At 28.0% G+C, this 72,089-nt stretch overlaps 5 protein-coding genes and 1 long non-coding RNA gene across 6 annotated transcripts in view; 4 read left to right on the top strand and 2 right to left on the bottom strand.

Annotated features, from left to right (window-relative positions):
* Positions 1-934, top strand: part of LOC145843172 (uncharacterized) — a 1,408-nt gene extending 474 nt beyond the window's left edge. Inside the window, exon 2 of the mRNA XM_082950632.1 lies at positions 638-934. Coding sequence (XP_082806758.1) covers positions 638-934 — 297 coding nt within the window. The remainder of the gene's footprint in view (positions 1-637) is intronic.
* A 13,078-nt stretch (positions 935-14,012) lies between these two features.
* On the bottom strand, positions 14,013-16,311 carry LOC145843170 (chromobox protein homolog 3-like). The gene is made up of 3 exons (XM_082950631.1): positions 16,307-16,311; positions 14,721-14,987; positions 14,013-14,160 (listed from the first exon to the last, which is right to left on the bottom strand). Exons 1-3 carry the CDS (start codon positions 16,309-16,311, stop codon positions 14,013-14,015), a joined length of 420 nt encoding a protein of 139 aa, XP_082806757.1.
* Positions 16,312-30,514: 14,203 nt separating this feature from the next.
* LOC145842203 (pyruvate dehydrogenase protein X component, mitochondrial-like) lies at positions 30,515-32,236 on the top strand. The gene has a single exon (XM_082949613.1). It carries the CDS (start codon positions 30,532-30,534, stop codon positions 31,969-31,971), a length of 1,440 nt encoding a protein of 479 aa, XP_082805739.1. The 5' UTR covers positions 30,515-30,531; the 3' UTR covers positions 31,972-32,236.
* An 823-nt stretch (positions 32,237-33,059) lies between these two features.
* LOC145842039 (transducin beta-like protein 3) lies at positions 33,060-39,041 on the top strand. The gene is made up of 4 exons (XM_082949397.1): positions 33,060-33,268; positions 34,693-34,879; positions 36,778-38,048; positions 38,274-39,041. The coding sequence occupies exons 1-4, from the start codon at positions 33,159-33,161 to the stop codon at positions 38,923-38,925; spliced, it is 2,220 nt and encodes a 739-aa protein (XP_082805523.1). The 5' UTR covers positions 33,060-33,158; the 3' UTR covers positions 38,926-39,041.
* A 376-nt stretch (positions 39,042-39,417) lies between these two features.
* LOC145842367 (pseudouridylate synthase 7 homolog) lies at positions 39,418-47,533 on the top strand. Its single transcript, XM_082949795.1, has 12 exons — positions 39,418-39,643; positions 39,787-39,933; positions 40,233-40,365; positions 40,918-41,102; positions 41,448-41,590; positions 42,298-42,485; positions 42,813-42,944; positions 43,957-44,119; positions 44,597-44,663; positions 45,899-46,131; positions 46,893-47,050; positions 47,319-47,533. Exons 1-12 carry the CDS (start codon positions 39,440-39,442, stop codon positions 47,456-47,458), a joined length of 1,893 nt encoding a protein of 630 aa, XP_082805921.1. The 5' UTR covers positions 39,418-39,439; the 3' UTR covers positions 47,459-47,533.
* Positions 47,534-57,803: 10,270 nt separating this feature from the next.
* LOC145842779 (uncharacterized) lies at positions 57,804-60,224 on the bottom strand. The gene is made up of 3 exons (XR_014370214.1): positions 60,107-60,224; positions 58,287-58,350; positions 57,804-57,961 (listed from the first exon to the last, which is right to left on the bottom strand). It is a non-coding gene; the product is annotated as an uncharacterized LOC145842779 (long non-coding RNA).
* Positions 60,225-72,089: the final 11,865 nt, after the last annotated feature.

Below are 72,089 nucleotides of genomic sequence, written 5' to 3'. Positions count from 1 at the left end.
TAAGTTAACTGTAAATTAGGGCCATAGGGGTGTTTTTATACTTACAAGTTTGTCTTTTCTTGTATATCTTTATCTCTTTATCTCTTAATTAAATTGGATTTAGCTTTTGAGGAACAAAGAATGAAAAGTTTAGAGTTTCATATGCTTTATATGTGAGGTTTGTAGAATTACGTAGCTCTTAGAAATCAAAGTAAAACTATTTAATGAAGAACATTTTACAAATATGGACTAATCTCCCTCAGATTTTTAGAGTTTGTTCTTTATATAAAAAAAGACAATTGGAAGAACTAATTTTTTTTAAAAAAATTAAAAGTTTCAGATATTTTTATTAAACTAAGTTTACTATATTTTGAATAACTTTTATGATAATTTGAAGTAAGACACTTTAGTTTTTTTTTTTAAGTTGATAATAAAAAATACTACTGTTCCATACATTTTTTAAAATGATAATATATAAAAGCTAAATGAGATTTTTATAATCTATGAAAGATTGCCTAAAGTTCTTACTTCAAATATATATAACACCAACTTTATTTTTTTTAAATGTTTCAATCACCACACAGATGTAATAAAATTTTCAAAAACTATTTTTTTTAAATTGTTTCATTCAACAGCAAACAATCAACTTTTTTCACAGGCAAGCATCTACTCATCTCCAGTTTTAGACTCAACGCCAATCGTATGCACGTTTGCAGCAGTCGTTACAATGGTGCTTCAGTCATGCATCCACTTCAGAGATCAATCAACAAACTGCAAACAAAAACACTCCTTGGTCATCAGCTGTGTGCTGTTTGAAATGTTGCTCCACACCCTTTCAGCTTTGGCGGTTGATAGCAGTCAACGCATGGGTGTGAACGCCAGCAATTACTTTCATTTTGTAAACACGAATACACTAAACCTGGTGTTGGCACTCATCGCTCACTATTGTTATTGATTCTGTACACTAATTTTATGGGAACTTTAAAAACATTCTAAACTTGACTATTCAAGAAATAATTATTCTAACAGATATTTAGTTAGATATTTAAAAATATATATATATTCCTTCTAAAATAAACAAAATGTATCCTTTTATAATAATTTTATATGTTATTGTTTTAATACTTTTTTTAAACTTATATCTTTATGCATCTTTTTTTGTTTTTAAATTTCATTTTGTTTTTTACAGCTTTTTTGCACATTCTAACTGTAATAATTCTTTATTGCCTCTTAAAATCGATTGGATAACTTTAACACTGTATTTGTTATAATTGCTTTATCACTACTTCACTAAAATTATTATTTTTTAATTATTTGTGATAAAAAAAGCATTGTTTTTTTTTTTTATTTCAGTAGTACAATCCTCATAGCTATAAACTGGATTATTAATCAAAGTTGCGAAAAAATATGTCAATCCTTCAATAAAGTATGCAAATTTATTAATTAAACTCTTACATTTATAATCAGATACTATTAAAATCTCTCTTGTAAACAATTTTTTTAAAAGACTTCGGTAGTGTTTTAATTTAAGTATTTAAAAACATTAGTGTCAACACAAGTTTTAAACAGTTGTTTTTTAACAGTTTTGAGAACTTTTTGTTCTGAGTACTTGAATACATCTAAAAACTCATCGATGTTTGATTTAATTTCAAAGTGTGAATTTTTTGTTAAATCTTTTTTTTTAAATCAGTCTACTACTGCATTCCATATATACTTTGTATTCACAGAAGTTTAATTTAGATTTTTTTATTTTTTTTTTAATCAAAAAAAAGTTATCAAAATGTTCAAGGATACTTCTAGTAGCTAGTTTTTGTTTAAACAACTAATTAGTTTATTTTGATAACTTTTCATTTTCTGTACTGTGTCTGTTTTCTGATGTTAAGCAGTAAAAACTCCTGTAGTCTTAAAGTGTGAGAATTTGGCCAGCTATCATTTAATATGAGTTATAAAACACAGCTTTTATTTTATGATGCAGCAAACTGACTTATTTAAAGATGTATAATTAAATTCAAGACTAAATAAATCGTTGAAAATTAATTTTAAGCAACTGATTTTGTTTTTAAAATCTTGTGTATTTTAATATTTACTGGATCGATTTGTAAATTTCAACGACTGGTATTTTATTAAACTCCTTTATATTGTTCTTTTTTGTGTTTTAATGATTAGAATCTAAATAAATTAATATGTATTTTTTTTTATAAACATACTCATCTAAAGTGTTTTAATGGTAGTATATTTTATTATACCTTTATCGTTTATATACTCTATATTTAATAATATAACTTAAACTTATTTGTATAGCATTTGCAACTTCGTATATAGAGATAAATCATTTTTATTTTATATTTATTTCGCAAAATTTGAAAATTCAAATTGGTTTAACATTTACCACTTGACAATGAAAATCGTATAATTTTGAAAACGTTTGTGAAATATAATATATGAAACAAAAGTGAGTAATCTCTATATATCAAGTTGCAAATGCTATACAAAGAAGTTTGGAAATCTTCTTATAATAGAATATAAAATAACATAAACTCCCTTTGGCTTATCATTTTAGTTCGAAGTTTTCTTATTAAAAAGTATTATTATTTTTTTAAAGTTCTTAAAAAAGTTTAGAAATCTTATAAGTTGTATGTACTTTGCAAATACATAACTTTTTTTAAGTTATAAATAATCTGTTTTTTTTTTTGACATGCAACAAAGTTTGTGACTTAATATAAATTTTTATTTACAATTATAGTAACAAAAACAAGAAGTACACACTTTTCAGGTTAACTTATTGAGGTTATTTTGTCATCGTTTTTACATAAATAATTTGTTTTCCCAAGATGTTTTGTCCTAATTTTTATGTTTCCTTTAAAGTATACTATTGTAACAAAGAGTTTATAATTTATTGTAGTTGCAAGAGTATAAGTTTTTGATATCAGGTAAAACAAAAGTTTCAAGCATAGCAATTTTTGAACAAATACTTTTTTTCTACTTTGTTAAGGCTAAAAACACAATACTCACTCAAATAATGTTTATCATTGTTTTAACATTTAGTAATAACTTTATACCTTTAGAATAATGTCGTTTTCATTTTTATAACAACTTTAATAGTTTAAAAGAGTATTAAACTAAAAGAGTATTTATAGATGAACAAATTCAAAACTAAATTTTACACATTGTCATGTGTTTTTTTGCATTAAAATTTAGATAAATAGTTTTATAATAAATTTTTGTTAAAGTCCATCTTTAATTTAAAAACTAGTGTAAATAATAAGTTATACAAGGTATTATATTTTAGTATACAAGGTCAATGTATTTTAATATAACTTCTCTTAATAATCCTTATAAATTTATAAATTGCTCATTTGGTTCTACTTTTAGGATAACTTTAATACTGTAGGATTACTACCGACCTTTTTTTTAACTATCAAGTACTCACATTGAATTATACTTTTATTGTTACGTAATTTTTTAAGTATTTAAAAGAAAGTGTTAATATAAAGTATGATATTTAGTTTGAATTATGTCAATAAAAAAGAGTTGTTAAGTACATTAAAGAACAAAAAAAACTAATTCTGATAAAAACAACATTTAAGTTAAACGTGATGCACATCTAAATAGTTAGCATGATGTAGTCTCATTATCTAACGCATAAAAATATACAATTTTTCGCAAGTAGTTTAAATAACTAAGTTTTTGAAATTGTTATACTCTAGCGAACTTGTTTCGCCCGTATTTGTCCTAAGAAAAATCTAGCTAATCATTAAAAAGAGATTAAGCTTCAAGAGATGCTCAGCTAAATGTAAAACTTTCCAAATGTAATCTTTCTATGTGATAAATTCAACATTCATTACTTGAAAGTTTGGCATATAAGGAAAACCAAATTTATAAAAAAAACTTTTTTAATGAATAATCTAAGCTTCTTTTATTTCCTTTTTTTTTCAGGGGGTGCACATGAAACTAGTCAAAACACGCCCCTGGTGTGCAGTTGTATTATATTATTATTAGTTTATATTAAAGTTTTACTTAAAAACCTAAAAATGAGATAAATTAAAAGTTCAATAACTTCTTTTAAGTTTAAGCTGTAAGTCAAAAATGGATTTAATATGTAAGTTGTCAACTTATAGTTGTTGTTGTTTTTACTTAGAAAAATTCATTAAGTTGGGTTTTACTGAAACAATATTCTTTAGTTTACTAAGTTATGTAAATCTATAGTGTTAGATTAATTTTCTTTAGAATTGAAAAGACTAACAAATCATGTTTGAGTTTCAGTTAAAAGTTACTATGCATCAAATCATTACTATTCTAAACTCAGGACTCTCAAATACTACACTTAAGTACTTAAGTGATCGAAGTTTTATGTTTAATAAAACGAATTTGAAGTTTGAAATTTATTATTTAAAAAAAGATTATGTCGTTATACTTTAATTACTTTTAGACGCATGCTTTAATTACTTTATAAAATTCTTCAAATAAAACATCTACTTGTAAAGTTTTTACTTATTAGATTAATAATTGTTTGTCTTCTCTAGAAAATGTTACCTAATTGACTCTAAAGAGCATTTTTAAACATTAACAAAAGCGCGAATTAACTATACTTTTTGGATTTAAAAGTGTACTAGCGGTAAAATTATCGAACTCAAACTGCAAAAAGTAAATTTTACCATAAATAACTACTTACAAACAAATTTGTACTGCAGTTATCATAAACTTTTAGCAAACTGTAATGCAAGGAAGTCTTGAAACTTTTTGACTTTCATTAAAATTTTCTAACAGGTATATTGTTTATGTGGTTAGATATCTATATTTTAAGAAAAAAAAACTGTTCTTTTCGTATGCAAATAATTTGTTAAATTAACGACGTTTTGCTAAGAATGAAATACATACAGCTATGAGCTATAGAGTATGTAACAAGTATAACTTAATTAGCGGAACGCATACAAAAGAAAGTGCACAGTATATATCAAGGATACTATGAACAGAAAAAAAGTCAGTTAAACAAAGAATTTGCCTTAAAGTACAGTTGTTTTGTTAATTGACTGCCTTTACTTGTCTAGCTCTTAAGCATTTTACGTTATGATTTTTGATTGCAAAAAACTGTTTTTAAAAAGTATAAATACCACAATCTTTACTATAACTTTTATAGATACATTTCCTTCATTGAAAATTTAAAACAATGTTCAAAACTTTGAAGATTTTACTTCAGTTTATTTATTGGCTTATAATACCACATGTTCATACATCGCTGAATAAATAGGGTATTTTTTATTACAAAAGCTACTTAGTTTAATGTTTTTAGTATTACGGTTTCATATGCAAACTACCTTAGTTATACTAATTAACACGAAAAGTTTTACTAAAAATAGTAAGGTTTTTGAAAACTATGTTAAACTTGAATATAAGCAGTTCAAAACTGTTAATGTATAAAAAGAATGCATCTCTTTAGGTTATGCAAAAATGCAACAACGTACTTTTTAAATTAAAACATTAGATCTAAAAATTAAAATTTTTGAGCTAAATGAAAATTACTTAGTTTGAATTTAAATTTTAAAGTAGTCACCGTAAGCTCTAACAAAATACTTAACTCCAATGATAACTGACATTTAAAAGCTTGTATTTTAAATAGTTTTTAGCAAAATAGTTCTGGTTTTTAAGAACCAAAGTTTAAATCAAACTGTTTCGATAAAAAGCTAAAGCGATATAATGTTATTAAAAAAGTTTTTAATGCAATAACTACCAATTGATTAACAGCAGTTTACACTTTTACAATTTTTAAATGAAGTCTCTAACAAATGTTAGTAAAAGAATGGATTTTATCGTGGCTTGCTTTAATAAAGTTGCATTATTTGTATAAAAGGGATAAAATTGTAGTATTTTGATACTAAAAATTCCAAGACTTTTATGTGACGTCATTTGTTTGAAAAACTGGCTGAAAATTTTCATACAACAAAATTTCACCTTTTTTTCCACTTTTTCGTATCACCTGACTGAAAAGTATGGTAGTGAGGCCGGAATTAGCCACGAACAAAAGGGACCTGCGGTTCTACCGGGCCCTGCAGCGCATGCTCGACATCAAGGACTACTCGCGGAAGGAGGAAGTGGTCGAGGACGTGAAGAAGATGATGACCTCTCTGAACGAGAGGTACACGACCATGATGTCCCAGCTGCTCACCTTCACCAACGCGCTCAAAACGTGCAAGCTGCTGAAGGACAAGAACGACGAGTCGCCGGTGAAGACCATCAACGAGGTGGTGCACTTCTCCGACTACATGAAGAACCGGCTGGTGGACCAGCGCATCTGCGGCCTGTTCACCGAACTGTGCAAGGACTTGGACGACTACCGCAAGATTTTGCGTCCCCTCTGCGTCAACCGCGTCAAGAACGACCCCAAGCTGAGGTTCGACCTGACCCTGTGGAAGAAGGTGATGGACCCGCAGCAGGACATCACCAGGGTGGAGTCGGAGCACGCCAAACCGCACGTTCTGAGGCTGAGCAGCCTGGAGTGCAGGAAGCTGTTCAGGGGCATCGTCAGCGTGCTGCCCATAGCCATAAACTGCGCGAGGAACGTGTTGAGAGTCATACTGAGGCACAAGCTGTACCTGAAGACGTGGAAGATGTTCACGGTGTCGGACGAGTTGCGGAAGCTGTGCGAGTACCACGACGCCAAGCTGCACCGGCTGCAGCGGGTCGAGGACAACAAGAACGCGTCCCAGTGGCGGGTGCCGGACCGGAGGCTGGCCAAGGTGCGGCTGGACGACGCGCTCACGTGCCACAGGATCGGGCCGAAGAGCATGAGCGACGCGCCCGACCGGGTCAAGACGGTCGGCACGCAGAAGGGCCGGATGGAGAACCGGCCGAAGCGCCAGTTCGGGTACGACCGGTGCAAGGAGATGCTCGACCAGAACAACCTGCCCATCAGGTTCCTCAAGGAGTACGCCAAGGAGCGGCCCCTGTCTCCCCCCACGCCCGTGCCCTCCGTCGTCAGGGCGGCCAAGTACGCGCCCGACGAGATATTCCCCGTGCACCGCAACGTCAAGGAAGTCAGGAAATCCCCGGAAGCGAGAAAGGCACCGAAGCCGTTCAAGCTGTGGAAGGAGAAGGGCACCGAGCAGGGGGGAAACACCGACGGCCCGTGGCAGGTGGACCCCACGAACATCGCCTACACGAAGATGGAGGCCGGGGAAGTGGACGGCCTGTTCACCGATTTTCTCCACAAGCAGAAAAAGGCGGGAAAGAGGGACGTGTGGCGGGCGGCGCCCAACAAGTACGCCCCCGTGCTGCAGGCCGTTCCCCTGACGACCGTCAAGCAGAAATGAGCCAATAAAACGAGTAAAAAATATTCTCAAGTTTTTATTTTATTTAACTTTTTCGTCTATATTTTTGAGTTTGTATTAGGAGGGCTGTTTTTCGTGCTGCAGAAGTTAAATTAGTTTTTTTTTTTTTTTCTATCTACTTTGAGAAGAATCCTCGAAATGTATATTTAAAGTTACGTGCTACAAAGAATACTTATAGTTTTCTTGCCTTTAAGCGCGTTAGGATTATGTAGTTATAGCTTAAGTATTAGTCCGAAAAATTTAAAATACATAGTGGATTGTTATGTTAATTTTTGTTTAGCTTTCAACGTTTACTAGTTGTTACATGTGCAGCGAGTAATGACTGCGAGCAAAAAATAATTGTACAAGTAAATTTTTGCGAGTGACCGAAGAATTGAATTATATCGATTAATAAAAACGTTTGACTTTAAAATAAAGCTTGTTATCACCTAATTTTAAAACCAAAAATCTATTTAGTAATAAACTTCAAAAAGGTTTAACTCAGGGGTCGGCAAACTGCTAAGTTAGAAAACAACAAAAGTATTACGTATTTTGCAAAAATAAAACAGCTTTCGTAGTTATAATAAATATCTATAAATTTATATTTTAACTTCTCAAAACTACAGTTATTTTTCGGACATATCTAAAATTAAACTAAAAATATAGAAACTTCAAGTACATTTAAAATTTTCTTTTAATACTTTTTAAAGTTAGTTTAGTAATCATTACCTTATAACTAGACCCACAACCGCTTTTTGAGTTGTGACGGTCCGTACATTTTTTTTACGAATTTAAGTTGTCAGAATTCGAATTGTCATGTAACCTTTATTTTATTATCAACAACCTGCAAAAGTTTTCTAATAACCTTTCCAGGCGACCAGAAAAGTTTTGAAGGTCATCAAAATAAAGAAAACACCTGCGAAAGTCTACAAAAGCTTGGACTTTCTCGTTCCCTACACACCAACCCGGTCAAAGCTGACGATCGAAGTGGTACGATCAAAACTGTAGGTAGTAAACGAACAGAAAATAAGTTCGTAATGTAATGGAACGTTTAAAAAAGATGGAAATATCTAGATAATCTGGATTTAAAAAGGGCAATAATTTTGATAGTCCGACAGACCACTAATTTAAATATTGGAATAAAATTGTTTAAAATAGAAAAAGAAACTAAAGTTCTTGTTTTTGATAATAAAAATATTTTAAATCAAACTAAAAATAATGATAATAAGTAAAAAAAGTCTGCCTTGCTAAAATTTCAATTTTAGTTGAAACGTATAAAAAAACTAGTAGAAGTTTTAACAGGCTTTTTTAACTCTGTGTATTAGATATTTCAAAAAAATAAAATTTAGACTTGATTGTTTTAATTTAGACAATTGTGAACTGAACTCACAAGTACAGTATGATTTGTGTTCATAGTTCATAAAAGAACAGCAAAATAAAATAAAAACTGGAAAACCTAACCAACACGTGTTGTTAAAGCATTGTTTTTAGCACAGCTACAGCTAAAAAACATTTTTATGTTATATATAAATTTATAAAAACCACAACAAGTCAAATTTAGTTAGTAATTTGAAAAACTTAAAAAAAAAAACCATCTTTGTTGAAAAAAGTTATAAAAAAGAATCCGTAATACCAGCGTTTCAGTGCTCCCTTAATTCTATCACCTTCGTTCTTCGTCGATTTTTCAAACAAGCATCGATTCGAAGCGAAAAAGAAATCCGTTCCCGCCGTTTTCCAAACACTTCCTGCATTCTTCGTTCCCGCCGTTTTCCAAGTTTCCCGCCGTTTTCCAAGTACTTCCTGCATTCTTCGTCGCTCACCAGGTCGCACCATGGTGACGTTACAACGACTGTTTTGTACTTTCCACTTTTAAAATTTTCCCTCGAGGACTCTATATACATATAAGCGTGAGTTTGTTTGCAACGACGGAGCTTTTCACCATTTTGTCACCGTTAGCAACGATGAAAAGTTGTTTTGTTATTTTATCATCGGGTTTTTCTACTACGTTTATTAGAATTTCAGTGTCGTCCTCTTCGACTGACAAATCATAATCGACAAAATGCATTTCTCCATCGCTTTCTACTGCTGGCAAACTGCCTGTAATCTTAACGGAAGTTGCTATTTCTGGTATCCGAAAGATGTTGTTACCAGAGTGGCAAATTTGAAAATTACGAACGTTTTCAGAAAAATATTTTTTCCCAATCGGCATAATTTCACCATGAGGATTGTAGAGTTTAAGTAGCTTTTTGTCAACGTTGGGTTCGTTCAAAAGAGTGCAGGCGTGAGTCGGCTACTCGGAACTGCTATTATTATCTGAAAATAGTTTTGAGTCCATGCTAACCACTATTTGAGAATTTGTTTTCAAACCGTGCTCGATGACTTTTTGTAAGCGAAAGCTCAGATTTTCCAATGAAGTTGCAAACTCCTCAAAAAAGTTGTCCGACAAACTTGACACGACCAGGCTCGCAGGAACACCTTCGGCTGGTTGATAATCTCCGTCGAAACGAAACCGAACAAGATCTTTTTCCAGCAGCGGCCCTACCGAGCTGTCATTTGAGCTTCTGCAGTACACCAACCCGCTTTCATCTATTGGTAGCTTTTTGCCAACCGCAACTCTATACGGTTTTCCCAGTTTGTAAAGGTTGAATACAACGTTCGACGGTTTGTTTGTTTTTAAGGTTGTGACCTGTCGGCACAACTTTGTTGTAGATATCTTTGTTGATTGACTTGACAGTATCGCCATTGAAGCTATTATTCCGCAGTTTCCTAACCTACCTTGTTTGAAATTGTACACAGTCAATTCGTCATCAACAGCTTTGTTAGTGATTATTAATTCTTTAAACATTTGCCAACGTTAGTGCGTCCTCTTAAAAATAAAAAAAGTTTTTGTTTTGTTATATTTACTTTTAAAGGTTTTATATTGTCTTTACAATGCTCAAGAATTTTTAGGCAAAGCGATCTAGCTAAAATAATTCGACCGATTGTATACATCTTTTAATTACACTTTCGCAATTTAACTGTTTAAAGCTTATTTAACTGAAGTACACTTATTTATACATATATTTTTTTTAATTCTATGGAAGTATGATGAATTTATATTTAAATAAAATAAAACATGTAATACTAAACTTATCAGACTGTGACTTTCGTTATTATCTTTCATTTACAACTAACACTTTGAAAACATTTAGGGTATCTATGAAATAAAAGTACATTAGTGTTTTAAATTAAAAAAAATATATAAGAATTAACATTATAAAAATATTCAGGGTAAATAAAACATAAAAGAACATAATCATTTAAGGTATAAAAAACTACAACTTGGAATAAGTGTGAAATCTGAAAGAATTTTTAGTAATTTTTTTTTATTTTTACTTTTATTTAATTTTAAATCCGGTAGCTGAAAGCTTTTAAAATTAAGGTAAACTAGTTTAAGTTACTAATTTTTTAATTTAGGCCTCTTAAAACTTTGATGCAACATATATTTTTAATGGGGACGGGTAAAATATGCACGAAGACACTTTTGCACGAGTGACAAATTTTCATAAGTATTAAAAAATACTTATAAATTAGTTAATAACAATAAAATACCTAGCAAGGGTAAGTTTAAGGGGTAAAAAACATGTCAAAAAAAATATATATATATAAATAAACAAAATAGAAACATAAAAATAATATAAAAAACCAACCAAGGTTTAGGGGTAACAGTAGTATTAAAAGAGGTAAATATATTATAATAATTATGAGAAGAAAAAGAAAAAAAAATTACTGACCAAAAGGTTAAGGGTAACAGTAACAGTTATAAAAAAAAGAAATCAAACAAAAGGTATTAGAAAAGTAAAATACCGATGTAAACGGCAATGTTGTGTGAGTTACATAAGACAGTTGTATGGTTAATGGTTTAATATGTACTTAAAATTTACACTGTAAACGTTACAGTGTAAAGTAGAAACAATAATGAAAAAATAAAGAAACCTAACCAATACTGATACTAAAAAATATTTAGGGCTATTTTGTATAAAACTAGACATGACAAGAAATAAACATATTGTATTAAAGAACCATGCAAACAACTTTACTTAGAAATTACTTTACAAATAAACGCAGTTGAAAAGTTTAAACACAATCGATTCTAAAAGAACATCTTTTAAAAAAAGTGTAAAACCACTATACACTTAACTTAGAATTTTAATCAAAAGACTGCTTATAAGAAACAACATGTTAAAAAAATAACTTTACAATGAACAACAATTAATACAAATGTCTATTTGACTTACATGTTAGCAGCAACAAGGTTGTCTAGAATGATGTCACTGCCCGAACTCAGTATACGTATAGCTGAAAATAGCCTAAGATATATTTCATAAGACACATTTTCTCCTAATTGGAACTTTGTTCTACATAATTCAGTGTTCAACAAAACAGAACGGCAATGTAACTGGTATTCCATTACACCGATCATATGTAAGGGCTAGGGTTAAAGTAAAAAAAAATTAAAAAAATTAATAAATTTTTATTTAAAAATTAATAAGATAAATAATCATAAATTTCAACCCAAAGTGTCATCGTGCAAAAGTTTTTCATCGTACTATTTTGACACCTACCCATTTTAGATACTGCATGCAATTAAAAAAAGTTAGCTGAAAATTTAAAAACCATGAAAAAATTAAAGTAAAGTACAGCTTACACATCATTGGTTGTTTTTTATCCTCAAACTAAAACTAATACTTATTATTAAAAAATTACTCATTTCCAAATAAGGTTGTTAAAAAAGTTGCTTTTTAAATTGATGTTGCTGTATTATATAGTTATGGAATAGCTGTCAAAGTTGCACGAGCGTACAAAACTGCACTAGGGGCAAAGTTGCACGAGGATACTTTTGCACGAAGACACTTTTGCACGAAGGGATAAAATTGCTCGAAGATAAAACTGTACGAAGACACTTTTGCACGAGCAGAAAATTTTGCACAGAGACATTTTTGCACGGGTTCATTTTTTTTTCTAATTTTAATTTGTATCTTTTTAATTTAGTTTTTTTTTACTATCACTGTTACCCCTAATCCTTACCCTCGGTCAGTAACTTTTTTTTATTTTGTTTTTTTATTAGTTTATCTTTAGGGTTTTTTCAATGTTTTTTTTTTCTTTTTTTTTTTCTTTTTTTTTTTACTCTCGTGAAAAAATTACCCTCCGTGCAAAATTGTAACTCGTGCAAAGTTGACCCTTGGTGCAAGTTTGACTTTATGCAATTTTGTCCCCTTGTTCAAATTTTTCTTCGTGCAAAATTATCTTTGTGCAATTTAGTAACCTCGTGCAATTTTGACCCGTTCCCATATATTATTTATGGTTGAGAAGTTATTTTAATTATTAGCTTATCAGTTTTTAAAGGATATTATTATTTTATGCAGACCAAAAAAAGTAGTAGAATATATAGTTTTTAAGAAATCTTGTTAGAGGGGGCCTAAGCTTTTATAGTTTATTTAGAGGAGGCCTATTGAAAATTATTTTGGAAAATCTGTATAAAATAAACTGTTTATAAACTGTACTAATTACCTTGTATATATTTGTAAACTGAATTTAACCAGTTGTGTTTTAAAACACACTAACAACTGTATGTATCAATACTTTTTTAGACTTTCTTTAAAATTTTTTTAAAGTTCATTTTTAAAATAAAAAGCCTAATAAACATCTCAAACACGTGAGCCCAAACAAATAAATACAATTAAAAACCGCAAGTTTACTGTAATTTTGTCACAAGTATTTTTAACTAGTTGTTTTAGCAAAATAATAAATGTTTTTACTTGCAGTTATTTTATTTGCAGTATTATTAAAGCGAAAAATGTTAAGTAAGCTAGCTCAAAAAGAAATAATATATTTTTGTGTAATAGAGGTTTATTGAACAAAAACATAAGATTGCTCAAGTATATTTTTGTACAAGGACAAGGACCTGATGCAAAAAAAAAGACCTTTCGGTCATCAAGTTGCATACCCAACTTAAATCAAAGTTATAATGAGCTAAAAAATGAAAAAAAAAAGATTTTACAGTAATTAATAGTTTTTAATCTTTTATACATTAACAGATTTATTGATTAGGAAGTTGTTTATTAACTAATGTTTTACTCTATTCAAAACTAATGAAAGTAAGATCTTTGGCTAAAGTTTACATCTTATTTAAATTGAAATCTCATACATACAGATTTATGTGATATTATTTAAGAACCCCAAAAAGAGAACATTTTTCATATTAAATCATCAACTTTGAAGCATAAAAATTAGTTGTAAAAAACAGTTAAATGATTAAGTTTATATAAAAATCCTACTAAAATTTGCATATCATTTAAAACCTTATAGGCACTAATTTATAAATTAAGTTACACAGTTTAAAATATAAGAAAATGTATATATAAACTATAATAGTAATAGTAATATAAACTATACAAATAAGTTTGAAAGTATTTTACTTTAGGTAAAAGTATTGTTAGTCACTAAATAATGTCATAAGCTTATTAACCGAATATTTATAAGAACTATATACTACAATTAGATTTAGTATAGTACCAGCCTAAAAAATGTAAAAAAACTGTTGAAAACTAATAAAAATAAAAAATACAAAAACCTAGTTCAGTATAATAGCAAAAAATATGAAGCTTAATCTAAATGCACAAAGTATTTTTTGTAAGTTTTCATTTTTAGTTTTTTAAAGACAAAACCACAAATAAATTTTTGATGACTTCATTCATCTGACATCTCAACATCTTCTAACTTCACTGATCTGATATCTTGACGGTCCAAATGATCTTCGTAGAATTTAATCACAAGTTCTGGACACTCTTTGTTTGCTTCTTCAGCGTAAACTAAATCCGGAAGAACTCTGCTAATCCTAAATTTTTTGTTCAATTTTTGTTATAGAGTTTTTAAGTATGTTTTAGACAATACGTTTTGCACGGTTAGATTTAAACTTTAATTTTAAGTTGAAACAGAAAATCCTGCATGTACAGTTTGAAAGAAAACGTATTTTGATAAAGTCATATTTATTAATCAACACTTTAAGGAAAAATTTTCGATTGTAAGGTATTGTAATTATATACTTGTAACCATTTACATTTTAAAATTAAAGTAAAGTTTACAAGCTTATATGTTAAAAATCGTCTAGTTGTTCTTTTTTTTTTTAATTTTGTGTTTAATATAATTTATATAGATCAGGTTGCCTCATTGAAGCTCGTTATTATAAAAGAATTAACTTTTATATTATTAATAACTTACGATTTTTTTAAAGAAATATGATAAAAATTGTTCTAAAAGGCTATTTTAAATAATAATTAAATATATTTTATAATCTTTAACTGTCGAAATCAAAGCTTTCACAGGTTTGAAAGCTCAATTTTGTCTATAAAATATGAAGTAAGGACTTAATCTAAATAAAGAAGGTCACAAGCAAACCATTTAAAAAGAAATACAAGCTTGTTTTTTCGAGTGGTAGAACCTATAATTCTTTCAGGTCTCATTCCTAATCCAAAAAGTCCCTCCTTTACTTTTCTCAAGTCACTTGCAGCTTTTCTCTTGTTTTTTCTTCGGTGTTTACCCGTCTTTGATACTTTTTCTTCGCTAGTACCAGGCTTGTTCGAAGGTGTGGAAGTTTCAGCTTCAAATTGTCGAAGCAACTCGTCACAATTCAAGTTATCAACCGGCTCCCATGTGTTATGAATGCTATAATTTTAGTTCAGTTAAAAACAACTACGTTGATACAATTTTATGGTCTAGTTAGATGTTAAATCGAGTTGAGCCGTTTCTAGGGTCAAAACAAAATTCACTTACCTTTTATTTTAGGCAGTTTTACAATTATATATCAATTAAAAATTGCTACTAGAACCGAAAACAAATATGTCCAATGAAACAATAAACCAACTAGTGTTCAAAGGTTTCACCATAAAAGTTTAACTGGTTTGTTGTTTCTATGGACAGATTTGTTTTTGAGCTCTTTAGCAATTTTGAACTATGGTCTAACTAAAATATATTATTTTTTATACTTTCGAAATAAATAAATTATGAATTACAACAAGTATGTTAAGTTTTATATAATTCTAACTTTAAATAACATTTAAAACAAAACAATTCAACAGACAGTGTTCTTCTTTTTAACTATTATTTAACAAAAAAACTTTTAATAGGGTTTTATACGTGTAAAATAAAAATAAATAGTTCTTATTTTTCTTAATTAAGTATAACACTTTATCATTAATATAAACTTACTCAAAAGTAATTCTGTTTTTAATTAAACTACAGCAAACTAACTGATCATAGCCCACATATTTAATAAAATAATAAGTTTTTTCATCTATTAATATTTTTGATACTATCTTTTCGACTTCGAATACTTCTGAAGGCTTATCAGTTATTGATTCCATTTGTATGTATAAACTTATCACTTTCCTATTTAAATTTAAAAAAATGTTTACCTAAAAATTAACTATATTATTAAAACTAATACTCTTACGAAGATAAACTTCTATTTTAGAACATTATTGTAATTAATTTCTTTTTTTAATGCTGAGTTTAAAGTTTACTAAATGCTTTATTTAAATTTAACTCGAAAAAACATGTAAGCTTAAAGGTATATAAAAACATCGGTAAAATTTTTACTTTTACAACAAACTATAAAACTTTTAAACCTCAAACTATAAAACTTATAAAACTTTTACAACAAACTAGAAATTAAACTTTCCAGAAAATTTTTAAAATAAACAAAACTTCAGACAAGTTTTTTTACAAATTTCTAAATACTAGTTGTATCTAACTTCTAAACAAAAAAAATCATTGTAGACATTAAAACAATTATGTACTAAAAAACAGTTTTCAACTCATTAAAAAACGATTAAGGTATTAACAAAGTACTTTAGTGACAATCTTTCTCTTAATTAAGTAATACAAAAACAGTTTAAAGGTGATATGCAGCAACTAAATTTTCTGTAATACTTTATTTAAAAAAAATAACGTCTGTAAAGCTTTTTAAAAAACAGCTAATTAACTTCATTATTAGAACAAATGTTGAACAAAGTTTTATAAAAGCTCATTCATTTTCTTCTTATAAGATATAATAATGTTTCAAGATAACAGTTTTCAAAATATTTTTTTTCGCACCTGATAGTGGCTTCACAATAGCTATAGTTAAACTTAGATAAATTTTATCTGAAAACGTCATTGACACAGTTGATTAAATAATTTTAACATCAAAAAATTTGTTAAAAAACGGCGCAATGCTTTTAGTGTGTAAACCCAAATTTATATACGATTAAGTGTTTTTTAATAAAAATGGAATATATTTTCACAATTTTAAACATTGTAAACACTATTCTGGAGCTTCTGTGTCATTTTTAGTTTCTAAAAGAATTTGCTTAAAGTTTTATTCAATACTTTATTTTAAAAGTTCCAAAAGAAAATTATTTTTAACGCGCTTATGTGTTTATAGTATAGCAGTGCATTTATTAAGTTTAATTGTACAAATTTAATTTCGAAATAAAAAGAATTTTACATCTACCTTTTTTTTTTTTGTAGAAACTTTTTTTAGTACAAAGGTCTGCTTTTTTGTAATTGTAGCTATAAGTTTAAACAAAACTAACCAAGTCTTATAAATTCGCTACATTAAAAAGTAAGAGCTTTTTATTAAAAGCAAAAATGCTTAAAACTATTTTAAAGCTGTTATGTAGCAAGCTACATTATGTACAGAACTAACTTTCTCTTTAATAACCGGAAATTTTCTCTATTCAGCTAAGAATAAAACATAACCAACTTTTTTCGAATTTTTTTTTACACTGCTATACTATTGAGAAAAGTTTCTAAATATAAAAACATTATCTTTCTAATCAAAACTTTGGAGTTTTCATTTCATATCATAAATTCATAATAGTATTTGTTATTTTTATAAGTAAAATCTATCTATTTTTTGACTTACATAAAATTAAAACACACTTAATGTGTTGAAACAAAGTAAATTTAACATACTAAAAACTTAAGTGACTATTTAAAAATTATAAAATCATTTAACTAACTGGATAAAACTATAAAAAAGTGCTGATTTACAACGCTATAGTTGTTTTAACATGTCAGCAGCTTTGTAAATCGGCTTACATAAAAGTTAAATTCTCACACAATAAACATTTCAAAAGTTTATAAAATAGCATAGTGGTTCAAGTTAAAAAAAAATAATCGATGATGTTTGCATGAACTGACGCATAAAACAAGTTCTAGTTTTAATTAGCCGAACATTTTTGAAACTTATTTTGTTGTTATAAGCTTTTTCAACGCTGTAAACTATTACTCATTATTTTTGTGAGTTTAGTAAAACTGAGTTTTACATTTTCTCTAAACTAAAGCTTTGATGACTATTGATAAAACATTTCTTAATTTTCAGTTATCGCATTTGTTAATAGAAAACTTGTAACAAGTAGTTGTTTTTTAGTCATTTTGTTGGTACTTACTTGAATGCTTTATTTGTTTTTTTTTTAATTTAGTACTTAGTATGTTTAAACGAAAAAATAGCGTTTAATTAGTGTTTTCCCTCTTAAAAAACTTTTATTTTAAAGACAGTTTTAAGGTTTTAGTCTATTTTGATTTACTTGCTCTTGCGTATTAAAAATATTATCTTCTTATAAAAGTTATTATTATGAATAAAAGTTGAAAAAGTATACCAAATGGAATGAGCTTTAAGTTGTATCTAGATAATAAATTCCTGTTTAATTTTCTGTTGTGACTATAAATACATTTTTTTTACTTCATAAAATTATTGAAAATTATGAATAAAAGTTTAACGTTAAGTTTTTAATTGATATTTATTTTTTATTCTAACTGCAGCAAAAAGCTTGTTAAACAAGTATGTTGACATGTGTTACAATACACTTTACAAGACCTAAAATGCACTAAAGCTATTTTTTAAGTCAACAAAAGTTTAAATTAGTTTTCTCAATTCAAAAATATTCTCGTTTAAAGCTATTTTTTAGTTATTCGCACATTATTTTGTTTTTACTATAAAAACAAAAACATATTTAAGAAATTGTTTTGACTACCATCCACAGACTAGATCTTTTCGGTTGGACTAATTAAAAAGAGAATTGATTAGATAAAAGTAAAGGCTGTAGTTTTGTTTTTATTTTGAGTGAGTTTTATGTTACTCGGATAAAATCTTAACTAGATTTAGTTTTATTGTAAACTATAAAGCTTAAAAAAGTGTTTTCATCTGTTCACTCATCATCTGTTAAATTTAAATCAGAAACTCGCAAAAAAATACAAAACAAACGTTAACAATTTACACAAAACTAAAATATAACGCAAAAACAAAACTGCGCTGCCAACAAACAAACAAGATTAGCTATACTTTTCGAGTTTTAAAAAATGTGTTTATTGCGTCTACAAGAGGAAGAAACTTTTTCATCTTATTGCGACAGCTTTTTCATTAATATGATACTACACAAGAGCGAAGTATTCACACTTATTTATTACCTACGGTTATAAGCTGTTTTCTTTTTTAATATTAAACAACTTATTACGTTTAGTTATAACTTTTAAACCTTAGAGCTGCAAAAACACTTTCATAGCTTAAACTTATTACGACTTTAAAAAACTTACTATGATTGATTTATCTGAACCATAAGTGGTTTGGCACAAGCCGATGTAAAGCTTTTCTTAAGATCAGAATATTATTATGGTCGTGTAAAAAAAGGTTTTCTGAATGGCATTGCCTCCTTCGACTTGTGATCCCAGATACCAGCAAAATTACACTGACTTTGATATTGTGTGTTTTTTCAACATTTTCCATTTTTGTGCATTCCGCCTTGATATTTTCTCCAATTTTTTAATACATTAGTATTAGTAAATAATTCGTATGTTACACCTTTTTCAAAGAAGATTGTTTTTATGGAAAGGTTTTATTACTTTTATAAGTGTTTACATACAAACATTTTTTTCACAGATTATACTGATATACTAGCAAATTAAGTTTTTATAAAATATGTTGCACAAATTTCTACAGTTGCAAGTTCTATTTGTTTTGTTTTCAAGTTCAAGAATTTCTTACCTATATTAGTTGTTACAGAATTGCAAAACGGAGGTGTAAATATATGATTTGCATATTTTATTATCACTACTTTTAAAAACCATATATTTTAACCCTCCGTTTTGCACTTCTGTAAAAACTAATATAGGTAAAAAATTCTTGGACCTTTTTCGTCTACATTTTCCCAAAAGCAACAAATTTTATAAGTTGTTTAACAAGAATACTGTAAATCTCGTATAGCTGTTTGCCCAATATAAGAAATGTTATCAATTCACAAAATAGAAAGTTTTTAGAAGCTGAAAACGAAACAAATAGAACTTGCAAATGTAGAAATAAGATGAACTGCCCATTTAACGGTGAATGCTTCTTAAAAGGATTATATAAAGCAAAAATTAGAGATAAAGAATACATTGGTTCTACAGGAAATTCATTCAAAACAAGGTGGCCGCAACACAAGCACAGCATTATCAAGAAATTACAACAAACGGCTCTGACTAAATTTACTACATTAAACAACATTGAATTCTCCGAAATCGAATGGCAAATGTTATTTAAAATTAACTGCTCAGTTCCCAAAAAAACAGACAATTGTACTATATGCAACCTAGAAAGAATGGTCATTGCTGAAGAGGACAGAGATAAAGCACTCAATGTAAGAAAAGAACTAACTTAGATATGGCCCCAAGTTAAACTAGTTATCTTTAGTGTTAATTTTAGTTTTATTTCGATATTTATTTTATTTATTGTTGTATTTTTTTTTGTTTATTTTACCATCTTAAGTTTTATCTATTTATTTTTTTATAACTAGCAATTTTTTTATAAGTATTATTTTGTTTTATTTGAAGATTGTTTTTTCTTAGTTTTATATATTACAATTAATTAATTAACTTCCCTTGTATTTGCTCAAACACGTAATTAGAAATTAATTAATAACTGGTTATTTTCTCATTACGTAATCTCATTATATATATGTGTACTTCACTTCATTTTATTGTCTCAATTAAAAAAGTTCTGAAGAACCTTCTAGGTGAAACGGCGTAAACTTCAATTGACAATTGTTGAATAAATTATTTTATTATAATATACTATATAAACTTTATATAAACAAAGATAAACTATAAATATTTAGAGAATCTAAACTATGAAAATAGTTATGTTTTTTTAATAGACTTTTAACTTAATTTTTTGTAAAATTGATGATAAATTACTAAAGAAAACGAAAACTACTTTAAAAGTAAAAAAATTTTTTCGTAAGTCATACAAAAATAACTTTAAAAATATATTATTTTCGTAAACTGTATAGTTTATAAATTTTAGATGAATAAAACCAATTAAAAATTCTAAAGTTAAGTTATATATACGAACTTAAAACTATCTAAATCTAATGTTTTCTAAATAATGTGACTACTAATTTCAATGGTTATACAAAAATTTATTAAATGATCATGTAGCATAAGTCAAGTTATCTCTAAACGCTGTTATACCTATTTCAAAATATTCTATTTAATACAGGAAAGTACCATACTTGACTTTCATTCAAAAAAGTCAAAAAAGTCGTTTTTGAGTAACCAAGAAAAAACATTTGCGTTTTAACTGGGTAGTACTGGGGCGTGTTTTGACAGGTTTTCGTTTCTTGTTCGACCCCTAGAAAATTAACGTAATAAAAAAATGACTGAGTATATTTTTATTTTAAAATTACTTACTAAAAATTCATATTTATTTATGAAATGTTTGGTATAAGATAAAGTTAAGTTTATATTTTTTAAAGAACTGCGTCAAAAATGTTTTAGTTTTATTAAGTTTTTATTATAGAAAAAAACCAAACAAAATTTTTATAATTACCAAAGTTGCACAACTTGAAAAAGAAAACTTTTATTCTAAATTTAGTAATAGAAAGTGTCTCAAAAGACTAATTTTCAATGATTTCAGTTTATGTAAAATAGCTGTTTACGTCAGCTATTATTGGTTTGTTTTCAAAAACACAGTTTAGTCAGTTATGTAATTTTTCAAAGTGTATCATTAAAAGCTTCCACACAAAATATTCTGTTATTGTACAATAAAATTATGCAACCTCACTAAATAAAGCGCTGACACGCCCTTGCATATACATTGCAGCAGAATGCAGTCTTGAGTTGCTCAAGACAAATTTATCCTCTACAAACTTTGAATAAGAAAGAAATATTCTACATTTTTATTTAATAAATTTAAAACTTTTCTTGTTATCTTATTTTATTTAGTTTTATTTTATTTAGTGAAACTATTTAGGTAATATACACTGTATTAAATAGTGTTGGTGTTGTATTATGTTGAACCTTTATTTTTAATATTTGTTACTATTAAGTACAAATCAGTTTTTAAATCCTAAGGTTTTAGTGAAGTTAAATTTCGTTAGATTTTTTTAAATCATGAAAATAAGTTTGTTATGGCCGATAAACTTTGCAAAACATGCTAAAATGTATAAAGTTTTATGGTATTTTAAAAGCATGCTATTTTTATAACATTGAGTTTTCAAAGTACTTCTAACTTATTCTTTGCCTCTCTCAATTCTATATTAGAAAAATTAAATAAAAATAGTATTTTTATGTGCTTTTTATTAAGTAAAGAGCATGTTTTAAGTTAAAAGTTTCAGTATAAGCATGTCAGTCGTAGTTTATCATGGACATGGTATTCATGGCTAAAGTTTTGATTATTTTCTGGGTTTATATATACATGTAAACGTTAAAAATAATACAAGTGCTATGTTTTATTTAACTTAAAGCTATTATCTTGAGCTGTTTAGATTTAGAAATTAATTACATTAACACAAAAATTACAAGAATTGTGGATTTTTTTATTTTGAACGTTACATCTTGCAAAAAATTATTTAAGCCGTCTAAATAGGCTAAGTAAAAAATTACTTAGATAATATACATACATATCTATTTATACTAAAATTTATTTAAATTTTTCAAGCAGATTGTATTTTGTGTGAAAAAATATTGAAAAGTTTATTTTATATTTGTATTTATTTTTACTTTAAGTAACATTAAAATAAGCTTTCTATTTTCCATGACGAAAATGATATTAATACATTATCAGCAAGATTGAAATTAACTAATGTTTTTTAAACAAAAACTCAATCTATCAACGTTTTTACAATACAAACAAAAATTACGTCTATAACTCAATATATTTAGACATGCATTAGCAAAAAAAAAAAACTGTAAAACTTTAACTAGAAATTTTTTATAATAAAATTTTAAAATAATTTTTTTTTCGACTACCACATCAAACTTCAACTGTTTATAATTAAAAATTATTGTCTTAAGAGCATTTAGTCAAGTCTAGTATACTAATTTATAAGTTATTAAGTTTGTATATTATTATTTTTGAGTGTTAAGGAATAAAAATAATTTTTTTTTTATCCAAACTGCAAGTGATATTATAGCTTAAAATTTGTTTAAGTTGGTTTTTTTAGTTTACAAACTCTCACTGAGTTTCTCAAAGTTGCAGCATCTTATTAAAAAACATTTTTACATTTTTTGAAGTTTGAATATTTAACAAACAAAAATCATTTATACAAATTAAAAATTGTCCTACATATCTAGCTACATGAATATTTGCAATGTTGTGAAAAGTAAAAAAAAAAGCAAAACCTGATTAAAAGTATAACAGGATGTATATATGACTGACTATTTTGTTTTTAATTTCAGTTACATATACCATATCTAACTATGGTTTCCTAGAGCTGTGATTACATATATTTAAAACAACTTAGTTTAGCAAATCTCTGAAATGAAAAGTTAGGTGCTAAAATATCAAATATTAATTTATTTCAAGAAAAATGTATGTTTTTTGATAGTTAACTGGACTAAATGTAAATAGATGTAGAGTTTAAAAAATATTAAACTTCTGTGTAAAAGTACTACACCTTAAAATTAGTTTTCTAAATTTTTTAAAACTTTTTTTTGCTGAAGAAATATTTTTGAATAACTAAACTTTAATGTTGAAAATTTTTGATTTTAAGAACTATGTATATTTTTAATTCTAAGCTAGACAATTAATGAACCTCTGAAAAAATTAATCTGACTAAGTGAAATAAGTAATAAACTAAGTAAATGTAATATAAATTTTGTGAACAATTTTACTAAAACAAAAACTCTTGGACATCTTTGAATAAAATTTTAATAAAAATTACAAGAGCACTAGACGTTTGTAGATTTTAGCTACCAATTTTAACCAGTTTGACTTCTAACTGAATACAAAATAAAATTTCCAAACAATTTTAATACTACATAATACCTTTATTATATTTTTATAAAAAATGATACAGTATTTAAAAACATTTAGAAAAAATAAGATATAAAAACCTATTTTATTGATCTACTAAAATGATTCTCTTGCAAATAGAATAACAGTATTATAGTAATTACTTTTTGTAAGTTTTTTTTAGACAATATAAACTATACAAAATGTTGGCAAAACTTTTTAGAAGGAAACTTTCTCAATTAAAAAATTCTATAATAAAAAAAATGATTTATAAACTATTTTTAGGTAGAGTTAAATATGAATATGAACATTATCTTAAATCACTAATTCTTTAACTGCTAAAAATCTGTGGACCATGTTATATGTAAAGTAATAGTTCTGTGATTGTTACATAGTTTCCACCTGCTCAGGATAACTCATACTAATTCGAAGTTTATAAAAAGGCCAGTTTAAACTTATTTAAAAAACTTAAGCTGACTCAGGCTTGTTTGATTTTTTTTTGCACAATTTAGACTAGTTAAGATATTTTTCTTTTGTTTTATTTTAATTTAAACAAGATTTCAAAAAAACCTGAAATTTGATCAATATTTAAGTAGAAGCTAGTAAAACCTGGAATTTTGAACAAAAATGGCTAAAAAACCTGGAGTTGTAAACTATTTTACATTATCAAGATGGAGTTTAAATGAGGTACAAAAAGTCTATCATATACACAGTTTATTTTGTTTTGTTTGAAATTTTACTTATCTCTTCAGTATTTTTATACTACTTGAAACAATTTTTTAAATAAAACTTTATTTCATACTATAAAAAAAAACAAAAATAGGTCATATATATATGAGCTATTTTTGTTCTTTTTAAGTATGAAATAAAGTTTTAGTTATAAATATATATATGATTGAATGGAAGTTGCCTAATGGGAAATATTATATATAAAGCAACAGTCATAACTGAAAACCAGACCAAATTTTATATATGATTATATGTATATATAAATGTTGACATATATACATATATATACATTTTAAACCTTAAAATAAACTGAGGTATTGGCTAAGTTTTGTTCACTTAGGCTAGCTATTTTTGCCTCAAGTAGGGGCAAACTCTGTTTTTAAGTAAGTTATACTCGTGTAAAGTATTATTTTTATTGAGAACTCCTTAACAATAAAATAATATTGATAAAAAATTTAGATATATGATGTGTTCAAAAAAGATAAGCATTTCTAGGAATAGATATTATTAAAAAAAACTATTTTGGTGTTTGTTTTCTAAAACAAAATTTGTGGGAATCCTTTAAACTTAAATTTTAAGTATTATCATCAAACAACTTTAAAATAAACTTAGATTGAAGGTTTGCTATAAAAAAATAAGATCACTTTTTAATGTATTTTCTGAGCTTACTTTAAGAAATACTATCTACGTCACAAAACACAAATTGACCTAACAACTTTTACTCAGTGTACCATATTTACTTAAGCTTGCAGTGTCTAACAATAACTTATATCATAGGAGTCTTTAAACTACTCCTACCTAAGCACATATTTTTTAGCTTAATGTTTAAAACAACAAGTGTTTTTTTTTAATAAAAGTTTTACATATGTGTCTTATTTAATGATTTTTCTATTGAAGTCTTGATTTTTCAAAAATAGAAATGCCTTCAAAATGCAACTTTTTAACAAATCCTACAAAGAATTTTTTTTTTATACCTTGTCTTACACACATAAAAAGCTGTTGATCCCTGTTCTAGTATGTAGTTGTTATAACTTTTTAACTTATTAACTTTAAAAAAACTATATAGCATTTTTATTTTCAAAGTAAAATATTTAGAAATTTTAGTTAGAACCTTGTTTTTAAATTTTCAGCTGATGAAGTAAAACAAACAGTAGTAGTTGTTCAAAATAAAAAATATTTGTCAATGCATTACTATTGTACTAACATCTATTTTCCACAGATAGGTGTCACATGTGTACAAAGGGTCACTTTTGCATGCAGTCAATTTTGCATGTGGGACTTTTGCACAAAAAATTTATTGCACTGGTGCTAAATATTTTAAGTTTGTTTTTTGTTTATTAAGTTTGATTTTTATTTCTTTAATTTATACTATCACTGTTACCCCTTACCTTTAGTCTGTTTTTTTTTCTTTTTTTACGGATTTTTTTTAATTTTCTTATTTTCTTGTGTTTTTTAATATATATTACCTGTAACTTTTTTTTTGTTTTTTAAGTTGTATACTTTTACTAGTTTCTTTTTATTTTTACTATTACTACTACCCTTAACCCCTACCCACAGTAGGCAATTTCTTAATTAATTTGTTGTTTTTAGTTATTATTATTTTTTTGTTTTTCTTTAATTTTTTTTTTTTCTGCAAAGTTACTTTGTGCAAAAGTGTCTTCATGCAATAATGTCTTTGTGCAAAAATGTCCGTTTCACCAATAATTATTATTAAAGACCATATTTCACCCTTCGTACAAAAGGGTCTTTGTGCTTATTTGACCCGTTTCCATTTTCCACAACTTAGTTATCAATCTGTTTTTTATTAAACAAAATATAGTTTTATTTTATTATAACAGACAAAAACCAGAAATAAAAATTCAAAACATGGTACCAAGTATCAAAGTAAATTGCAAATAAATATTGAACATAAACTTAAATATTTCTCAGTGATGTATAAGTATGTTAAAAGTTCAAATCATACCTATTTTCAAGTTTTGTTTAGTTTAAAGTAATAATAATGAACCTTGGAGTTTTTGTAAACCAAGTGTTTTTAAATGTTGTGGTTTGTTGTACTTAGATTGAAATGTATTAGCACTTAAAAAGTGTAATTAATAAAAAACAAGTAGTAGAGTTATTAGATTTATAAGAGCTTATCTTATATATTTTGAAAAAAAAATAATGCAATCATTTTTGAATTTGCAAATGTCAACTATTGTTCAAAACATTAGAAAATAATCAGTTAAGATTTACTCCTTGGCTATGTTGTTAAAAAAAAGTTCCTATGAAAACAATTAAATATATAATATATGAAAAAGGCCAAAAAGGAATTTCAACTCTCCTTAATCTTCTTTGATAACCTTCAACTTTTAGAATAAAAATTTACTCAATTTCCACAAATAATATTGATAAAGTTTGTGAAACAATACTTGATTTTACTCTTATACCTAGTTTTGTACCATCTTTTTATTTAATCAATAATTGTTTTTGATAAAACTAACTTATTTTTTAACTTGGCTATATATTCTGATGATTATGAGCTAATAAATGAATAATTTAAGTTCTTAGTTTAATTAAGTGTATGATAACAGTACACAAAATTTGTTTTTGTTTTGAGTTGAGTATAGTACCATATTTCATTAAAAGAGTTCAAAGTTATAAACATTCCAGTTTGTAATTCAAAGTTTAAACATGATCAAATAGTCTTTTTTAACTTTATTAATTTTATTATAGTTTTTGCTTTATTCATTTTCATTTTGTTTTATAACATATGAATGAAATATTAAATTTTATAACTAGTTTAGATAAAACAAGTGATAAATATAGATTAATAATTAAAAATTGTTTTGGAAAATGTAATGGAATATTTTAAACTAAGTTACATTATCTCTTAATAGACTTGATTTTGTTCTTAGTCTATTTATAATAGATTGCATTAATATAAACTGTTTGTTTTAAACTGAAATTTTAAAATATATATATTGAATCTTTTATAGAGCTAAGAATAGTTTTCTTTTTTTTTTGTAATTTTAGTGGGACATTTTAATAAAGTATAACCCATGTTTATAGTTTATGAATAAGTTTTGTTGATTATTCTCTTTAAAAAAATTCTAAAGTTTCCAGTAAAACTAACAATTAAACTTTATGTTTTACAGAAAAAACTATTATATTGTCATACCTATAAAGATATGTTAAAGTGTGTATATAATGTAAAGCCATTCTTGACAAATATACTATTTGATAATTATACCATTGTTTCTTCTATTTTAGTCGTCTTTTATTTTTTTATGTAAGCATTAATATTTTTTATAAAACTGCTGTGCAAGTTTAACAAACTCCTGGTTTAAACTCTAACCTTACCATAACAAATAAATTTATTTAATCAATAAAAAATCAATGCATTTATTTTATACATAAAGAATTTACAAAATAGTTTGCACTTGAAAATTTTCAAAGTTTAAATTTCTATAAAGGTGTGGTCATCATGTGTATAGTTTTTCAAACAAAAAAGCTACTGAACATTACAAAAGATTTTATTGAAGGCACAAACAATGTTTTACTGAAATTTTATCTCCTACATTTTTGAGCAGAGTTTTTACACTTTCATAGTCTTATATAAATAGAAAACTAAAACCTGTTATTTTTTCTTAATACTGTGGTAAAATATTTTTATAATATACAGAATGATTTTTTTTTCCATTTTGGTAATAAAATTTTAAACTAAAAAAATTTACTAATTCAACATATTTTTATAACTATTGTAAGGAACACTACTTAGATTTTGAGAACTGAGCTCAACAAAAAAAATGTTTTTAGTGAGTTTTAAATTTTTCAATAAAATTTAAAAGAAAAATGTTGCAGTTCTTAGGTTTGTATCAAAAAATTTTCACAAAAAAAATTATGTCTCAAAAAATGTTCTATAAAACTAAATTATATTTCACACTTATAGCTTTCATTTAAAAGCCAATGTTATGTAATCTAAAAAAATGTTTGACATCTCACTATGCCTTGAAAATAATTAGAAATTGATTTGCGCTTTATACTATTATAAAGTGTTTATAACTAAAAAAAAGAATAACTATAAAAGTATATTTTGTGTAGGTTTTTAACAATATAATCACCCTTTAATATTGTATTTATTTAAATTTTTATGAAAAAATAGCCATATTTCATGTGTTTTTAAAACCTTTATTTAAGTATTCATAAAATTAATAGCCAATATTATAAGGTTTCTTAAAAAAGTTTAAATCAAAAATTTGTTTACTTCCACTTCAGAAAGTGTAAAAAGATAAGAATACTTTTATTGTTTTATAATTATAATTTTTTGTTTATCTTTACTTTGCTGTATAAAAAATGTTTTTTTTACTTTCTTAATTGATATATTTGTCCATTTATTTATATATAAAAACTCAAAGTTTTTACTTGACACTATCTTATTTGGTTGTATCATTGTTGCAAAATAATTTCTTTTTAATAATTTATTAATATTTATTATGATATCAATAATTGTTTTATATTTCACATTTATAAATAAAAAATATTTGTTTACATAATGTTCTTATTAAAATCTAAACTTTGTTGTTTTTATTATTATTAAAAACTAGGCTAAGTAACATTGTTTCATCTGACTGTTATCTCAAATTGATAAGAATATTATTATTCACTTTTTTAAGGGTTTTAATTTTTAACTGGTATTTATTTATGTTAGCTTTAAAGGTCTATCCAATTTTAACTTTTGATATTTTAATTATACAAATACTTTATTCTGTAGACTATTTTTCAAAAGTTAATATGTGTAACTGAAAAATTGTGTTATATGATTTTAAAAACTGGTCCAAATTTTTAGATCACTTCATTTAAGGCCATAGGGGGGTAGAAGCCATTTTTTGACCAAAAATAACATATAGACTTATATTATAGTAAATTTTATAATCTTTCAGATGCTTTTTTTAGATTTTAAAAATAATAAGTAACTTTTTTTTTATGACCGGTCATATAAAGGGTTGTCTTTATAGAGGGTATATAAAGGGTAACTTTAAAGCTGTTTTTCTCGAGTTTTTAAAAACGGGCTTTAAAATCTATCTTCTCCTTCATTTTTCAATCAATCTTCTTCAAATTTTTAGGAAATGTTCCTTACACTATGAGAAAAAAACGTTATTTGTGAATTTTAATAATTTTAAAAAATAAAAATTTTATGACAAAAATTAAAAAAAAAAAGTGATTTTTTATCAAAAAAAAAATTTTTTTTTCAAAAAAAAGGTATTTTTACTTGAAATTTTTTAAAGTCACAATTAACGTTTTTTGTTATTGTATAAAGAATAGACTGAAAGTTTGAAGAAGATTGCTTAAAAAATGAAGGAGGAGATAGATTTTGAATGCATTAGTCTTTTTTCGCCGTTTTAGTTTTTTCTTCCCCATAAGGAACCTGTTATGCGGCCCGACTTTGGCCGGTCATATCTCAAAAACTAATTCGAATTTTTAAAAACGGTAAAAAGCAACTTGAAGCTTAGTAAAAATTCTATAAAATAAGATCAACTTGTAAAAAACATGGTCTACCCCCCCCTATGGCCTTAAATTTCTAAAAAATTTATAAACTCTTTATTTGTTTAAAGAAAATTACACTTGCTTAAAGTAAATTTTTTTTGTAATTGAGCAAACTATGTTACTTTACAGAATATTTTAAACTTATACTATCAATATAAAACTATTCAAATTTATAAATAAATTATAAATTTGAAAAAAAAAAGTTTATAATGTTAAGAATTTTATTTTCAGAGAAACTTGCTTCTATAAAAATAAATCTTCTTAACATCTTGTTATTTAGACCTCACAATATAATTAAAGATGAGATTGTTATTTATGATCTTCTATGGTTTTACTTAAATAAAAAGTATATATAATAAAAGGTATAAAGCTTGACTATAAGTGATTGTTGACATGCAATTAAATAACTTTTCTCAAGTTTCAAAAAATTAATTTATTTAGTTATTTTTGTTATCAATTTTTATCAATGACCCTATTCTTATTTTTTAAGTTGTTAACTCAAAATCTAAAGAATAAGTTATTTTAGTATTATTCTATTAAACTATCAGTTGAATACAAAAGCAACCATAAATTTTTGACCTTTTTTTGAATATTGAATTTGTTCATAAATTCAATTAATTGTAAAGCAGTTGATTTGACTCAAGATTTAAAAAGGATTAATGTGTTACATATATCTTTTTATAGGTTTTGATTTAAATACAAAACATGTCTGGCAAGCTCAGCCTGCTGAAGTCCCATTTGAATAGATTCGCCCACACCATCAGGAGGCTCAGCCAATTTCAAAGAAACTATGCTCCCATCGTCCTCGAGATGCCGGCCCTTTCTCCCACCATGGAAGAGGGCTCCATTGTGAAGTGGAACGTCAAAGTGGGGGACCAGATTGAGATCGGAGACGCGTTGTGTGAGGTTGAAACTGACAAGGCCGTTGTGACTGTTGAGTCGAGCGACGAGGGAAAGATTGCCAAGATACTCAAGGAAGAAGGGTCGAAGAACATCAAGCTTGCAGTGCCGATTGCGATCATTGCTGAAGACGGTGAGGACCTTGCAGAGGCGGCCAGCTTTGTTCCAAGCAGTCCAGTTGTAGAAGAGAAATCTGAGCCGGTTGCTCAAGCTGTTGACTCAATGCCAAGTGAAAGCAGCAATGATGGCCCCAAATCTGTTTTCAATCCCATCTTGTCATTGTCTCCTGCAGTCAGGCAGGCTGTGGAGTGGTACAATGTTCAGCCTTCCCTTGTAACTCCTTCAGGAAAAAATGGAAGGCTGCTGAAAGGAGACGTGCTTAAATACATTGCTGAAAACAATTTGACAAAGCAAGTTATAGAAGCAAAGCCTACTCCAAAATCTGAGACTGCACCTAAACTGGTCAAAGCTCCCGTTGAAAAGAAAACTTTTTCAGCACCTAAAACTGAAGCACCACAAACCATAAACCGCAGACAAAAGGTCAAGTATGAAGACGTTGAGCTTTCAAATGTGAGAAAGATCATAGCTCAGCGGCTGACAGAGTCCAAGCAGCAGATACCACACAGCTACAACTCCATAAGCTGCAACGTTGACTCCATAGTCCAGCTTAGGAGCCAGCTTAGGCAGAAAGGCACCAAGCTGTCCATGAACGACTTTGTGGTGAAAGCGGCCGGGTTGGCTCTGCAGCAGAACAAACTGGTCAATTCTGTTTGGAACAGCAAAGGGGTGGTTGAAGAATCTGCCAGCAGCGATATTTCAGTGGCAGTAGCAACCCCTGGCGGCTTGATAACTCCCATCGTCAAGTCAGTAGAATCCAAAGGGTTGGACGAAATTTCAAGTGAGACAAGGAGCTTAGCAATGAGGGCAAGAGAAAACAAGCTGAGGCCAGAGGAGTTTCAGGGTGGCAGCTTCACCATATCCAACCTGGGAATGTTTGGCATCAGTGAGTTCACTGCTGTCATAAACCCACCTCAGACCTGCATCATGGCAGTAGGAACCACACAAAAGAAGATCAGGCTTAAGAGTGAAGGTGACTCTTCTGAGGAGCCACAGCTGGAAGTTAAAAACGAGATGACAGTGACACTGAGCAGCGACAGCAGAGTGGTCAACAATGAAGAGGCATCTGTTTTTCTTGAAACCTTCAAGTCACACATTGAAGATCCTATTTCAATGTTTATGAAGTGATTGTCTGGTAAACTTGTAAAAAATTTTTAGTTAAAGTTTAACTGTCTTTTCTCGTTTTTTATTTATTATGCAATGTGTTTGTATATTGCTTTTTTACTAAAAAATGTTTTTAGTAAATTAAGTTAAGCTAAAGTTCTAACTATTTAAAAATTTCTTATGTACTACATCTATTTATAGTTTTCATAATGTATTTATAGTTCTAAACTATATTAAAAAAAATGTTTTAAAGTTTCAATTTTCCTTCAGTATATATGCTTGATTACTTACTAAAATTTAGAATTAAAGTAAATATAGTCTAAAGATTTTAGTTAGGCTTTAGGATGTATAAAACTTTTTAATTAAACCATGAAATAGATTAAAAAATAAAACTTTTTAAAAATAGAAAACAAGTTATAATTACATAGTAAACGCATGATATTTGTTGAAGTGAGCTTTTGTTTTAGGACTTATGTTTTTTAGTTGCATTTATACACAATGTTAAGTTCATTTGTACGTTTTTTCTCAAAGACTTGAATTAAATGAGTATAGTTTAATTTTTTTTTCAAACAAAAAGCAACTTATAAAACTTAGCTTCTTAAACTATTTTTTAATAATTTTTATCAATCTTAGTTGAAATATATTATTAAAAATATGAAATAGCATGATAATATTATTAATTAAGTTGTATGTCTCTCATAAATTATTGTTAATCTTTGTTGTACTAAATATGTTTCATTATTGTAAAACTTTTAAAATCAATTTTTAAATAGTTAGTTAGTCAGTTTATACAAGTCTATTCTGAAAATAGTTGACAACTTTTGGGTCTCTATTATTTTGAAAATTTACTTTAGTAAAGTTGTATTACATTCAAAATTCTTCTTGATTAAAAGCATTTAAACTTACTATCACATGTGTAGAAGAATTAAAATATTTTAACTATTTCAAAAGGAAAAAACAGTTTCAACTTGCTGGTTCTTATTCAAAACAAAGAAATCAGTTCAAACTTTTATTGCTGAACTTTTGATTGCAGAAATACGATTTTATCAAGTAACTAAATATCACATAAAATGGCAAACAACGAGTGTACGGAGAAAGTGTGCTTCGAAGCGAGGAAGAAGTGGCTTCCGTTCTACAACGGGGGCCCTGTCGACCCGATCCGCCAGACCGACCAGCACTTCGCCTGCAGCTACAACCACCAGCTGAAAGTGATGTCGTTGCTGGACGGCACCGAAGCTTGCAGCGTGGACATGGAGGGCGATGACGAAATAGTGTGCTTGTACGTCACAAAGGACAGCAAGTACATTGTGACCGCATGCAGGTATGGTGTTGGTTTAGCATGATTTAAGCTTAGATTATATTTGAATAATATTTTAAACAATTGAAGATCGTTACGAGTGAAACATTGTATTGTTAATAAAATTTAAAATTTATTATTGATAATTTAAGTTTACCAAATATTGCAATATTTTTATGTACGGTTGTATGCAGTAATAATGCTTCGGACTTGTTGTACATAAGTTCATGTAAGAATTGCATCTTTTTAGGCGTAGATTTAATTGGTAGGACTTTTTACGTTTTTTTACGTTAGTTTTAAATACGTTGTGACTGCTTGCAGGTAAAACTTATTTTGAATGTATAAAGTTCATGTTAGGGCCGCGTGTCACTGCATGCAAGTATGGTATTGGTTTAAATTTGAATTGTAAAATTTGCAGTATTTTATGTGTGTATGTGTAGTTATATGCAGGTCAGACTGCTTGGGATTGGTTGTACATAAGTTCATGTAAGAGTTGCAATTTTTTTGTGCGTAGTTTAAATAATTTTAATACCTAAATACTTTAATAGTTCAACTGAATGTAGTACGTATAGTTTAAGTTTAATGTATTTGCACTGTGTTTGCCTTTAATTAAACTTATCCCTAGTGTTTATTCCAAAAGAAACTTATTTCTTTGGGATTAAATGAAAAAAATGAAAATTTATGTTCTAATCTTATAGTGACTACAATTTATTAATATAAAATTTATTTTAGATTTTAATATTTATTTTATTTTTTATAACTTTTATATCTTCTATTTTTTAGATGTGATACATAACTAAACTAGGTTGCCAAAAAACCTGGAAAAACCTCGAATTTGAGAAAATTTTATAAACCTTGAATTTTGAATAAAAATCACTAAAAACCTAGAATATTAAACAAAATAACTAAAAAACGATAATTTTTTTTTGTCATCATAAATTTTCTTTTTATTACAAATCACATTTGAAGAAACTTTAAGATATCTTTTCAATGTTTTATACTATTTAACACAGTTTATTACCTTTAACTTAATTTTAAACTAAAAATATACCAAAAAATGTAATATTTAAAAAACTGGGAAGAAATTTTGAAAACCTGGAGAAAATTTGCCAAAAACATTTTGCAATCCTGACTGAAACGTCTTGTTGGACAAAATATTATATCGTATTTAAAAGTTTGTTAAACTACATTTTGCAAATATGTGGAGTCTGTATAATTTCTCAAAGGTTTTTGAGTAGTAGGAACTAAAAAAAGGTAGTTAAAAGATTTGGACTAGGATAATTATCTGACAATACTTGTTTGATGCATACATTTTCCAACGATTTTTGAGTAGTAGGAACTAAAAGGATTTAAAAGGTTTTCGCGTAGTTAAAACTAAAAAATGAAGAAAAAAGTCTTAAACTATTTATATAACACATTTAAGTCAATCTTTGAAAATCTCACAACAGGAGCTCGATGGTGAGGCAGTGGAAGCTGCAGATCGACGAAGACAACAACGGCGTGACTATCGACAAGAGCTGCGTGCGAACGTGGAAGTCCCTGCCCCGGATGAACCCCTCCCCCGTCTCCTGCATGGACGGCGACAAGACTTCGACGCTGGTCGCCGCCGGTTTCGCCGCGGACGGATGCGTCATTGTTAGTTTGTTGTTTGAAACTTAAGTAAAGAGCATTTTTGTGGAAAATTAGATATTTCAAGTTTATTTTAAGTAGATTTTTCTAAAATCATTTTTGTATAACCAACAAAAGCGTCATTGTGAGAGAACTTTTGCTTCAAACTCAATTTTCAATTAACTTTTGTTGGTAGCATTTTGACTAGTAACTTTTTCGGAAATTGTTTGTAAAACCCATCAAACGATGGTTTAGTATTTTTAGAAAATTGTTTGTACTTCAAATAAAAAAAAAGTTTATTAAGTTTTTTATCGTGTTCAATTAATAGGGTTTGTTGTGAAACTTTTGCCCTGAACAACATAAAAAGTTTATCTAGCTAATCAATAGTAGCATATATAATTAATCAAGTACTTTACATGGTTAACTTTTATTTGTAACTTTTATGCTTCTAAAAATTGGTTTTACCTTATATGTAATTTTTTGTTTTTAGTTTAATAACTTAACATTATAACATTTTACATTTTATTTGTTTCAACTAAATTTATTTATATTAGTTTTCATTTAATTTCAAAACTAATTTTTTTTAACTTTAATCTTAAGTTAAAAAACTTTTCTAACTTAATAAATTCTAAGTTGAAATAATACTATAAGTTATTCATTTTTTACTTTAGTTTGGTTGCGATAGTTTTAATTTACTATCAAATCAATCTGTTCCAATATAATTTAAGTCTTATTTAACATTTGAAATGAAGCAAATAGTATAAAAGCTCCAATTTAGACTTTAAAATAAAACCTTTCATTGTTTTATTATAACACTTCAATGATATACGGCTTATTCAAACAGAAGTTTAAAGTCGTTACACAATGAATTTTTGTAATAAAACGACGAAAGCTTTTATTATTGTTTGGTTTTATTTCACTTGATGGTTTTTTTTAAAAGTTTTTTAAGCATTTGCTACAATAAATTAGCAAAGCCTATCTATAATTTTTGGGTTTTGCTTTTGATCCCAGCTATTTTAGCTTTAGAAACCAGGTTAACATTTTGCGGTAACATTATTATCATTTGTTAAAAACATTTAAGATGATATAATTAGTAAACAACGTTAAAAGTTTTTATTTCGCTCTAAATCTAAATTTAGAGTAAAAGTGCAGTAAACTAAAGTATAATTCTTTTTTAATTAAATTTGGAACGAATCAAGTTTGAAACGTAAGGTTTAATGAAAAGTTTGAGATGAACGCCAGTTAAAAGAAATGATCAGAAAAAATAAAAAAAAAATGTTTATGAAAAAGTTAATACATGTTTATGCAAAAGTATTTTCAAATATGTTTGTAAATATTGAGTAGCTGTAATATTTTTGCCTTTAAAATCCACTTGCATGTAAAAAATATCTTTGAACTTCAACACTTTTTTGTGATGTTTAAGTTTTCTTACCAACATATAGTTAAAGTTAAACTTGTGATAGTTCTGTACGACTAGTAAAACGTAACTTGAAGTAAAACTTAATTCCATACAAACTAATCTTGGTGAAAACGCGCAAACTGTTTTAATTAATTCGACAACAAAAACTCCTTTTAACTTCCTCACCAACTAGTTTGAAAACCGATGAATTGATAAAGTTCCATCAGTACCTTGTAAAACAGTTGCATGGCTATAATAAATTGAAGTTTTTTAAGCTGTGAATTTCAATGTTAACGGAACTTGTACTTTTTTATTTGATTCATCGTAAGCTCTTTGTTTTTAAACTTTTTGTGCAATTCTGTCAGTTTAAAATAGAGTATATAGTAAAAAAATATGAATCTAAATCTGCCGAACGCCATTTAAGTTTCATCAGTAAAATTCCTAGCAAAACTCATGTTTATTAAAAAATATACATCAAGTTTAAAAACAGTCTTATTAACAAGTTTATTCATAAAACTGCCAACAGGTGTGGGACTTGTACCAGAAGTTCGTCACCCACCAGTTCAAATTGGACGCCAGCAGGATAGAAGCCGTCAGGTTCCACCCCAGCAAGTTACTATTAGCAACCGCAAGCTCCAACAACACCATCCGCGTGTTCGACCTCGAGAAGAAGCGCTTCGTGGCGCAGCTGAGCGGCCACCTGAGCACTGTGACGTCACTGTTGTTCCTGAACGACGACGTATTGCTGACGGGCGGCAAGGACAAGGTCATCAAGGTGTGGGAGGGCTTCGCCGGCGACAAGAAGATGCCCGGCCAGCCCGCCGAGACCCTTTCCTGCTTTGAGAGCGTGGAGAGCCTGATGAAGACCGGAAAGGAGGGCGAGTTCGCGGTGGCCAGCGGCAAGGGACAGCTGTCCGTGAGGAGCCTGGAAAAATCCGCTCCGACGAGGAAGAGCACGGAGGTGTTGCAGGACTGCAGCGAGATCGTCACTTCCGACGCCGTCATGTTCAACGGTAAAGTCTTGCAAGTGTTCAGCGACCTGACGATGAGAGTGGTCGACTTGGAAACTCTGGAGACGGTGAACAATTTCGCGGGAAAGCTGAGCGAGGTGACGGGGGTTCACCTGGCGGGAGAGGACAACAAGCACATGATCGTCGTCACTTCGTCTTCCAATTTGTTGCTCTACCAGCGCGACTCTTCCTCATTAAAGATCCTGCAGGGCGGCCACCAGGACTTTGTCACCGACGTGGCGGTCTTCAGCGGCGGCAAGTTCTTCGTGTCGGCCAGCAGGGACGGCCAGATCGCCCTGTGGAAGCTGGAAAATGGCGAAGCCTCGTTGGTCACCACCGCCAGGGCGCACAACTCTTCCGTGACGTGCGTGTGCGCGCCGGACTACGAGAAGGCCGACGTGTTCCTGACGGGATCAGTCGACAGGACCATCAAGAGCTGGAAGCTGGTCAAGTCCAAGGAGACGAAAAAGTACAAGCTGAAGGCCGTCAGCACCGCCGTGCGCCACAAGGACGAGGTCAACTTCATCGACGTCATAATAAAGGACAAGGTCAGGTACGCGGTGAGCGGGTCGCGCGACAGGACCGCCATGCTGTGGTCGCTGCCCGACCTGGAGCACGAGTTCACGTTCGAGGGGCACCGGCACGGCGTGTGGCAGGTGCGCTTCAGCAGGACGGACAAGACGGTCGCCAGCTGCAGCGCTGACGGCACGATCAAGCTGTGGTCGGTCGACGGCAAGGCGTGCTTCAAGACCATCGAGGCGCACGACTGCAGCGTCAGGGCGATCAGGTTTGCTTGTTTTTATATCATGTATATATTTTATTTTGGATACTTAGTTGCTGTATAAAGAGTAACTGTGTGAGTTTAAAAAAATATTAACTTTTGTTAGCATTGTGTTCTGCTGATGATAGATTCTCGAAACATATATAATTTATCGAACAGTGTGTCTTGTTTATTTTATCGCATATTCATTTACTTTTTGTTATATTTTCTTTACAAAACATTTATTTGAAGGTTCATCAACGACGACACCAAGATCGCCTCGGCCGGCTCCGACGGGCTGATCAAGGTGTGGAGCGTCCAAACTGGCGACTGCCTGCTGACGGTGGACGCGCACGACGAGGAGATCTTCTCGCTGGAGCACTGCGACGGGGTGCTCACCTCCGGGTGCGCCGACGGCACCATCGCCGAGTGGGAGGACCGGAGCGAGCAGGTGGCCAGGGAGGAGGAGGAGAGGCGGGAGGAGAACTGGCGGCTGCAGGACGAGCTGAGGATGCTGCTGGAGGAGAACAACGTGAGCAAGGCGCTGAAGCTGGCGATCAGGCTGGAGCAGCCGAGGAACGCGCTCAGGACGCTGCAGAAGCTCAAGTGCGACGAGCGCACATTGAAGGAGGCGCTGGGCAAGGTGAGCACGACGAAAGCGAGGACGCTCATCAAGTTCGCCGCCGAGTGGAACACCAACAGCAGGACGTGCCGCGAGGCGCAGGTGGTGCTCAAGTACCTCGCGTCCATCTACACGTCGGAGCAGCTGCTCGAGATCGACGCCATGGAGGAGAACTTGAAGGGGCTCATTGCGTACACGGACAGGCACTTCGACCGGCTGAGCAAGATAAAGCAGCAGTTCGCCTTCGTCGACTACACCCTCTACCAGATGAACTTCGGATAGATTTGTTTGACGGATGATTGAAGAAATGGTTTGGTTGTTTAAGGGATGACCATTTGAACTTTTGTTGATTCGTGAACATTTTTTGATCATACTCGACGGGTTTTAGTAAATTTATTTAGGACATTTTATCGCTTAGTGATTTGGTTTTTAATATTTTGAACTAAGTATTATAATGATTTTAGAAACTTTTTATTTTATTAAGTAATTTTTTTTACGTATTGTCTTTAAAGATATTTAACTGTTTTATGTTAACAAAATCTTGTTGCTTATTTGATAATTTTCTCTTACGCATACAACCGTAAGGTTAAAATATGAATTTAGAAGTTTTAAATCGAAAATAAATTTGAATTTTTGAAAAGAAAAATGTGTTTAATTTTCCACACGAAAGTATAGCTTTGCAACATATTTACTTATTATCATTTTTAATTAGTGTATTGTATGTCATAGTTTGTTTGCTAATATTAATGTTGTTAAATTTTATTTTAAGTTAATTAAAACACCATATATTTAAAAAATGGAGCACTCAAGAGGGCTGACCGAGTACATTTACAAGGGCGAGGGGTGCGCGGGAATCATCAAGCAGCGGTTCTCAGACTTTCACGTCAACGAGGTCGATTTGCAGGGGAAAGTCGTTCATTTCGACTCGAGTTGCATTTCGAATAAGGAACAGCCCGGTAACGCGTCTAATCAAGCGGAACCGAAACAGGCTGAAAATAAAGTGAGTGCTTATTTTTTACCATGTGTGATCGTTTGTCTTTTCTTAAATAAATATTCAAATAGTTTAATATTTCAATGAATACTAGTTTTTATTTTGTGTCTTCAAATTTGTTGAAATAAGTGTTCAATTAATATAAATTCAAGGAAGAAAATGCGCAAGATTTGGAGATGGAAATGAAGAGTCTCAGAACGATTTTACCAGAAAACCACGAACCGTTCAGTAGCGACCAGGTCGACATGCTTGTCAAAATTCAGGTCGAGAAAGGTTCGAAGCAGTACGTCAAGCTTGCAGTGGGTAGTTTTTTTTGTGTGAATGAGCAAAAATATCAGCTAAAATTATATTTGTAAAATATGTTAAGTGAAAAAAAACACTCTGAGTACTTTAAGAGTCTTTGTATTTGGTGATAGTTTTTAATTAATTTAAGATTACTGAAATTCAAAGGTCGACGACTTGAACAAAGTATTTTGAGCAATAAGGTCAACTAAAAAGAATTTTATAGATAAAACATGTATATGTATATATTTACACTTTAAGTACTTTAAACATGTGTTATTTGAATATAGTTTCTGAAAATTATTTAAACTCTTAGGTTGGCGACTTGAACAAAGTTGAAAGAACGAAAGTTCACGAGTTTGTGAGAAAATATTTCTCTTCTCTCGAAAGTAATTTTCTGAAAAACGCCGAAGGAGTCGCTTTCATTAAAATAACCAGATCTAAAAAAGGTATGAGTTTTTTTCTACCAAAAAACTTTATTTATTTAAATAGTATTTTTATTAGCTCATGTTTATGAAACAAGTTACTGTAGTCGTACTAAAGTTGTTTTAAGAAGTATAAACTTAAAACTTAATTTTTTTGGTAGCTTCTACCTACTCATAAAGTTCTAAAAAGTATTTTTGTAAAATAGTTAAATACAAACAGACGTTTGATTATGATAACAGTTGCCATAAAATATTAAGCCTCGACGTTCAGTTTCTAACTTAAACCGTGTTATAAACAGGTTAAAACTGTAGAATATTTTTTTTTATTCACTTCTATATTAATGAACTAACTTTTGGTAAGCAGCAGTTAGCAATCGAAGAAAAAAAAAATGCAACATTTAAATTTTTGTATAATATTTCCACGTGTTCTTAAACAAAGCATGTGAGCAATCAACATTTAATTTCTAACGTTATAAATTAACATGTGACAAGTAAAACTTCAACAAATAATTTTTCAACTCAATAAATTAATATGTTACTAAAAAAGCACGAAAACTCATCATTTCTTATAAACAGGGAACAGCAGGAGAAGGACGAAGGAGGAGGACAAGAGAAGCCAGCTGGTGTACAAGTTCGTGCTGCACAAGCAGAACATTGGCACCATGGACGCGGTGAGTCTCATGTGCAGCAAGCTGAAGCTGAAGAACCACAAGAGCTTCGGGTTCGCCGGCAACAAGGACAAGAGGGGAATCACCGTGCAGGCTGGTAAAATTGTGGTTTTTTAAATATAAGAACAGAATATGTTTAGTTGTTTTAGAATATGTTATAAGTAATTTTAATTTGTGCAGGCTGGTTTTTGAAAATATAAAAGTCGTGGTTTTTTAAATAGAATATGTTTTAGTTGTAAATTTGTTGTTTCTTTAACCTAGTATATATCAGTAACTAAAGGCGTTTTATTTCAAGCTTTGTTGTAAAAAATAATTTCAACTTGCATAGGTTCAAGTGTAATATTATGTATCTAAATCAAAGTGCTTTGTGTTATCTTGTTGTTACATAAGTTATTAATAATAGCTTACCAATGCGAAATAGTTTTTAATATTTTATAGGAAATGACGTCTCCAGTCAGCCCGCAAAGGTTGATGCAAATCAACTCGAAGGTGAACAATTTGCGGGTAGGAAATTTCAGGGTCGTGCCTCAAATACTCAGGCTGGGCGACCTGAAGGGAAACAAGTTCACTATTGTCATCAGGTTTGCACGATAGTTAGATCATTATTTAGACTTTGTAGTGAATAGATTGTTTGTGCTTGTTTAAGATTTGTATTTTTTACCTGTTTTCTAATTTTTAGTATAAGTTTGTGGAATGACAAAACATTATATTAACACGTATACATTTTTTTTGCTCCATCTACATTTAATAATAGTAAAAACCAACGAAAACACTTTAAATATGTTATAGTGTATATGAAAAAAAAAGAAACATAATAGGTCTATTATAGTGATTAATTTTATAGCATAAAACAATGTGTAAGCTGGGTAGGTGTCAAATATGCGCGAAGACACTTTTGCATATGGTCCTTTTTGCATGGATAGAAACTTTTTATTATTTTTACTACCACTGTTACCCTTGCCATTGTTTGGTAACTTGTATTTTTCTTATTAACTTTTTTTCTTTAATTCTCAATGTCTATCCTTACCCTTGGTCAGTTTTTGAGTTTTTATGTTAATTTTTAAATCACTTGTACCCTTAATCCTTATTCTTGGTAGGTTTTTTTTTTAATTTATATATATTTTTTAATATTCCCTCGTTCAAAAAAGTCTTCGTGCATATTTGACCCGTCCCCGTACAAGCTTGTACTTTCAAACGAGTTTATGCCATCAAAATCGCTTTGAACAGTCTTTGACAATAATAAGAAAAAAAATTCCCAAAACGTGAAAAATTTTCAATTTTCTCACAGGGACGTGCAAAAGGAAGGGTTCGACGCGGAGGCGGCGTTCAAGTCGCTGGGCGACCACGGCTTCATCAACTACTACGGCATGCAGAGGTTCGGAACCAGGAAGGTCGCCACGTGCGACGTCGGCGTGAAAATACTGCAATCCGATTGGACGGCCGTGGTGGACCTCATCCTGTCTAACGCCGTTGACAGTTCGTTGTTTGTTCTGTGATTTGGTGGCAAGTTAGATCAAAATGTGTCTAGCTGGAATAATTTTGGTTGAAATTAATATAGTGTCGGTATATGGTCAAGTTTAATTTGAAATGGAAGCAATAATAAAGTTGAGTAGTTTTTAGTTGACAACGGTGAATTTTTTTACACTGTTTCTACTCAATCACTGTACCTAAGCCACTGTTACTAATTTAAAAAAACGCCACCTAGGCACGCAGGAACTTTTTTTTTTTTTTGGAACTTTTAAACTTAGTTTGTAAAATTGTAGCATTATGAAGGTAATCATGAATTAATTTTTCTCATTTCAGACTTGCACGACGAGGAAGTGGCGGAAAGCGTGAGGAACTGGCAACAAGAAGGGAACGCGCAAAAGTGCTTGACCAAGCTGCCGTTCAAGTTCACCGTCGAAAAAAATCTCCTGCGCGGCATCGTCAGATGCGGTTCGTGTTTTATTCTGTTGTTGGTTTAATTTTTTTAACGTGAGTTTTGATGCGGTCCAGTCTTGTTGAAAGTTTGTGTAAAACAGCTGAAACGGAGTTGAATGACACGCTGGTAGGTTCAACAAACTGATTTTGTTGGTTTAAAGTTTGTTAGTAAGCTGTTGACTATTGTATGTCGTTATAAACTTACCGCGCAATCTTACTCTTTTGTTATTAACAAATTAAAAAGAAATAACAGTACATAAGTTAAAATGTAAAATTTTATTAACCAGTTGTCAAAGAAACTATAGTTTCCATGACTCACAGTTTTTTATAAATCAGCACGAAAATTGTAAAAGGTAAAAAAGCGTTATAGTTTTATTGAAGTATTTTACGATTCTGATAAACAAAAGAGACTATAAATAGTTGTTTATTTTAAAAACATGGACTGTAATAATAAATATTTCAAAGCAGTAATAAACTTTTTTGAAAATTTTTTATGCTAGAAAGTTTATTACAGTTTCTTTGCAAGCTTTTTTGATTGGTTTAGAAAATAATAATAATGAAAACCGATCACACAAACTATTTTAAATTTTTCATCCTAAATTTTGTAAATTTTTGGTAAACGGCAAATTATGTTTATTTTTAAAAGGACGAAGCAGTTGTTTCAGGCACCTGACATGATGTTTGCAATTTAAAATCGCGTTCTATTTGTCCATTTAATAACCCTGTCCACTTTGGCAAGCCCTATCAAAGTAAAATAGAAATTCATTAAACCTCAGAAATGAAGTGCATCTAAGTAGAACAAACAATCTAAAAAGTTAAACCTGTCGTTTGTATTTAGTATTCTTGAAAGCAACACATACCGTTTTACCTTCACAGGAACGAAACAGTTTTGTTCGAGATAATTTTTTGTGAAAAAAAAAATTACATAATTTCTCATCAAACTTATCAAAATAAACAACAATACAAACTGTAACTATTTTTCTGTACAAAATACTACAAGTTTTCGATAAACATTTCATTTTCACAGGAACGAAGCAGCTGGTGCAGGCGCTGGACAGCGTGCCGAGGCAGACGAGGCATTTGTACCTGCACAGCTACCAGAGCTTCGTGTGGAACAGGATCGCCTCCATGCGGATAAAAAAATACGGCCTGAACGTGGTGGTCGGAGATTTGGTCAAAGTTCACAACAAGTTTGTTTTTGATTGAAATTTTGGTTAACAATTAAATCGCTCCAATGAGCTTTATATACATAATCAAAAAGTGTTTTTGTGAGTTAAGTTACAAGATTTTTTTTTATATAGTTATATACTTTTGATGTTAAATATGGTTTTTTTATAACATCCAGACCTAACTGTAACTCTTTATTTTTCCACTATTTTTATTTACTATAATTTTAAGGTTTAGTAGCTTATTAAACAAAAAAGTTAGCAAAATGTTTTACTATACTAAATATTTTTTCATAAAGGTATAAAGGTTAAAAAAAATAAAATAAATTTAAGTAGCAAACATTATATTCTAGGACAAGTTAAACAAACTTTAAAAGTATTTAATTACTATATAACTTATAAAAAAATATTTTAAATACATGCATAGTTATGATATAAATAAGCTTATAAATAAGGTCATTTTTTAAGAATAACTGTATTTTATTTTATTTTTTTTTTTAGCCGAGGTAAATCAAATGAAAATGGAGAACCGGCTTTGAAGAAAGCTAAGCTACAAGAAAATGAAGAGGTATATATTTCAATATTAAGTACTCACAATTTTTTAATTACTCTTTTATACTTAAAATATAGGCAAATGTAAAGGGTATTCCTTAAGCACAAAAGGTCTCGACAAAACTTGTTACGGAGACAATATTAATATTAATACTTAAAATATCATTGTATCCTTAGAGAGTTTAATATCAAAAATAGGTTAGAAACTTTGATGATAACTTGGTGGGAAAAGTTAAGGAACAGACAAATGGCGACGCGTGGTATTTTTGTTAGGGGTATATATAAAATTATTATAAAAAAATCTTACTTTGACAACTTTAATGCAATATAGTAAAGATAGAAATATTAAAATTGCATAGAATAGTTTGTAAGCAAAAGTTTATTTAAAAATTGTATAATGTTGTTATAGTATTTAAATTATATGCTTTAATGCATCACCCCACGCGACGCCCCTGGTATGAAATTAACTCAGATTCATTCGAATTTATTTTTTTATAAAGCTCAAGCTAAATTGTTATTGAAGTTTTAATGACTATGAGTTAGTTTTGTGTCGTAGTTTTCAAAAACACTTAGATAAATAAAAATTTCATAGAACAAATACTTATTCTTTGAAATTTTTGAAGATTTAATATCTCATGAATTTTTCACTTCTTATTTAGTATTTATCATTTCATCAAATTTAAAAATATTTTTTTTAGTTTAATAATCTGACAGGAATGTATTTGAGCCACAGTCAGTAAATGTTAGCTCTGTTGTGCATGTTCACTTCTCAAATAAATCTCTACTGAACTTAATGACAAAAAGTTTAATTGTCGTGCTGTTAAATAAAGCTGATAAACAAAAGTTTTGATGCAATGATCCTCTAATAAAATGCTTAAAAACAACTTTGGAATAAGTGCTGACTTGAAACTAAGCGGAGTTATCCAGCTTCTTTGCAAGTTTAGTCCCATTCAGTTAGTTTTGGTTTTGCTAAAAATTAACTGAAATAGGTAGTTTTATTGTAAAAACTTCAAAAGTAAATGTGTTTCAAGTGCATCAAAATTTATCCCAAAAAATGGTTTAGCGTTTCGAATAGTGCCAACTTTGCAAAAAGTACCAAATAGTTTTTATGTTGAAACGTTGAATAACGCCTAACACGGTTTTAATGATTGATTCAAAAAAGTAACAAAGCATTGAAATTCTATATTCCTTTAAATGATATTTTTGAGACCAATATCGAATTTTTTTTTTTATCAAAGTATTTTATCACAGAACGGCGACGCCTCAGCGGAAAAATCTCCCAACGATTACGTCATAAAGCGCGTGACGTCACAAGAAGAATGCAGCGAGTACGAGGTGACGCAGGTGGTGCTCCCGGTTCCGGGTCATAACGTCATCTACCCCGCGTACCCGTCATCTGATGATTGTGACGTCACTGAAAACTGGTACGAGAAAATCGTCGAAGGCGACGGGCTCAAGATGACGTCGTTCGCGCATCCGAACAAGTGAGCAATTGTTCTGTTGAATATTTTTTCAGAGAAATTTGGGCTTTTAAGGGTACCTTTGTTTCTACTTTGACTGTGTTTAGATAAAGTAACTTTTGTTAGTTGCTTATTTGTTCATTGTTTGATTATGGTTTTTGTTTGTACTTTTTAACTATGTTTACTGTTTGTACTTTGTTTAACTTTTTAAAACCAGCATGTTGTTCCATTGGTGATTAGGATGTTCAGTAGATTTTGTGTAAAAGTTAGTTTAACAATATTAGTTTATTTAAATACTTTTAGAAATACCAGCTTTATCAATAGCTTGAAATTCTTAGATAATTTTTGTATTTAAGTAATGAGTTTATCTTAATTTGTTCCAACTTAATAAATCTTTTAGGTAAAGGTTTCTAATTAGATAAATGACCTTTATAATCAAATGATTTTTGACACAAAACCTGTTGCATAGTATCAAAATGCTGGTAATAATAATTCTTGACTTAAAAAAAAAGTTGTTTTGCCAATATAAAAAAAATGTTATTTAATAGAGCAGCTAGAAAATATTAAAAATTGTGTTGTAAAATAACAGTAAATTTTAAAAGCTATCAGAATATAAATATCATTAATGTTTTTTTTAAATTAAAAATATAAACTTTTTAATTCATCATTAGTATATGAATTTTTATTTTTTATATAGATTAGTTTTATTCAAACTTGCTCTTTTTTTTATCAGTTATTAGATTCTAATTTTATAAAAAATACTTTTGAAAAACAATTTTTTAAAGGTGTTATTCATTGTGTGGGGATTACAGAAACTTGATATCGAAAGTTGGCGATTTGAGTTACGAGTTTGTCAAGTATGAAGATTACAAAATACCATTGGTGCTTTCTGATGTCGAAAAACTTGAAAATGTAAAATTTGAAGAGCAACCACAGGGAAAATGTTCGTTTTATTGTTTTAAGTTTGAAAGTACTTGAAATTTACCTGATTACATTTTATTTTTCTGCGTTGTCTGAAGAATTAATGTTAAGTAAGATAGATGTATTTGAAAATTATATTTTTGTATGTTTTCTTATATAAAGTTAGTAAATTTGTCATTTACTATATAAAAGTAGTTTTATTGAACGTTTTGCTCCCATTTAGAATTGCAGGCTCCTTTAACCTTAATGTGTTTTTTACACAATATATTAATTTGAATTGCAATTAACAGACGAGGAGAAAACAGCGTTAGTGGTGAAGTTTCAGCTCAACACGAGTTCTTATGCCACTGTTGCATTGAGGGAAATTTGTAAAACTGACTTGAGCGCTCAACACCAAACTGTGTTGTCCAGCGATAAAAATAAGAACTAATTTGAATTTTGTTCATGTTTTATTTAACAAAAAAAATTAGTTTTTAATCTACACAAATGTTTTAAATCAGTTCACTTTTTTAGACAATTTGATTCCATTTTTTTTTAATTTATATGTAAATGTAGATTAATTTAGTTTTTAGACATTTAGTTTTTAGTTTAGTGTTTTCTTTTAGTTAATATCTTTAGAGAATTAAATGATTTTATTGTGTGTGATTTTCGTGATTAATAAACAAATTTTCAGGTAAAACAAAAAGATTTAGATAGGTTATACTTCTACTATAAATTGATGTAATACTGATAAAATATCGTAAAGCAAGTAAAAGTATTACAAACTGATTACATGATTTATTGTAGTTTTTTTTCTTGCTTGAATAAAATAGTTGAAGTACATACAATGCTGTAAATAAGTATATAAATTATTATTCAGATAAGCTTTTCCTTCAACTTCAAGCCAAATTTAGATATTCAACATGTAAACTAAATTAACAGTTAAATTTACAGAACATGATAAATTTTTCAGTTGATTGAAATTTTTTGTTGAAAAATAACAAAGACTGTTAAATAGTTTTTCCGATAATTTTGTTTAATATGCTTCATTTTTCCGAAGTTTTTTTTAGTTTCTTATGATATTTGAGATTTTAATAAACATTTTCTAGTATCGAGAAACAAAGTTTTTCAAAAAAGTTAAACAACTTTAGTTTTTCTAAGATCAGAAATAAACTAAGCTATAAAAATATTTAATATATATAAAGTACAAACATTTTATTATCGTAATACTGCAGTTTTAAGAACTTTTAAACTACTTAAAGGCTTATTAATAACTAAGATACTGATGATAAAGGGAAGCATTTATTATCTAAAACTTTATTAAAAAGTTATTTTTAGTCTTTATTTATAGAACAATTTAAGAGTAACTCTTTTTAACTTAATGTCGGTAGTAGTTTTACAAGCACTCAACAGCTGAATTGCCGTAATTTGGAGTTTTTATAATTTTAGGTGGTAAATGCTACGGTTTCCGCTTACATCAAGTATTAATAAATAGAAAAGTCTCAAGTTTTACAATCACCAATGAAAGCTCCGTTATTTATGTCTTTAAAAAGAGTTTTTTTTTTTGTACAAAATTGAACTGAGAATGCCATCTATGCTACACAGTAAATTAAAAACTTGAAAGTACTTTGTCTTAATAAAAGTGATTTTATAGTTGCTTGAGAAATTTTAACAGAAGTAAAGAGTAGTATAAAGATAGTTTGTTTGTTCGGACTTATAGCACACACTAAGCCTTATTAGTTATGTCAATGTAAAAAAAACCGTTAAAATTTACTTTTTGTTAAAAAATATTTATTAAACATCTGAAACTATAATCTCTTATTTCTGAAATTTATACGGTCATAAGCTACAAAAAGGGGGCCGTGTAAAGTGGTTACAGGATGGCTCATGAGGTAATTATTTGAAATTAGGATTAAGGATTTTATGATGAAGAGCAAAAAGGTCGACGTATTTAAGGTAGTTTTTTGGAAAATGTTCTCGAAGAGGGCTATAGCTATATCAATTCTTTAAAAGGTGCCTTATAAATAAGTGTTTGGGTAACACTGCTTTATATGATCACTACTTTTTTGTGCAGTTGGTGTACTCAATGGCTTAGAGTTGTTACATTTTTATAGCTTGACTTTTTCAACATAAGAGTAAAGTTTATAGATCTAAGAAAAGAAGCTGATATATATTTATGCTTTTAATGTTTTTGTTATGCTTTTCAAACTTAGCTTAATCTAGCTCAAAATTATTTCAAGTTTGAGTAAATGTAGTTTTTGATTCTAAGTTATAAAAAAACCTTATTTTAACTTTAACAAGTTTTTTCTGCACATTTTGAAAGTGTTTATTAGTACCGCTCAATAAAATTGTTATAGTTTTCTTGCCTTTTTGCTACAACCAGTTTCTGTCTGGGTTATGGTTTACACAAAATATGTGAATCAATCACACCAAATATTAACAAAAAGACACAAATTTTAAACACACAACCTAGCAGAAAAAGGTCTACAGAATTAGATTATTTTAGAGACAGTAGTAAACTTATATTTGGAAGTTTACAAACATTTATAAATATTTTCTTGTATTAATTTCTTAAGTTAATTTACTTTTTTTCTAAATTCGTGACTATCAAGTTTCGACTATACAATTATAACATGTTTTCAACGTCCTAAGTACAACTAAGCCACATATACTTGCATCTTATTGGCATAAGCTATCCTAAGTTGGATCAATTTGACCATGTTGACTGGTTTATAATTGGTTTTGTTTACTTATTAATATGGTACACCAAATTTTTTTATTTTGTTTGATTTCTAAATTCTTAAGTTTTGATGGTAACTTTTGTTCCTATATTATGTATCATTTGTATACATTTTAAACGATCTATTGAATTGAAAGTTGTAAACCAAAAGTTATTTAATAAACATTTCTACGCTAAAATTTAATAATAGGTAACAAAAAAAAACACATTAACAGTTTAGTTAAACGTTGTATATTTCTAAAAGTTGAATTTAGTGATATACCGGGTTTGGTCTTGTTAGACCCGGTCAGACCTAATGTTGTGGGTCTGCCGGTTGACTATTAATTCAACTTACATTTTCATAACACAATTTTGTCACTCAACCTATTTGAATTATTAATCAAAAGCTTAATAGGACTAAAATCAGTTTTATAATATATACTTTAGCGTTTAATTTTTAGTTATCTAAACCAGTGCTTCTGAAATAGGGTTCCGCGACGCCTCTCAGGGATTCCGCAAAGCCTTTCGAAATTTAAAAGAGAAATTTGAAAGAAAAAAATACGTAAATCCTAAAACTTCAAAAAAAATGGAAAACATATACAAATATAGCATTCATTGATCTGCTTAGTAGTGTGTATCTAGCCGTAGGACTTTTAATTGGTATTCATTATTAATAGGTGTCCTGGTTGCGCAAATTTTTGAACATTTTTTGAATTTCTATTCTTATTGAAGTCATGAAAATACTGGTATTATCACTAAAGCAAACAATGTAGGATCAATCAAAACAAATTCTAAATGTTTACACAATTAAACTAAATAAAAAATCTTTATCAAAAACTTATTTCTGGTATAATATATAGTTTAAAATGATGTAAAAATGTTTAAAAAGATGTCTATTACTTTGATTTAAAGTTTAATATGTATAAAAGCTTATTTTTTACTTAAAAAATTCTACTATAATTTAAAAAAATCTGGCCAGGCCTATAAAATTTTAACAGAAATTGAATTTGAAATAGTTTTTTTTAGACTTACATGATAAAAAATGATACTCTAATTTTTAAAAGTGTTAACCTTTCTTAAAGGAGAAGGCTCAGAATTAGTGAAGTTCTTTTAAAATGATGTTTTTTTGGCCAGGCTAGCTTATCTCACCGATATTTTCGAAAGAATTAAACGCTTTGAACTTAAGCATGCAAGGTAAGCAAAATTCCATTTTTTGTCATGACAGACAAGTTTCAGGCGTTTAAAAATAAAATTAACTTTTGGAAGAAAAAGGTTAGCAATGGTAATTTTGCGATGTTTCACCGGTTTGATGAGGCCCATGAAAAATGCATAGAATTAAACTTCTCTAACAAAATATACAACCACCTTGATCTTTTGTCTATAAATTTTCAACATTATTTTCCTGAAGATGCTCACATCGGAAATTTATGGATTTTGAATCCTTTTATGTGTGATATTGCTTCAGAAGAGGTGAATCTTCCTACAGATACAGAAAACGAATTGCTGCAACTATCTGAAGATAACAATTAAAAATTAAGTTTCAAAGGGAAGGAGCTTTTAGATTTTTGGATATGTGCAATTTCAGAGTACTCCGTCTTAGCAAAGCGTGCAGTAAAATTTCTTTTACCATTCACCACCACTTATCTTTGCGAGTCCGGTTTTTCGCATGTAACAAACATTAAAACGAAGCAAAGTAACTGTATGCTGACTCCAACCTTATCTGCCTGTCTTCGTCTCAGTCTATCCAAAATCCAGCAGCGCATTGACATGCTTGTTGCTAAGAGACAAGTTCAAGTTTCGCACTAAATGTTTTTTATCTATTTTTCGATAGGCATCTTACCCGTTTATTACAGTAATCTGTGAATTAGATCAGGTTCATGTTCATTTCGTTATTGTTTGTAGCCCTCATTTTGTTTTTATTATGCAAGGAAAGGTTTTTATGACGTTGCGATTAATCATGTTTGTTTTCGTTTATTTATTATAGAATCATAAAATACCTATTGCCTCTGGCGCACTTTGAGTTTGACTCGACTTAATACTATTACAATTGGTATGATTTCTAACAATGATATAGTTTTGCTAAAAAAATCGTTTTTCACTAAAATTCTTTTGTTTTTTACAGGAAATATTATATTAAACATTTTATGTAAAATTAAATTAGGGGTTCCGCGGAAAAGTTGAACTTTAGAAAAGGGTTCCGCCACTAAAAAAAGGTTCAGAAGCACTGATCTAAACTGTATCAATTTTATTTTGATTTAGTTTACTATGTTTACCACAGTAGTACTTATGTTTTTTTGAATTTTATAAAACTAGTAAATTGGTTATTTACTGTATAAGAGTAGCTTTACTGAACGTGTTGCTTCCACTTGGAATTTTAAATCCATAGTATGTATTCATGCAACACATCATTTTGAATTGCAATTTATTGAACAAACAAAAAAGCGCTCAAAAAATTGGTCCAAGAACCTGGTGTAAGGAAAAACCCTTGAGGTTTTCGAGTCATACACCACGGCACCTTTCAACGTCATGTCGAGGACAAGATGAGGAGAAAACAGCGTTAGTTGTAAAGTTTCAGCTCAACACGAGTTCGTATGCCACTGTTGCTTTGAGAGAAATTTGTAAAACTGACTTGAGTGCACAACACCAAACTGTGTTGTCCAGCGATAAACATAAGAATTAATTTGAATTTCGCAAATGTTTTATTAAAGTAAAAATTTAGTTTCTAAACTACACAAATGATTTAAATAAGTTTACTTTTTTAGACTATTTGATTCCAATTTTTTTGAAAACTTGTATGTAAATTTAGATTAATTTACTATTTAGATATTTAAAATTTGTTTAAATATTTTGTAGTTAATAACTTTAAAGATTCAAATAATTTAGTTTTATGTGATTTTCGTGATTATTAAATCAATCTATAGGTAAACAAATACCAGATAGGTGTTATACTTAAATCACAAATTATTGGTATAAAAATGAAACACGGTAAAGCAAAAACAAATATTTAAAAAACCTAATACAAAAGCATTTTATTACTTAAAAGTAAGTTATAAGAATTTTATTAATTATTTTTTTCTTACATGTATAAAAGTAGTTAGGTAAAATCAAATTCTGTTAATAATTTATAAAATTGACTATTATAACTCAAGTTTTTCCTACGGTTAAAAATGAAAAAAAGTTTAAAAAAAAAAAAAAAAAAGTATCATGAAATTTCAAGTAACTGTGTAATCTTTTAACGGTAGCCATACCATACAAGAAAAAGAAAGAAAAGAATATATGTATAATTTTTTCAGGTATTTTTCAGTAGCTTGTTGCAAGCTTTAACTTTGATGAACAAAAAAGCATTGTTTTTGGTAGGTTTTGAATATAAACTGATAAAAAATTTGAAACAGAAAAAAGCCAGTTTTGAGATGAAGAAATTGAAAATTTTAAAGTTCTAAATTTAATTTTATAGACAAAAAATTCATTTACCGGACGCTGATCCATTGTGTAGCTACATTTTTTGGGTAAAATCAAAAAAGTAGTTACAACTTAATCGTTCACATCCCAACTTCTAAGACGTCCTCTGTTTTATTGTGAGGTTGTGATCTACGCTCCTTATCAGTATAATGAGAACATTTAGGCTATCTCAGAACAAATACTATATTTAACTAACTAAATTCTTTACTAAAATAGTTTATATATATTTTTTCAAAGCTACGTGAACATCAGTAATAAAAAACCTCATCAGTTTACCCATACACTAAAATATTTTCAGCTGAAATTAAGTTAAAACCAAAAAATATAAAATTCATACTCTAAGGCAATATTTTAACCTTTTAAAGCCGCTTTACAATTACCAAACGAAAACACAAATATAACAAGACGTTTAGTGCACACTAAGTATCTGTCTGAGAAATGAATTGACTCGGGTGGGAGTTAATCAGAAGAATATATTTGGTTGAAAATAAATGGGTGCAAACTGTGAGTTTACCAGCAATTCACTACGATTTTTGTTTTCATCTTAGTACTGAACTTTTTTTTATTTTACCTATCTAGTTGTGTTTGGACTTTACCTACTAACGGTCGCTACAATGCATACGTACTTACTGCTTGGTAGCATCTCAGCAGCGCTTTCCATCGACTACTCCTACCTAATGAGTCGTAACAAGGACAAAGATTGTATCGGACGTTATCGTTCATGATGGTGTGGTGAAATTCATTTACAAATTATATTTGTATTAATCTACTTTTTTACTTCATTGATATTCTCACTAAAATCTAGTCTCAACCTAGCACTTGGTTCTAATAAATCAGAGAAAATAAATTGTTGTAAGTTAGATAACTTTTAAATAATTAAAAGTATATAAAGTCCACTATTTTTTTAACTATAAGTTTCAGCAATATATTTGGTTACTATCAAAATATTATTTGCACAAGTTTGTTAGTATACTTATTACCGTACTTTATTAAGCCTCTATGCTTTTAACTGTATGTTACTCTGAGAGCACCAAAAGTTTACTTTAGGAACTTCATAACTATTTACAGTTGTTAGATGAGTAACATAAGTTTTGAGTTTTTTTAATCTTTTTAATATGCTTATGTGAAGCAATGAGCTTCTTTTTTATTACATTTTACTCTTAATTAAATAAAAAAATGTAAGACAAAAAATTTAATGTGTACATAAAAGGTTATTCAATTTTACAATTCTACTAAGTGTGCTAAGTGTGTTAAATCATTGATTTATACTTAATTATAACTTGTGTCTTTAAATATTGAATTTTATGCAGTTATAAAAAACAATAATTCAAAATTCAACAGAAAAAAATGCACTATTTTATATTTATTTAGTTTTCTTTGTAATTTTATTTTTAACTTATAAAACTAGTTAAGATTAACAAATATTTTAAGTTTTTTTGTCGTACCAAAATGAGGTAAACATTTGTTCTAACTTTTTTTTTTAATTGGAGGTTTTTATATTTAAAACATAAAACTCAAATAAGTCATTTCTTTATTGTATAAATTTATTAAAATATAGTTTTTCTTAAGCTGTTTTTAATTAAAAGCGATAAATAACATCTTATTTTAAATGCACTATGAAGAATATTTTCAATAAATAAGTTTAGAATAGTAAAAAGTTTATAGTGTTATGAATTATGATTGTTTAGCTGTGTTAATATTAATTATTAGTTTACAATTAAAACGGAACGTTTCAAATATGCACAAAGAGTCACTTTTGCACGAGTGACATTTTAGTAGGAGAGTATACAAAAAACTTGAAAAAATTCAACTAAGAAGAATTATCGACCATGGGTTAAGGATAACAGTGACAGTGAGAGTAAAAAAAATAATAATACACAAAAATAAAGTTAATATATAGAGAAAAACTTTTAAAATAAGAAAAACATAAAAAAAATATTGACCAAGGGTTAGAGGAAACTGTGATAGCAAAAATAAGTAAAAGAAAAGAAAACAAAACGCGCAGAAGTGTCCCTTTGTTTTTATTTGACTTTTACCCTCACGGTTGTTAGCTTAAAAACAAAACAGATGAAAAAACAAAAAATCTATCTTAGACTGTTAGTTCTTTACAGTTGCCAGATTTCAATGAGAAAATTACTTGTTGTGACTGTTTGAGTCAAAAACGGTCAAACGTTTGTTCAATGTTAATAAATGTTAGTTTTTGGATTTCTGACAACTTTAATTCTAATAGATATAGTTTATTAAATAAAAAAATACATTCAAGATATTTGGTATAAGAACCTTTCGGTTGTCGAGTCGCACAACACAGATACCTTTTAAAGTCTTGTCCAGGACATATGACGATTTTTTGTTACAGTTTGGTGAACAGATAAATAAAGTTCAAACAGTGTAAACACTGTAACCTTCAAACATGCGATGACCCAAAAATGCTATGTTTAATAAACATAATGGTTAAGTACTAAAAGTTGACATAAACACCTGGTATCAGGCATGGTAAAGTTTTAAAGTCACTAATTACAGCTGTTTTATCTGTTTACACGTGTTTAAAGTTTTATAGTAAATGGAGAGAAACCTAGAGAAATAAAAGAAACTAAAGTGAAAAATAAGTGGTACGCGTGAGCGCGCTCGAGTTATTCTCTTTATTTTAAAACTTTTCAAAATTACACACGCTTAAAGCGCAAGAGAGAGAGAGAGAACTAAAAAAAGAAACTAGTGAGTAAAACAAATGGTACGCTTAAACTGTTCTAATATTTCTTCATAATAGCTTGTAAATTTTTAAAGTTATAGCTAACTTTCACCTTTTGTTTTACAGTTTCTTAAATTTCATAGTTTCTTAATTATTTTTGTTGCTGTAACAACTTTATTAAAATATCAACTAATGATAATTTTAATTATCATGCTTTTATTAACAAACATTATTTAACACTAAATTTAAAAAAATATTTTGCTTATACAACTTATTACAAACTTGTGTTACTAAAGTTTATGATATTAAAAGAATTCGCATCTAAAAGTTTTAAATTAGTTAGTATACCTTTTCTTTGAATATTAGTGGCTATAATATAAAGCAAAGATTTAAATTTTAAAGGAACTTTACTTTATTTCAAACAACTTTATATGTTTAATGAGTAAAAATAACTTGAAGAGAAAAATTAATTTTAGAGATAACTATCTATAACTTACTTTACTTAGCTTTAAGTTTTAAAAAATTTTTTATGGTTTTTTGTACGTATAATAAGCCATTAAATAAACATTATTTTTAATTACTTATGTGCTTTAAGATTTATTTATTCAATTGAAGCTTCAAAGTTTCTGAAAAAAGGCAAACTAGGAGATATTGTAAATAAAAATATTATATAAACCTTCAAAACAACAGTAAGTTTTATTATTAATAGCTAAATAATATAAATATTTTTCTGATGTATAGATAACGAGCTTATTAAATATGTTTATTAATGAACAAGTGCACAACATAAAAACATTTTACAAAACTATAACTTAAACTTTTTTTATTCTTATAATTGGGAGTTGTCGCAATTTTACATAAACATTTAATTTGTATAGTTTAATTACTTGTTTAAGTTTAAATTTCAGAAATAAAACAAAAAAACTGTTGAAAATTCACAAAAAAAAAAGGATTTGAGCTAAAACTAGTTTGTTAAAATTTTCTTTAAGGAACACAAAGGATTTATATGATATTTTAGATATAATACAAAATTTTAAAAAATACATGATAAAAACTACAAAAATAAGAATTTTCAAAGTTTAATAGACAAAAAAATTTAAGTCAAAACTTTTATTTTACAAAAAAATTAACAGTTCAGTCATCATTGCACTTATTATAGTTACTACAAAAATGCAAAAATAAACTCTTGTTTTAAGAAATTTGTGCATTTTACATATAAAATTTTGTAAATAAATATATTAAAGAATTTTGAATAAAAACATGATCAGCATAACTGAAAACAGTAGAAAGCCTAGACAATAACTCAAATAAAAATACTTTAAACTTAAGTGAAGTTTCTCAATTTTTTCATAGGTTTATATGACAAGTATTTTGTCTTTTTAAGAAAAGCATGACTTTGTTAAAATTTGTGATTGTCATTTTCAATGAGCATAAGTATTATAAGCGCTTGCACAAAACTTGTAAAAATATTTTTGACCTGTATTAAACAAATAATTATAAAACGTTTGAAATTATAGGAATATTAAAATTAGGTTAGAAATGTACTCTGTCCATAAAAGAATTTATTTTCGTCTAATACTCAATATTAAGAGCAATTTTTTAATAACACACATATTTATGTTGTGAAAGTAAATAAGAAAACCAGAAATATAATTACTTTTACAAAGAAAAAAATTAGTAAAATATATGAAAGTTTTAAAACATTCTTTACTTATTTTAATTAGCGTTTAGAATAAAGCATTTATAATAATTTATACTTTTGATTGAAATGCAATTACAAAAAGTATGACAATTTACTAAGTAGGAAGTAAAAATAATTATTTTAAAAGAAACATAAATATTTTAGTAACTTGTGTTTTGACTGAAATTTTTTAATAGTAAAGTAAAAACAAAATCAGAAATTTATTAAATCTTGTTAGATACATCCTTTTTAAAACAAAATTTAAGCTATTTAGTTTAGTTGTTATTAAACACAATTGACTATACAACATGGATTTTGAGTGGTTTTACCTGTGCCTTTCAATTAAATGTGATATTTTCATACATCTCTTTGACTTCAACATGAAAGTTATGTTCTTCCACAAAAGGACCTATATAAAAATTGAAAAATTTCATATTTAAAAAATTCATTTATATGGAAAAATAAAAACTATTTAAATCATTAGAAAATAAATAACATTTATTAATTTCACTGTTGTTAAATTTAACCAAAAAATGATTAGACTAAATCTTTAATTTAATGTTAGTAATTTTTGGTTGTAAGAAAGTAGTAGTACATTTTTAGGCGTTTAAAAATAAATAAAGATGTTTATTTTTGAGAAAATAATTAAAAACTAATGTTATACCATATTTATTTAATAAAAGCTTAAATTAAAAAACAAGTTATATTTTCTTTGTTATCAAAACTAAGCTTACTTGAATTTGGCGTGTAAATGAAGTCTTTCAGATTCTGTTTAAGTATGTTTATTGCAGATCTAACCTGAAAAGGTTCGATCGTTATTTTTTTGAAGAAGAATATTAACATAATCTATTTGTCAAATAAAATGAATTAATAAATAAACAGTAAAAGTTTAGTCATGATTTATATTTAAGTTTAGCCATGCTTTAAATACTTTTTTATAATTTTAAGATTATTTAGTCACGACTTTTGTTATAAAAAAATTTTCACTCTATTAATAACACCTTTGGTTAAAATAAAAATAAAAAATGTAGGTATATAATTATAACAACATTGTAACATATAAAAAATTTTATGTTTATACCAAAAAATAACAATTAACCATTAAAAAATGGTAAAAAGCATAAGGCTTCTATGAATAAAACAACTTAAGAAGCTTGTAACATGTTATATACAAGGTGTGTACAACTTGTTAATGCCATAAGGGATCGAAATTATAAAAAAAAAAACATTGGCTATATTTAAAAATAATTTGCTAGAACATACTTTCTTTAGAAAAGATTAATTATTTTTTGTTATATAAACTTTTTTTTATTAAATCCAGTCAACTGTAAAGTATGAAAATCTGCCTAAGTCAATTTTTTTGGCATTAATAGAAAAAACTAAAAGTTTACCACCTCTTTCAACTTTAAAACAATTTACTTCAAACTCTCAGAAAGAGATCTTGATATTATTACAAGCACTTGTCATAAAAAGATTTATTAAAATTCAAATTATAATATGTTATGAACTATATAAAAAATTAAGTTCCTTTTTTTATTGAAAAAGTTTTATGTCAAATTAATAAGGAAAAATTAAAACTCAATGCTGTAAACAGATTTCCCCCCCTCCCTATGGCCTCAATTAACCAAATGATCTAATTAATAAAATTACAAAACCAAGTTTTGCAAAAACAAAAAAAAACATCAAAAAATTTAAGTCTAAGTATAGTAATAACATAAAATAAATTTGTTACTAAACTATTAAATATAATAGTATTTAATAATTTATGGAAACAATAATTGAAAAATATTAATGAATTTTAAAGTAATAAAATAAAAAGGTATTTTGACATTGCATATAAATAATTGATTTCACAACATTGAAATTCATTTATAATTTTTTGCTTAAAAAAACAAAGTTTAAAATAAAAGTAAGAAATTTATAATAGTACAGTACAAAGCATGTTATGACCAAAGTTTTAAGAAAAGCTATTTGTTTATTTTATACTTCATAAAAAAACAACCAACATCGTAGTTAATTGAGTAAAAATAAAACTAAATCTTATTAACAAGTTATTTGCCTCCCTTCATCCCTATGACCCCATTAAACCATTTAATTTACTTAATAATAAAAAGCAAATTTTGTTTTGAAGTCAAAGATGTTATTTAAATATTTGTAAAATCTGATTATAACCATTTTAAATTTATCGTCTAAGTTTATGGAAAAAATTAAAAATTGCATTGCTAACTGTTTAATAATAATACTTACAAGACTGTTAAAAAAATATCAATTTTCAAATAATAAGTGAAATAGGATTTTAGACTTTACATGATAAATAATTATTTGTGCAATATTAAACTCAAATTACAAATTATACCTTAAAAAGTAACTAAAAAAACATTTTTTATAAAAAACAGAAATGAAAATCTTAAATCTGCTTCAAAAACCTTTGCTTTAAAAAATTCAGTAAAAAAAGCTAAGTTTTTCCAGAAAAAAAATTGTGTAGTTGATTTCAAAGTATAAATACTAAAATTTATGTTTTAAATTACTATTAATTGTTACATATAAAAAAAACCTTTTAAGTCATCAACTGATTTCCAAGATTTCAGATATCTCTATTTTTGAGTGGTTAAACATCTAAAGGTGGTTTATCTTCTGAGTCTGGTGAGTTTTAAAAATATTGTATTTAAACTGTAACTTAAATATTATTAGTACATTAAACAAAATAGTTAAGTCATTAGATACTTTCCTAAACTATTAACTGAAACTTAAAGAGCTTAAAAAATTTAAAAATTTCTCAAGTATTTACTGCAAACAAGATACATGGTTATCAACCTTTGATAACAGGGATACCCTCAACTTATATGAGCATTTACATATAATTTATATAAGTCAAAGATACAACTACTACCAACTGACAATATATACATTAAAACAGCAAGTTTATAAAATTAAGGCAATTAAATAATTTTAATTCAAGAAACAGTTCTAATGACTAGCATAAGACTCAACAAGTGTCAAAAATAACTTAAGTTAGCATGAGAAACATATTGAGTTTAAGAATAAAAAGCACTTTATTATACCTGTTAGCCACTCTCAATTTACTAAACTAGATATAAAAAACTTAAATTGTGTACTATAATTTTTAATAACACTATATAGATCATACAGTAATTTACAAGGTTTTTATAAAATAAAATAAATCCAATTGCTTTACCACCCTAGAAATTAAAAAAAAATAGTTATAATTCATCTAAATAAAGGATAGTTTAAAGGTTGTAAATAAAATTATAAAGTTATAAAAAAATGAATATATAGTGATTGTATTTCTTAAACAAATATTTTTTGAAAAACGTACACCAAGTGAAAAATTCTAATTTTATATTTACGTTTAGAAATGAAAATTATTTGATATATTAGTGAAAATAAAAGTAGATTTGAAAAAAGATGTTTAGCTAAAAATCATCAGTTTTGTCTATTTCATCAAAGTTGAGAAAAATAAAATCTTAAAGATGTAGAAATCAAAAAACTTAAACAATCCTTAACATTATTTATATTCAATACTATTAAGTTTTTAGTCAAGTTTATTATCTAATAGTGGAAGATAATTTTTTCTCAAATTTACTATTCCATTATTGCTTACAACTAACAGTTAACAATTTAGTTATGATTAATTTAGTCATTAGATGTCTAAAAATTAACCTTATTACAAAAAAAAAAAACATAAACTAACATTAGAGGCATTCATACTTTTAAAAATAGTTTGTTTTTTTATTCTTAATCTAAATTATGTTTACAAAAATTGTGTTTTCTTCATGACTTATTTTATAAAACATTTTCTTTCATAATAAATTTAAATCCTACTACCGGGGATTTCCATAAATTTGTTTATGTTATAACTAAAAGGCGGCGCTTGTTACCATGTCTGCCTGGTATTAAAGAAACACACTTCCGGTATAATTGCATCAATCTTTTGTACTTATCATGTAGGGAAAGTACCTAATTCAAAATGTATTGCAGCATACTAGAAACAATTAATTATAAACTAAATGGGAACAGGTCTAAATTGCACAAAGATAAAATTGCACAAAGCCAAACTTGCACGAAGGAACAAAATCGCACAAAGACTATTTTGCACGAGAGTATAATAATACAGAAAAAAAATTAAATAAAACAAAAAAGATAAAAAAAGTTTTTGAACAAGGGTTAGGGGCAACAGTGATAATAAAAAATTAATCAAAAAAAAAAAAAAGCTTTTAATAAAGGGTAAGGGTTAGAGGTAACAGTGATAGTAAAAAAAATAAAAAACTAAAATAAAATAAAAAAAATACATAAAAATGAAAAAAACTTGATGACCAAGGGTAATGGTTAGAGGTAACAGTGATAGTAAAAAAGAAATAAATAAAAAAAAATTATAAAACAAAATAACCCATGCAAAAGTGGCTTTGTGCAATTTTATCCCCTTGTGAAATTTTTGTATGCTCGTGAAGTTTATACAGCTACCCAAACTAAATAGTATAACTGACAATTAATGACTTATATATATTTTTTTTAAGGTAGAAAGACATCAAAGCTCACGCTCCCCTCTGCAACGATAAACATTTTCTGAAGGTCAAGCAAGTGAGTTTGAGCTAATCATGTGTTATTCCAACTGCCCTATCTTTAAATTTAAGAAAATATTTAAATTTATTCTTAAGAAAAACTACCTTTATAATTAAAAATAAAACTAATTCTTTTTAGAACCAAATAAAAACAGAACTTTTATTTCAACTAACCAAAATAAATATAAAAACTAATCCTAACCCTTTATTGAACAAATTTCTAGTGACATGTTGTTTGGCAAATACTCACAAGGTTAAAATCTCAACACTAAAAACCACAAAGTGTGGAAAAATCAGGAAGCTCAAATCCCTGAGTAAGTATCCGCCATGCTACAACAAAAAATACATCAACAATTCAATCATGTGATCACTGCCACCAGTGGGAACTCACAATCAGCTGTTGCAAACTCAAATAAACCAATATCTATTTTAAAGTATAAAGTACTATAAAAGAAAAATAGAATAAAGAAATGCTTTCCATTGGAAAAAATATACACTGTTTGTATTTGAAAAAAAATCAATAATAAAATCAATAAAACATTTAGTTTTATAAGTTAGTTTAGTTTTTGTTACTATTAACTTGACATAAAAACTCAATAAATAACAAAAAATAACATTATTTGTATAAACTTTATACTTTTACCTCTTATTTCTAATAAAAATAAAGACAAAAAATAAAAAAAATAAAATGAACTATCTTAGGTCTAATAATGTAACAAGTATTATAAAAATAAATTAACAATATATATCGTTTATTTCAATAATTTATAACTTTTACTCTTTTATTACCAGGACATTGATAAAATAAAAACCCACACGTCACAACCTGATGCCCAGATAACATGAATCAGTTTTCATAAAAACAAAACATACACGCAGAAGCATTCTAGATTTACTCCTTGTAGTTATTAAAAAACGTTTTTATAACTCAATTTAAAAAAAATATTTTTTTAAGTATTTAATAACTGTAAGGACACTAGACCAAAACTTTGGACCCAAATACCTAAAGAAGTTTAGGCCAAGTGTTGTTCTAGGTCTTTCGGTTAAAATCATTTTCTTTGAGAACCTAGTGTTGTGTGAGTCTGGGTTGTCACACACTCTGGAAATTTTGTTTTTTTTAACTCAGGAAACTCAAGGCAGTTTTGGTTTTTTGTAAAAATTTCGGGGAAATTTTAAGATATTTCAAAAATTCTCAGGGAAAAGTTTTATAGATATAGAATGAGATTCAGTTTTAGTATTTTTTTCAAAAAAAACTAATTTTATTTATTTTCAAGTGCTTATTTAGAAATTTGTATTTTTTTAAATTTGAAATTTATACTTATCATGATAAAACTCAGGGAAGTTTAAGCTTACTCAGGGAAGTTTCTGGTCACTCAAGGAAGATATTTTGACTCAAAGAGTGGCAACTTTGGTGAGTGAACAGAGCTAGCATATGTAAATCTATTGTGCTCTACATCAAACCCTGTTATAATATTACGCATCAACTTACAAGTTTGCACTTTATACACATCATTAAATTTTAGCACAACAGTTTTTTTAAACAGAGGGTTTGTTGTGGTCAAGGCAAGCACTTGACAAACATACCTGATTACTCTTTTTTGCATACAAACAATTGGTTTTAAGTAACAGTCAGCAGCACCACCCCAAGCAGATAAACAGTATTGGATGCACGGATAAAACAAACTATAACATACCATTTTAAGTGTAATTGTGTCCAAATAATATATTAATTTTGACACTGTCCAATTATTATATATTTGAGACACTGTTCATCAGGGAGATCTAAATCATCTTCACAATGTTACTACATATTTTGAGCAAAACAAGTGATTCCAACTATTAATGGGTTGTCCATCAGTAAAGTAGTAGGTGTTAATACTTTTAGTAGTGAAAGTGACACTAGACAGGCTTGTAAGTACTGCTGCTGTGACTCACATGTTCTGCATTGGTTACAAAACTAAGGTGTATCTACAGATTCGAAATTTAGAAGCACACTAGAATGTTCACACTATATGTTGTACAATGCTAGTGCTCAAAAAATAAATTTGCTAGAAAACCACATTAGTTTCATTAGTTTCTTATTGAGTTGTAAGGTAGGTAGGTTATTTAATTTTAATGTAAAAAAAGATCAAGAAAGTTTTAGTTTTATAAAAATAATTTTATTATTTCAAATATAAAGTTATAAGAAGTAATTAAAATTACTTCACTTGTTTTTTTTATAAAAAGTTAAGTGCAAGTAGTCTTTACAATACAAAACAATTATTATTTTTCAAGTCTTAATCATTTTCACAAAATAAATAAAACAGTTGTCACGTTAGCAGAAAATTCTTTATAGATTAGACATAAAATCAAGTATTTTTTTAAAAAGGTATGATTATAGTAATTAAATCTATTAAAAAACGAAAAACAGCAAATATATTTATATAAAACTTACCTCAATCTATATGATATTTTTTTAAAAGGAATGTTTTTAAATACACAAAAACTAAAGCTAGTTGGGCTGATTCGGTTTAGTATGAAAATGAAAACGAATTAGGCTAGTTTGAATTTTACTGACATTTTTTTAGAAACTAAGGCTAGTTTAGAGGTTTATAAAAAACTCTGGATAATTTAGTTGTTTCAATTTCTAAACTTTATTATTTTGTTGATTTTTTTTATATTTACTTTTATTTATATAATATTGCACAAGTTTTATCCTATCAAATACCAGAAAGTTTTAAAACTAAATCAGCTACTATTCTGACAAAACCAAATAAAGTATACCTTAGTCATAAGCTTGAATACAGTACACAAACTTGGTCACTCTTTTTAAATAAAGACATTAACAAAATTGAGTCTGTGCAAAGAAATTTTACTCGGTTGATATATAGTCGTCATAACATATCCCATTTAACATATAATGATAGATTGGTTAACTTGGATTAAGGTCTCTAGATTATAGAAAATGGGAATTTGATTTATTTATGCTTTTTAAAATTACTAATGGCAAATATATAGCTTTTTTCAAACATTTTTTAGTTTTTCCTATAATATATATCAATTAAGAGGAAATGATAATAAAATAAAATATAAAAATAATTTTAAATACAGTCAGTGGCAAGGTTTATTTTTTCAAAGAGCAAAAACTATGTAGAAAAATTACTACATGATGTAGAATATTTTGTTATACATAAGTTTTGCTTACGTTTTAATCTAAAGTATTTATGTTTCATTTTAAACAAACTTAATTAATTAGATAATATGATTTAGTAAATAAAGTTTTTTTTTTATTTTATCTGCTGTTTTTTTGATTTGGTTACTTCCAAAAAGATGTTTTGACACACCTTTCTATAACGGCTCATAAAAGAAAGTTACTTAATACTTTAAAAATCTAAAAAAGTATCTGAAATAATATAAGACTACATGTTAAATTTGGTCAAAAATACCCCCCTATGAACTTAAATATGTAATAAGAAAATGTGGTGATAGCAAAGTTTGTTTAGGTTAAAAAAATAAAGTAAGTTAAAGTTTCTTTTTATATTTTTAGTTTTATGTATAGATTTTAAAACTTGTTTGGTAAATAAATAGTTAAAGTTAGTTATAATTCATCAAAACTGAATACTTTTGTTTACAGAATGAACACAAACATACCTACTCCAAGTTTAGTATATAAACTTATAAAAATCTTAAATGGTTTGACGTGTTTAGTGCTTTTAACTTCTAATAAAGTATTGTTTATATAGTCTTTTGTACATGAGTGTGCTGTGCATTAGGCAAGTCTTTACAGTCATACTTTTATCATTTTAATTATATTATAAGTATAGGGTAACCAAAGATTAAATAAATTTAGTTGATGAGGAAAAAGTTTATAAGTTATTTATGTTGAACTTAGGCTGACTCACGCTCCTAAAATAACTTTAATTTGTACAAAAGTTTGTAGATGCTTTTGATAATGTTTTTCAATATAAGCTTATTTTAAAAGTTGTATAAAATCCTGGTTAATTAATAAGTTAATAAGTTTTTAAAATAAAACTTGAACTAGTCTTATTTCAGATAATATGCCTCAATCAAAATAATATATTCTATTCAATGATGAGCAAAGTATTATTTGTAGTACTGAAAATCTGCTTTAAAATTTACTTATACTGTTTAAAGTTATAATAAAACAGTACTTAGACATTTGATAATTAGAACTTAAACTTTACTAGGTGTGTTAAATACTTTGTATGTCTAATTTAAATGGGTGCACAACTATTCAAACTCTGACAATTTAAATTATTAAAATAAAATTGAGAAAGCCACAAAAAAAAAAATATGTATATTTATGAAATATAATTAATACATATGTAGATCATATTGATATCTACAAGCCATCTTTTTCTTTTTGCAAATCATCAAATATTTTTTGAGATATAGCTAAAATAAAGTAAGAAAAATAGTTATTTTAAGTAATTTTAAAACATTTTGAAAAGTATTTTAGGTTTTGAAAAAAAGAAAAATTGGCTTGTAGGTATTAATAAGATCTACATGTTTTTTATTTTTTTCAAATTTATGTTAATTGTTGAGATGTAGTCGCTAAAATATTTTTTTTAAGAATTTGAACTGTTGGAATTTGAGTTGTCCGAATTTAAATTGTCATGTAACCAGTTCAAATTACATGAGTCGTTTTAAGTTATAACAAGTTGTACTTAAATGCATGATAAGCAAATATTGCTATTGAAGTAAAAAAAAAATCTTTGCAAACAATCAACTTAAGCTGGTGCATTTGAAGTTTTTAAAATTAACTTTTGAATAGTAAGGCTGTTATAAAGCTACTAAAATTCTACTAAAAGCTAAAAGCATTTAAAAATGCTATTTTATAAACTAATTTTATTACTTTATTTAGTTATTGATTGTTTTTACTGTTTCTACTATGTCTGAGATGCACAGAAAATATTGTTTTATCTTATCAGTAAGAACTGGAGTTTTTTAAAATAAAGCCAGAAATATAAAAAGAGTTTTGGTAAAAAAAATACAGAATATAATTTGAAAGTATGTTTTCTACAGGTGAACAATAATAGTAAAAAGAAAACAGTAAAATTAGAGTAATGTACAGTACTTATGATTGTTCCAGTTGCTTTACATTAAAAGACTTGTGTGTTAAAAGTATTTTGAATACACATTTCAAAAGTGACAATAAGTTTTCACTAAAAAATGGCTTTTCTGAAGTTGTAGGTGCCTTTTATAAACTGGCACCCTATTTACCTAGACAAAGTTTTACTAAAAATTTAGATAATAAAAACTCTGAGTTTAGTAAGTTTCTGTTCTTTTTGAACTTTTTTCTTGCACAAGTTGAAAAGGTAAAGCATTACGATGACACCTGTTACTTATTTAACTGGTTTTACATAAATTGTCTTGATCTGTGCGAAGTTCAATTCCTAGGTTTACACTACTTGAATGGAAAATTATTTTTTGCCCCAGAAACAGCCCGTGAGTGTGATAAAGGTTTAAAAGAAGATCAGGTAGATCACAAGTCCTTTAACTATCTACCTGAAATTGATCTGCGATTAAGGGAAACTATTACAAACTGCTAAAGTTAACTGTAGCAAAATGTGACTATGAAGTTTTTGGGTATACTGCAGCGTTGCCGTTTTTCTTTGACTTGGATAAATCAGTTAAGTTTGACTGTTGTGAGGCATTGAGAAGTTTAGATTGTCCAGCATTCAAGTGTGGGCATTACGCATACTTTCGTTTTTTAGAATACTTGTTTTACAATTTTGGAGGAAGCTATTATTGTACTCTTAGTGACTGTATAAACACAAACAGTTTAAATTTGTCTGACCGTTTTAGTTCTGTTGCACAAAAAGAGGAGCACAGTTTTAATGTTATAAGATTGGTGAAAAAAGAAGCATTTACCATAATTTTAAAAAGTTTAATGATTATAGAACGCAACTTAAAAAAAATTTAAAATATTTAACATTAAGTACTACAAACGTTTGATTATCACACTAGCTTTTGTGTTTCTTTTTAATTTAGATGAAGGGTACGAAGTAAAGCTTCTTTGTTTATATTTTATACACACAATAATGACACAAGTTCTTAAGAACACATTTGAGAAAACAAGTAAAAGTCATAACTTAATGTGGCTAGAATCCGATAGCAGTAGAAGTATTGGAAAGGGTCCAGAAATGTTTTACGAATCTCTCAAGCACCTCAATTTACTGGAGGAGGCCGAAATATGTTTGCTAGACGTTCCAGACGAGCAGAAAATGCTAATCATTAAAAACTTAAACAAAAACTTAAAAAGTCTCATAATAGTTTTTTACCAACCAGTCAACTTTTTGCTGAACATTATGAAATATGTTTGCTAGACGTTCCAGACGAGCAGAAAATGCTAATCATTAAAAACTTAAACAAAAACTTAAAAAGTCTCATAATAGTTTTTTACCAACCAGTCAACTTTTTGCTGTACATTGGTAAAAAGATGAAAAATTTAGAGGTGTTAAATGTGGAGATTTTGTATAAGGAATCTATTGTTTATCGAAAAGGATGTTTTCATGAGCTGGAACACTTGAACCTTGTTGTTTTTAAAAAACTAAAATATTTTAGGTTTGAGTTATCTCACTGGACTAAAAGACTTAAAAGCACCATTTTGACAATACTAGAAGGTAGCAGGTACACTTTAACCAGTTTTGAGTTGGCTTGTTATTGTAAGTCTGATATTGATGAAATTGTTGATTTCATATGTTCCAAAAATGTATCTCTTGAACTTTTACACTTTGATACTATTACGTTTTTAACTTACTCAGATTTAATTAAGACTGTGAAACTTCACAACAATCCTAAACTTGTTATCAAAGTATCTGGGTGGTGTGAAAAACTCACTAAAGAAGGAGTGAAAAAGGTTAAAAACTTCATTAAACATAACAAGTTGAAGAAAAAACTTGTTATTGAATCGGATAGGTTACATGACAGTTCAAGTTCAGACAATTCAAGTTCTGACAACTCAGATTATTAAAAAAAAATTAAGTGCCACAACTCAAAAAGTTATATATGTTAAAAGAAGAATATACAAGTGGCTGTAGGTCTAACTATTTAGATTATAATACTGAAAAAATAATTTAAAAAATAGTTAAAAGAAAGTTTCAGATATTTCTAAACAACACTATATTCTAAAAAATTTTTTAGCCATGTCTCAAAAAGTATATATAATTTTTCAAAACGAAAAAATTGTTTGTTGGTGTCAATTAGACTACAGGGTTTTTTTTTAATGTATATTACTTTTTGAGTTGTGGCCCTTTAAACATTTTTAAAGAATTTAAGTGGTCTGATTTTGAATAGTCATGTACCCTGTCAGATCTTAGAAAAAAAAACTCTTCAAGTTGTTAATGCGTTTGTTTTAAATTTTTTCGTTTTTATATCATATGTTTAACCATTGAATTTGGTTCTAGTTATATATTAAAATAGTTTTTGATAAAAGTCTCAAAAAAACTTAATGCTATATATTCTTATATACACTTAGTCTTCAAAAGTTTTTTGTTTTGATATAATATGTACAATAACAGAATACATTTTAAAACAGTCATTAAAGTTTAAGTAATACATTTTATTGTAAAAACATTTAAAATTTATAGTTTAGCTAAACAAATATTTAAATTACAAATGAATGTTGTTTTAAATATCATTATCTACAGCAAACTACCGCTTAGCTGTAAAAACGACTTAATTTTGAAGTTTTGTTAACTTTTTTTAGAAGTTTTGTAACAAACTTTATATGATAAGAAAACGAGTTTCTACGTAAAGTACTAATATATTATATTAAAGTGACAAAAAATCCAATGATTTAAAAACTTTTTTTATATAAATCTTATTTAAAATTATGTTGTGTAAAGATTCTATAAGTTATTTTAAGAGTTTGTATATTATTAATCTTAAAGATTTCTACAACCAAAAGTTACAAGAATTAGTTTAGTAAATTTGTTGTTAAAAATTAAAATGAAAATGATAAAAGATGTTTCTGTACATAGTTGAGTAAAGACTTAAGTATAACTATTTTTGTTAAACTTTTTTAGGTGCTAGTAGACTTATTTATTTTAGCTTATTTACAAAATTTTCTTTTATTTATTTACAAATCATTTTATTTACACTTTTCGGTGTCAAAATTTTTATTTGTTTTTAAAACACAATGAATTTAATTATTTAGCATTTAGCCTGCTAATATGTGTATAAAAGTCGTTTTCTTATGTAAATTATTTTTTTCTAAAATAAAAACATTAAAAAAATTTGAGTTTATTTCAGATGCTTTGAACTACTAGTAACCTTGTTTGCTTTTGTTAATTTTTCAGTACATTTCTAACCCTAGAAAAAAAATGAAAACAGCAGTGTTGTTAAAATACAAACTTGTTTATAAATAAATGTAGTCTAAACAGTTTTTAAAATATTGGGGTTAATTATAAAACTAGTTGATTTAAGTTTTTTTTATTAGTAATTTTATCAAAGTATTTAATCTATAATTGCCTTTGTTTTAAATATGAATTAAAATATTTTTTGAATAAAATGGTATGGTTCGGTTCAATTATATTTTTACGTAACAGCCAAGGATATCAACTTTTTTTGGTATAAGTAAAATGTTTTAAACAATTACAAAAATAAAGTTCTATGTTATTTTTTCAAGTTTGTAAAGTACTTGTTTTCAAGTGCTATTCAACCATGCTTTAAGCAACTTCATAGGCTTAATATCTAAACAGTGCAAGTATTTAAACAGTCAAGTCAAAGTAAACTTGTTGAAAGTTTTGATAAAGCTTAAATTAGAGGAAAGTTATAAAAAACAGTTTTGTTTTTTACTACGAAAAAAAAAACCTTTATTGCTAAGTGCAAAAAATTGATAATTTAATGTTAAAAGCTTGCTAGCTAATATTTAAATGCATTCAAACGAAGCTTTTGGTGACGAACAGACCTGACATGAACTAAAGTGTGACGTCATAAAAGTATAAAAATCGGCAGACATCAAAGTTTTAGACGGCGCAATCAACGAGCAATCAACGTTGAGTCACTTTGACACGGAGGGTCACTTTGGCACAGCGACAAAACGACACGGTGCGTTACTTTGACACGGAGGGTCACTTTAGCACAGCGACAAAATGACACAGTGGTTAATAAGGGAGGAAACGATTTGTTGAGAAACTTCAATCTTCATTGGTATGGACAACGATCTTGTTTTTCTAGGAAACTTTTCGGTTTCCTGTCTTCTAACCGGTTTTGTAGAATCAGCAACAATCACATTGATTAACTTTAAAAACAAAGACCGCAGGAATTTTTGATTGTGACTACATAAAATAAAGTGAAACACGTAATGTTTATACCTTCTATTGTCCAACGTTGAACTTATAAACAACATACTCATTTTTAAGCAGTAGCAAGGTGTAAGGTGTGCTTAAAAGCTGTGCTTAATAAACGACAAAAAATTATTTGTATCAAACAAAGTTCACAAAGATGCAAAAGTAGCAACTTTTTTAACAAAATACGTTTTCCAAAGTTAAGGGGAATTTATTTTTGATTTCTTTCGAATGGAAAAACTTAAACACAGTTTTGTACTAGAACTTGATACGAGTAATAAAAATTAAAAAATGACTTGCCATTTTACGATTGAAAAGATAAAAAGTCATATAAACCAATTTTTTAAACTTCAGCAACATTCTGATTTAAAAAATACAATCTACATTTTAGATCAATCATTCAGCATATCAAAACAATAAACTAGTAGGTGTTAACACAGAGGATAATTTGTTATATAAACTAAAACTCAGACGTTATCGAAAACAACTTTTCTGCTGTTGTAATTCTAAATTCTAATGCGGTTCTTATTTTTCGATTTTATGCTTAAAAAAAGTGATGCTTGCGCTTATTTGACGACTTAATAGCTGACAATTTTGAACTAAAATACTGCGTTTCCTGACGATTTACGTTAGTAGCAACATCTTCAAAAAGTCATTGTGCAAT

Source organism: Thalia democratica, chromosome 8 (assembly GCF_965202585.1).
Source record: "Thalia democratica chromosome 8, ktThaDemo2.hap1.1, whole genome shotgun sequence".
NCBI classification, from domain to species: Eukaryota; Metazoa; Chordata; class Thaliacea; order Salpida; family Salpidae; genus Thalia; species Thalia democratica.
This window is presented reverse-complemented; position numbering and strand designations above follow the sequence as displayed.

Bases quoted from the DNA above. Each gene is read 5' to 3' on its own strand.
- LOC145842203 (XM_082949613.1), top strand. From the start codon at position 30,532: ATGTCTGGCAAGCTCAGCCTGCTGAAGTCCCATTTGAATAGATTCGCC.
- LOC145842367 (XM_082949795.1), top strand. From the start codon at position 39,440: ATGGAGCACTCAAGAGGGCTGACCGAGTACATTTACAAGGGCGAGGGG. The intron at 42,945-43,956 runs GTTCGTGTTTTA...TCATTTTCACAG, and splicing joins GCGCGGCATCGTCAGATGCG to GAACGAAGCAGCTGGTGCAG. The intron at 44,664-45,898 runs GTATATATTTCA...ATTTTATCACAG, and splicing joins AGCTACAAGAAAATGAAGAG to AACGGCGACGCCTCAGCGGA.
- LOC145843170 (XM_082950631.1), bottom strand. The intron at 14,161-14,720 runs GTTTGCTTGTGA...CAAAAAATTTAG, and splicing joins CTTGTATTTCTTTTTAAATG to GATTAGCAGAGTTCTTCCGG.
- LOC145842039 (XM_082949397.1), top strand. From the start codon at position 33,159: ATGTCGTTGCTGGACGGCACCGAAGCTTGCAGCGTGGACATGGAGGGC. The intron at 33,269-34,692 runs GTATGGTGTTGG...ATCTCACAACAG, and splicing joins TACATTGTGACCGCATGCAG to GAGCTCGATGGTGAGGCAGT. The intron at 38,049-38,273 runs GTTTGCTTGTTT...ATTTATTTGAAG, and splicing joins TGCAGCGTCAGGGCGATCAG to GTTCATCAACGACGACACCA.